The sequence below is a fragment of the Nesoenas mayeri genome (assembly GCF_963082525.1).
Source record: "Nesoenas mayeri genome assembly, chromosome: 6".
Taxonomy (NCBI): Eukaryota; Metazoa; Chordata; class Aves; order Columbiformes; family Columbidae; genus Nesoenas; species Nesoenas mayeri.
Window position 1 is genome coordinate 9,438,024 of NC_137545.1, and position 72,089 is coordinate 9,510,112.

The 72,089-nt window shown below is 41.1% G+C and overlaps 4 protein-coding genes across 4 annotated transcripts in view; 1 reads left to right on the forward strand and 3 right to left on the reverse strand.

The window, feature by feature from the left end:
• Positions 1 to 450: 450 nt before the first annotated feature.
• Positions 451 to 42,009, reverse strand: TRAF3IP1 (TRAF3 interacting protein 1; the record flags this gene model as incomplete). The annotated part of the gene is made up of 15 exons (XM_080347052.1): positions 41,875 to 42,009; positions 41,025 to 41,093; positions 36,670 to 36,831; positions 34,763 to 34,903; positions 34,121 to 34,588; positions 32,849 to 32,926; positions 25,839 to 25,914; positions 20,689 to 20,787; positions 16,675 to 16,765; positions 15,889 to 15,972; positions 15,132 to 15,252; positions 14,949 to 14,985; positions 14,001 to 14,077; positions 3,274 to 3,497; positions 451 to 616 (listed from the first exon to the last, which is right to left on the reverse strand). The coding sequence occupies exons 1-15, from the start codon at positions 41,995 to 41,997 to the stop codon at positions 451 to 453; spliced, it is 2,016 nt and encodes a 671-aa protein (XP_080203178.1). The 5' UTR covers positions 41,998 to 42,009.
• Positions 42,010 to 46,047: 4,038 nt separating this feature from the next.
• Positions 46,048 to 50,914, forward strand: LOC308042098 (anterior gradient protein 3-like; the record flags this gene model as incomplete). Its single annotated transcript, XM_080347185.1, has 7 exons — positions 46,048 to 46,186; positions 47,225 to 47,288; positions 47,678 to 47,730; positions 48,937 to 49,013; positions 49,520 to 49,583; positions 50,226 to 50,309; positions 50,865 to 50,914. The coding sequence occupies 7 exons, from the start codon at positions 46,048 to 46,050 to the stop codon at positions 50,912 to 50,914; spliced, it is 531 nt and encodes a 176-aa protein (XP_080203311.1).
• Positions 50,915 to 55,215: 4,301 nt separating this feature from the next.
• Positions 55,216 to 60,128, reverse strand: LOC308041779 (ubiquitin carboxyl-terminal hydrolase 40-like; the record flags this gene model as incomplete). The annotated part of the gene is made up of 7 exons (XM_080346683.1): positions 60,064 to 60,128; positions 59,116 to 59,210; positions 57,840 to 57,958; positions 57,374 to 57,439; positions 56,924 to 57,134; positions 56,690 to 56,785; positions 55,216 to 55,362 (listed from the first exon to the last, which is right to left on the reverse strand). Exons 1-7 carry the CDS (start codon positions 60,092 to 60,094, stop codon positions 55,216 to 55,218), a joined length of 765 nt encoding a protein of 254 aa, XP_080202809.1. The 5' UTR covers positions 60,095 to 60,128.
• Positions 60,129 to 70,159: 10,031 nt separating this feature from the next.
• LOC308041780 (ubiquitin carboxyl-terminal hydrolase 40-like) overlaps positions 70,160 to 72,089 on the reverse strand; it is a gene marked incomplete at its 3' end in the record, with an annotated part of 10,829 nt that continues 8,899 nt past the window's right edge. Inside the window, exons 11-14 of the mRNA XM_080346684.1 lie at positions 71,686 to 71,896; positions 71,452 to 71,547; positions 70,583 to 70,677; positions 70,160 to 70,268 (exon numbers count right to left, since the gene is read on the reverse strand). Coding sequence (XP_080202810.1) covers positions 70,160 to 70,268; positions 70,583 to 70,677; positions 71,452 to 71,547; positions 71,686 to 71,896 — 511 coding nt within the window. The remainder of the gene's footprint in view (positions 70,269 to 70,582; positions 70,678 to 71,451; positions 71,548 to 71,685; positions 71,897 to 72,089) is intronic.

Here is a 72,089-nt window from a genome sequence, read left to right on the forward strand (position 1 = left end):
ATAACAAACAGGACTGAGGAACCTTCTGACCTGCAGGAGTTTGGAACGTTTTTTTTTTCAGAGGGCAAAAGAAGTATCCAATACCCATTTTTCATGACAGCGTGTCCGACAGTAACCTCAGTGAAAATGAGGGTAAGATGCAGAGGGAAGCGGCTCAGAAACTGGGAAAGAAGCTGTGAACACCTGGTAAGCAAATAACAGCAGTTCACAAATAAACAAACAAATTATTTTAATAGCTCTGCAACGTGAGCATTCAAATGAATATAATTTTTATCCTGGGTAACAGCAACATCTAAAGATCAATGCAACAATGGGATTTCATATAATTTAAAGGCTTCTGGTCCCTAAACATTTTATATCTAAACAAGGCATATCTTAGTCTTCTCCACTATTTTGTTTTCATTTGGTAGGAATGTCAGTCAGTCCCAAGGCTTTTTTTTCCCTTCTTCTTCACCTTCTTGAAGACAGGTTTATGCTAAGAACCATCCTCCGGATTTTTTCTTCGTTCTTTAAAATATTAGCTTTTACAGCACAGATCTTGTCTTGCTGGTCTTTAATCAACTGTTCCAGTTCAGCCAGATCAGCTTTTAATGGTTCTACAGCACTGTCTGTGATGCTGAAAGACACACAAAGAGCCTAATGTTATTGGGAACATTATGCTGCTTCAAGTTCCGTAAGCCTCTATAAAAAGGACATTCAATACCTGAAAACTAGGAAAGAATTTAAGTCATGCCGACCCTTCCTGAAAGAAAGTGTAGAATAAGAAGCACAAAGCTAACAACACGGACAGAGAAGGAATATTGTTGAAGAGAGATCACCCGCAATCCAACAGTTAACAATCACTTCTCGGCTCATTTAGCTTTTCTGCTAAAATCTCTTTGCTTTGCAGTTATTTCAGCCCACACTACACACATGTCAAACACTTTGTTTCACCCAGCCAAAAGCTGCAGTCACCTGTCCCATGGATGAAGCAGCACTTGACTCTGTGGGATATACCCCAACAAGGACCAGAGAAGCTGCGGATGTCCCATCTTTGGAAAGTGTTCAAAGTCAGGTTGGATGGAGCTTTGAGCAACCTGGTTTAGTGCAAGATGTCCATGGCAGTGGGGTTGGACTAGATGATCTTCAAAAGCCCATTCTGACCCAAATCGTTCTATGACTTAAAGACACCCACATTTTACAGGGGCCCCTGGGTCCTACCACGGTACACATGGTAGTAACCATCCTTTTGGGCCTCACCACAAGAGCTCAAAGGACAGAAGCAGTGGCAGAGAGGGACAAATACAACTGCTGTGGAGGTTGCTGGCTTGTTACCAGCTATTTCCTGCAACAAGCCAGCAGCGCCAAGCTACAGCAGGTACGTGCCTGAGAACAGGCAAGGTATATGAAAACCGACCTATCGCTGGCTGCTGACAAGGGCAGGCAATCCTACACTGACAGAAAATTTAATAAATCTTGTTCTAATAAACAAGTACACTGAGGCATCATATGTGAATGGGGCTGTTTGACTTTAAAACAAAAGTGCCCCTTTCCATAATGCTTTGCTGATCTTCAGGAAGGCTGAACGGCCAGGGAAATGACAGACTGAACTAGTTTGCTGTCATTCTGGATTACCCGGTCACTTTGAGGATTCATTAGCTAAAGTCAGCATCTCAACATCATTTAGTTTCCCCTCTTTTCTCCCACATTAGCATAAATCACAGAAAGCATCACTAGAAACTGCACCACCATTTCCCCAATGGGATCCTTCAATTGTCTTGCACAGAAGCAAAAAACCAAAGATACGCATCCAAATTCCAGCACATATGGGAAGCATTGTCTTTTTCATGTCTGATACTCTGTAATTCTTTGCCGAAGGACTGGACAGGCCTTAGCACTACAATGATGAAATTTTGCAGAGTGCAGGGATAAGGCGCAGTGATCTTAGTTCACGAAAGGGAACCGAGCGGCTCTGCTGAGGCGATGCCAGCCTGACCGCAGTCTCGCACACAGCAGCTTGACTATTGTCAAGCTTGGCTTGACATGAATCTGCAAACAAAACCAGCTGGGCAGCTCCTTCTTCCCACTCCCCCTCTCCTTCTGCACCAATATCAAGGAGACAGTCTGGTCCTCAGCACACCGTGCCTGGGAACTCAGCAGAACTTACGAGTCCAGTGAAGTACGTACAGTCGCTGGGCTGAGAAACCAGCTGAGGTATAAATGACTTGTTCGGTGAGGCCAGAGGGGATGCACTGAGCAAGTACATGCCTGGAGAAAAGCCCAAGACTTACTCCCTGTCGCTAGTTGTGGTGCAAAGGTGAGTGAGTCAATGCCTCAGTTTCTCCAACTGGAAAATAAAGCCAAACACCATTTCCTCTTTCTTTGCAGGGATGGTGCATTCTGAGGCCAACTGGAGTTTTAATGCCTGTGAAGGTTTTGGGCTAGAAGGTGCTATGTAAGTGCAAGGAATTAACATCATTACACTTTATATGTGAACCAAAGCCCTAATTCCCACCCCAGCAGTGGACTAAGCCAGCAACTGTAAATTTCCAACATTTAACACGTTGCTACCTACCAAGATAGGAATTAGCTAAGAATACCACACATACTTGCTTCTGCATGAATAAAGCACATGGATCTAGGGAGCAGCAAATCTATCTAGGCTGACTGTGAATCCAAGAAGATTGATATCTAACTCATATTTAAGATCAGAGGACACACAACTGGAAGGGACGTTCTGTTTTCAAGGAGCATAAAGACCCATTGGTGAGAAAAGTAAGGCCAAAGAAACTGTTTCTAGGCCTGACCTCCTTGTATCTATTGTGCACATTACCTTCACTCTCCTGGCTGTTCAGTGTTGTTTTTTATCTCGCACAGACAACAACTGTTATTAAAAACAGTGCAAGAATACACTAATTCAGTGGCACAAAGAGAGCAGGTTGCGACTCAGGAACCCACTGCTAGTCCTGATGCAAAACATAGTTTGTTTACTGAGCTCTACCCCTATTGCTTCTTATATAGTTGTAAGAAAAAGAAAACAAAGCATCAAGCCCTCTCATCTCACATAAACATTTGCATCTCTGCTGTCATCTACTTCATATGAAAATGAGCTGAAAAGCCCTTAAGACTTTAACACTTTAAAAAAAAAAAAAAAAAATTAGACTGCAAAAAAAATTCCCCAAACCACAAGAATGATGACAAATTTGCTTGGAAAAAGGAAGCAAAACTCTTCCCTCTCCTAAAACCAGAAACTTGTCTTGAGAGATAAAGCAAACTGTCCCTGAGCACACTCACCTTTGCTCTTTCTGCAGAGCTTCTGCATGCTGCCTGTTCTCCTGCCGCCACATCTGCAGCTCGTTCTTCATGGCATCCATGTCCTCCTGCATGTAATCCATGATCCTGCCAAGCGTCAGCGCATTGCGGCACAGAGTCTGAATAGACACCTGAAACTTCTCAATTTCTTTGGCTACCAAGTCTCTCTCTCTCTTCTGAGCTGCTTCCGACACAAAGGGCTTCTCCTGATAGAAAGCATGAAGAAGGAAAGCATCAAAACTTGGAAAAACAATTGTTGCACATGAGGTACTTAATGAAGGAAGTTTTAGAGGCTGCTAATGGTGAAGGATCTGGAGAAATGTTTATGACAGTCTGCAGGAAAGAGAAGAAGTGAAGCAACAGTCTAGCAAGAGATGAGCAGAAAGCTGCCATGTCCAGACCAACAGTGCTACTGGGGCTGCTACAAAGCTCTGCAACAGCATCAGCAAAATTAAATTGCTCTTCAGATCACGAGTGCACAAAAGTAAAATTAGTATTGGATCCCATAAATGATCTCACTGACGTTCTCATTTTTGACATGATCTCCCCCAAAGCAGTGGGTGTAGGGAGAGGGAACGTCCTTCTCATTCAGTGTCACTTCAACTTATTCCTATACATTTAAAGGGAAAGTTCTGTGGCTTAATCATTGAACAGAAGCCCTTAACAGACATGTAATACTCAACAACACTTGTAGCTATCAATCTGCTGCTACCACTGCCTGCCAACACGTTTGCTGTGTAAATCACACATCCATCCATCCATCCATCCATCCATCCATCCATCCATCCATCCTCCCCCTGCCCACTCTGTGGGGCAAGGCTGGACTGTCCCAGCATCACCCCAGAGTCCTACCCCAGCACTTGGTGAGTTGGCATTTACTCAGTACTGCTGCAGATCATCATGCATAACGACACTGAAAAACAAGTCATGTTAAACTCTGGAGAAAGAGGATTCTGAAACCCGAAAGGCAGTCATTTGGAGAAGCAGAAGCATCCCTACTCATGTTACAGGCTGCTGCACCATAAACGTTCATTGGACCTGCTTGCCACAGTGTTTTGCTGCTACTTGGGGGCTACAGCAGATGCTGAAGGGCACGGGCTCCTCCTGCTTCTCCAAATCGGTCCCTTCAGGATGCTTCTCCCCCTCCACTGTTTGCATCGGGATCGCCAGCTCCTAATAACAGCACTTCATGCTGCACGGCTCAAGTAGACGGCGGTTATTCCGTGCCTTGTACTTCTGTTAACAGGGGCTGTAAAATCATGCAGGCTGCAGATGTGGCCTCAATAAACTCGACTGCTCAAAAATAATTCGGTCTGGTGTGCACTTCCCTCATGTGCCGCCAGCAGAGTCTCTGTGGTCAATCTCCTGAAGCCTCCTGGCTTACTGCAAGTTAAATACGGGGAAAGTGTTTGGTACGGTGGCGAAGTCACGAAGAGCAAAAGGATGCCATAAAAAGAGCAAAATGATGCCACGTTGCTAACACACTGTAATAACCTTATTCCAGGAAAGCCCCCCCTGAAAACAACAATCACCATTCAAGAAACGTCCGCTGCTTTTTCCCCCCTTCAAGAAAAACAACTAAATTTTTTATTTCTTTCCAAGAGCCCCACAAGTCAAATTCCCAAACTGAGTTTTTTCATTAAGACACATCAAGCTTTAAGTAAAGTTTATTTAGAGTAATTTTGCTCATTTAGCATACACCAGAAGACTAGAAAGCTCTTTCCCTACTACCGCAACCGCAGGCTCAACCAATTCCTAAGCAGAGTTCCCAGCGGCTGGATAAACACAGAGGTGGCAGTGTCCTCTCGTGCTGGGACACCAAATCCACCACGCTGTCCCCTCTTGCCCTCCTACCCCATGGGCTTGTCTTCCTGTGCGAGCTGTGAACTGTTTGTTCAGCTGGCAGCAGGGACTAATGCCAAACACATTTCGGCAGCCCTTGGCTTACCGGTGAACTCAGAGAGATATTTATATATGTATATATATTTTAGAAAAATACTTCTAAAGATTTGAAGGCTGTGATTTACTTACGTCTGATGCTTGTGCTTTACCACACATGCAGCGCATGAAAACCGTGGGACTTCTGAGTTTACTGCGATTTTATAATGTTAAAGTTGTTTAATTAGGAACTGGGCTGAAGTGACAAATGCTACTGAACTTGTGACCTTTGCTTCCTAAGTCAATTCATGAGAACTGGCTAAACTGTTAAAAATAACACTAATCTTAATTTCTTCTTACTCAGTCCATACTTCTCTCACAGAAGCAGGTGTTTCATTATACTCCATTACATAAAATGCATTATTTAGATACTTTCTGGAGCCATCCGTGTGTTTGCTATCCTTTAGGATGCAAAGATGAAAATGCTGCATCTTGACCTGTTTCATCCCCTGAGAACTGGTGAGCACCCCCGTTCCGAGCACAGCTGCTCGGAAGAGTAGTGTAGAACCCCCGCAGTGATCAGCTCAACCAGGAGCAACCCAACCTTGAACCCCCACAGTGATTAACTCAACAAGGAGCAACTCAATGAACAACCCAACCAGGAGCCACTCACTGAAGACCAACCTAACCAGAAGCAACTCAACAAGGAGCAGCCCAACTAGGAACCCCTGCAGCGGTCAACTCAACCAGGAACTACTCAGTGAGGAGCAGATCTTCTGCCCTGGGTCTTCTCCTTGGCCAAGCTCTGAGCACAATGGCCAATGACATTTCCATCAATGTCATAAAGCTTTTCTCCCTGTTGACCTTGCAGCTCCCCAGAGAAGAAAGCTTTTTCCCTGGTGCCCCTGAAGGTGCAGACAACAGAATAGGGTCCTGCACAGCAGCCTCAGACTCAGCACACATCTCAGGTTGGCAAGAGTTTCTCTCCTGGAAATATTCTTTTGCCTCACCACCTTGCTGCAGGTAGTAAACATGTATGAACAGATCTGCAGTCTCACAGTGTTGCTCTCTATTCCAAGTCATTTTTCCTAGACAAGTTCTTGCTACGTGTTGTGCACCATCAAAGCCGCAGAGAAGGCTCAACCCATGGCACATACTTCCCACACCTAACTGAGAAGTTACAGATAAAGAAACTCACCTTCAGTTCAGCAGCAGAGCAGCACTGCATCATAACCAACAGCTTCCCAGAAGAAGTCTTTTTGTTATGTATTTCCTCTTGTACCGCATGTACCACTTACTTCCCTCCCTGCCACCCCTTATAAGAAGCCACAGCCAAGAGATAAGGAATTTTTTTCAAATACAACTATCTGGGAAGCAAGAACACTCAGCTAGTCCACTATCTGAGGATATAGTTGGGTGTGTGAAAACCTGAAGAATACTTCATTTTTATTTTCCAAATGCCAAGTTCAGTGTTTTACATTCTTGTTATGCAGGCATGATCTCCCCTATACTCAGACAGTCCCATCAGCCACACTTCCCAACACCAGCAAATATGGCATGAAAATAAGAAATCAGTGAAAAATCCCACAATTCAGTAAACAAGCAAACAAGAATTGTATACATTAAAACCATTTGAAATATGCCATGCTAAAATACACAGCTGCTCGAAAAGCTCAGGTGGAAATAAAAGACTGTGGAATATTTTCTATGAATGTGCAAGATGCCTTTAAAGTGTATTAGTAAATACTCAAAAATAATTTTAGCATCCTTGCAACTCCAGCATACTCTTTGAGTAGTTCAATTCTTCAAAACTGACTTAAGGAGGACAAAATATTATCCCATCAAAATCTATTTCAAGTACTGAAACATACTACCACTATTGAATACTAATCAGACTTGAAGAGGTACATCAACAGGCTTGTTAAAAAAGTATCTTTGAAACACGTACTGTATATCTAAATGGTGCAAGAACATCCAAGAGTTTTTTAGTACATCTCTCTCTGAAGAGAAGCACTTACATTTCAAGGTGCCAAGACAAACTTCTCAGCACCTGAAGGTGCAGTAGCTCAGCTGGCACATTCTCATCCCTCCTCACATGAGTTAAAAAATACCCATCGATCCTTTCTTGCCTTTCACTAACACTTGTTCTACCAACACACCATGTTATATTTCCTGCAGTCTACAGAACGCTGAGCTCAGGACAGAGAATTATCACCACGAAGAACTCAAGCTTTGCCAGCTATTGCTGATTATAAGTAATTAAGGAGGGTAAAAAGGCCATATTGTCTGCTCTCAGTTTCATAATTACAGTTATGCATTAAAAATCTACGTGGGCCACTCTTTTAAATCACTAAGAATTATGGCAGATGGTTTATTACAACAGGCAACGTGGGTGGTAACAGTCCTGAATGCCACCTTTGCTCATTCTGCACAAACACGTAACAGGATATATTCAGTTTTAAGAAAAACTCCAGAATCAGAATTGTTCCAGTCTATTTAATTAGGCCGTACACCTCAATGAACTCTCCTTTCACAAAAGCCCAAGAACCAATAAATTACCCCCATATAAAAGCCTATATCACTTCTGTAGACCCAACACGCTTCCTCTCCTTCGTGTTTTTCATAAGGCACCAAGATAAATGTTTATTTTGGATTCCTGGGAAAAAGTCTGCCTTTCCCATTACCTCAATGCGAACAGAACACAACGTGGACTCGGATGCAGAGACCCAAGAAATTAAAAACCAAGAATTTTCTTTTTCTTCAGCGAAGGGGAAATTTCCAACAGGGCTCCAGAACCCACCAGAATGCACTTGTGTTTAATTTACCCTCGCTAAAGCAATTAGTATAAATATTGCGGTGTGCACAGCTCCATAAAATGGATCATTCACAAGATATCCATCCTATAGCTGGGCTGCTGAGGGCATCTGAAGTGCCTGACATCTACTAAGCTAAAGAGATGATGTTTGTTTTCCCTCACTGTTTGAAAAGTTTCTTTCTAGAGACAGTATTTGCTTACTTTTATATAGTTTCTCCTTTGTTTCCATTTTTAAAAAATTAACAGTTTTAAAATATGAATCAAATTAGAACAAGCATCCATCAAGCACTTAATAGTTTCTACAGCCCCTTTTACCTATTGTATTTTGCCTCATTATGAAAACAGACCCAAGTAATCATAGTTTTATTGAGCTACACAATTTTCCCCCTACCTTTTTCTATGGGACAGGACAGAAACTTCATTTTGGACAAGTAATTTTGATACATTCAATGTAAAACCAACAAAGTGGGGTTTTGTTTTTAATTGTACAAAATATTTTTTTATCATAAAGGGTGTTTTCTTTTCCTGGTTTTTACAGAGTCTGCATTTAAAGTAGATTGTAACTATTCTCTAGGGATCACCATAAGAAACACTTTTACTATTCTCTCTGTGTTTCTGTGAATGTTAAATCATTTCAAGTGAACAGGATGCTTTTTCTGCTTATGCCAGGTACCGAGTTCAGTAACAGGCCAAGGAATCGGAGACACAATGTTCTTTACCATTAGATTTACCAGAGTTAGTCTGATCTGTTTCTAAGTTGGAAGGCACCAAAAGAAAAGGAGAGCTCTTGAAAGGAGGCTTTCTTTTTTCGGAGGGGACTTGGGGGGGACTTTTGGAGGGGAACTAGGGGGACTTCTCCCCCTAGTTCACATTTGATACCTTTAAAAGAGCTGGACTTTTCAGATGTACATAAATACCCCACCTCAGCCCCAAAGCCAGTTTATCTTCCTTCCCATTCAGTCCATGTTAGGAAAAAGTGGGTACATAAAACCTTGCATATTTGGTGCAGCATTCGGCACATTAAGCAGAATTCTGCAAGCCTGACCACACACATGCCAATAGACAACTCTAGCAGTAATTAACAACAGAGGGTATTAATTTAGCCATCATGGCATTTTGGGCGCCAGTCCTGCCCAGATTTCCTTTTCTGCTCACCCTGCTGAAACTCTGGGTCCACGACCTCCTTCTCTTCAAAGAACAGCCTCTTTCTTGTTCAAAAAGAATTTGCAATAAGCATGTTCCTTGTGTCAAACAACTGCTTTCACACTGGTCTATGCCTCAGAAGAATATCCCAGCCAAATCCATTGAGAAGCTTCTTGAAATAGGTCAAAGTCACCTCTACTGTGTCCCACAGCACAAAGCTGCTGCACAGCATCCTCTCCTAGGGATGGAAATCACAGCTCACTGCACTTCTATATATCCTCTTCTGTTTAACATATCCATTTGCTGTCTCATGTTGTATCTATACTGTACCCATGCAAGAGAACATTCGGTGCGCAAAGGCCACAGCAAAGGAGCCATGGTAGCAGGAATATCACAAGAGTGACAAAATTCCTAATCCCGTGTTCTCAGCTTGAAACACAATTACTTGGGGACCAGCTTTTTTTCTTGAGAGCTGGTAGTAGTATAACAAGGACTCTCACATGTACACTCATTCAATTTAAGCTCTTATAGTGCTTGTCCATAACCAGACTGCTGGATAACCTTCTTAATTTTGAGATGTTCCACACTTGCACCAAAAATTTCTTACTGAGGCTTTATTCAGATCACTCTGTTAATGTCACATCATCATAAACAGAGCTGTCACACAAAGATGAAAGCCCTTCTGCAGGTAACTCCTATTCAATTTTACGGTCAGCATTCCTTGTGACATATTAAGCTGGCAGGATGCTGAGAAGTTGTGCGTTTGAATGTTGAGCCTCTTCAAAATACTGAAGTGGTGGGACATAGGATCACATCTGGTTAACATGACACGTTACTAATTGCACTGACTGGAGGTGACACCCAATGTCGTGCAGCTGATGGATTAATGTAAAAAAATCAGTGGCCTGAAGAACTTTAAACAAACAGAATCAGCAATGATTGTATTTGTTCTAAGCTTAGAAGTGCATACTTAATTTATCACATTTGTAATTAACATTAATATTATCCAGGTGCTAAGCTATTCAGTATCACTTGTTCCCTGCAGAAACCTCAAAGCTGCCTCTTTTCTGAAGCCTGTGAACTGTATTTGGTAGGGCAAAGATGGGAATTCTGTGATCCCACTTGCTTAACCTATTTAATAACCTGCTTACATTTTCCACACATCAAATAAATGAAGTGGAATACAAAATGTAACATCTGTTTCTTTCTCTGTTTAACATTAGAGGGTTACATTCTAAACAAATACATTTAGGAAGTCTTTTTAGGAATTTGTTAGGCTGCACACAGCTAATCAAGACAGCAAAAATCTTGTGTATTTCCAGAATGACCTCTTTGTTTGACCTGAAAATTATGTATATTATTTTAAGTTTCTGCACATGCAAACCCTACATTATGAAACTCTCACTCTTCTGTTCTTTTCTCTTCTTTTTCTTTATAAAACTTCTTATAAAGCAAATGCATGTTTGGGAAATGCAGCACATACCAGGTTTCAGAGGAATGCTTTTAACACAAATAAATGCTCCTCAGCAGTTAGAAGTAAAGGTATGAAACATCCCTAAGAGTTCACCAGTGTTACCTTTGGATTAAGTATTAATTCACCAACTTCACCTAATTTCTAGTTGATTAATCCATAATAAATCAGGTAGATACATTAATCAGTTTATTGCTGAATATTAGACTTAATAAAGTATTAGCCAAAAGTTCCAGCACTTAGACTACAAACTGATTTTTTCCTCCCTTCATTTTCCCAACTGGCAAGAAGAACAAGGCTTTAAAGATTAATGAATATAACTAGGAAAATATTTCATTCATTTTGTATGTATTGAATAGTCTAACGAAACAAGGAAAGATGAACATTCTCACTGACAGACACAAGGATGACTGTCATTTCACCACATGTGATTTCCCAAAACAAGAATTCTTTCACGTTTTCACTGTACTTTTGGTTAACTTACTCCAGAATAAAGAAGTACAACTCCATACCACTCTCCAATGCATAATGTTTTGGAATACAGTCACACACTGGTGTAGAAGATATTTCTTCTGGAGAGTCTGATGGAAAACAAATTAAATAAAAGAGCTGACAGTCTGGGGAGAAATGGTCAAATGTCAGACGGATGCTGCTTCCCAGCAGACTGCAGAGCCAGACCTGGCACAGAACCTACGGCCACTTGAACACAGCACAGAGTTCGCCGACCCGCTCTCACAGTCCCACCAACACAACAGGACGTGGTTCCACTTGGAGACCACTTGGCTGGAATAAACCACTTGAAACTCTTCCTTCTTTTTTAATTACTTTCGCTGCCTCTCTCCAAAAAGATTCCACAGACCTGTAACTGTTCCTCCCCAAAACTGCTGGTCTGCAGTCTTGCAAGAAAAAAATCCTGCCGCTGTTTTCCTCGTGATGGTAGGAACATCCCTCAGAGATGAGCCATGCTCACAGGTGATATATGGCCACATGAGCACGCCAGACCCCTACCTGCCACCCTCTGCATATCTGGTCCCTGAAACATTCCCAGAGGCAACACCACGTTGGCAATGTATTTTTTACTGTCTCCCGCATCATAGTGTCTCTACCCTGTAAAATAAATTCCCAGGATTCAGTAATGTCTCCAGCTCGTGTTTTCTGTACCACATCTGTCAAGTCCCAGTCACTAACCCCAAGCCTTTTTAATCCTCTTTTCCATTGATTTTTTTTCTCTGTGCTGTCAGGAGAACTAAGCTTCTCCTCTCTGGATCACAGCACCTTCTTCAAAATAATTCGAAAAGCAGTAGCAGCAAAGAAATGGAGCGCACTCGCAGCCAGCTGCCTGGATAGGAGATCAGATGATATTCCAGGAGCTCAGCGCTGCATGCAAGTTTTCACGTGATGGACCAGGAAGTCAGCACGTTTTTTTCCAGAATTAGTTGTCTATTATCAGTGCTGCTAACACAGGTCAATGCTTCAAAAAATTCAACAAAAGACAAACAAGGACTGAATGAATGTTTTAGACTAAAAACAGGCAACGGGACTAAATGGTTATTGTAGGAGGATGCAATTGTCTGCGTGCATTTTAAAAAAATCTAAGGGTTAAAAGGGAATCATTTAGTCTTATTCAGAAAAAGCCCCAGAAAATTTAGCACAAACACCAGAGGAAGCTTCCTGAGCATGAAATCCATGTGGTTTTGTAAATGCTCCCTCATTGTCCCTTTCTATGTCCAGTGCTTGAGCTGACAGGATACAAGACCAAACAGTACAGCCTACAGCACAATTATGTAGTGGTGGAAGGCATTATTAAATGAACAACTAACGCTGTCCCAACACTTAGTCTTGAGACTGATTCAACAGCACCACCTAGTTACAAAACCAGGAACAGCTGAATCTCCTTTTCTCACAAGTGCCAGCTAAACGCACATTCCAGTAATCACCTTTAGAGCTACTGCATAAACAGCAACATAATTTTAACCTGCCTTTTCTTCGAGCAGTTATATAAAGACAGAACTTATTCAAGTAGGTGAATTTTCACATCAGACACATTCATTAGAAATAGCCAACAGTGTTCCAATGATCAGTACACAGACGTTAGAAGTTGCACATTTGTAGTAAACAGTATATAATTCAGCAAGTTGGATAAATCTGTAATTATTCATAACAGATCGTGAACAGGAAAACTAAAGGTATTTTCCTATTTTACTAATTCATTTCTTTCTATAATCTCAGCCCTGGAAAGAATTTTCTTCCAGCCAAGCGGGCCCAGATCTCAGATAATCCCAAATTTTGGATAGGAAGATACTCCCGCAAGGGTCTGATCTGCCATCCCAACTTTCTCAGTTTGCTGGGGAAGAAATGAAAATGCTTGTCTGTATGGCAGCACAACCCATTACCACTGTACACAAAAGTATATGGTAGTATCTCTGTTTCAAAGAAGAGAATTGTTGATTTTACCCATCCAAAATTCCAATCCTAAAAGTTAACACTGTGTCGCTTTTGCTGCAGATTGTAGAGGCGATTATAAGGTCAAACTGAGTTTTCAAAACAGTCTGCTGGCCACCATGGCTTTAGTTCCTTAGGGACCTTTATTTTTTTCATTGTACGCTTTCCTCATAAGCTTTCATAATATCATTACTCATTGCAAATTACTATAGTTGATAAAGCCAAGAGAGACAGTCAAGTGGTCAAGGGTTCAAAAGTCACTACTGTTTGCAGACAGCTGCTCCAATGTGGATGAGGTTGGCTCTGGAGCATCTCCCCTTGGCAACTGACCGAGGGGTCTAAGAGATCAAAATAAAACAAAAAAAACCCCAAGCAACACAAAAAGCCAAAAACAACAAAAACTTCCCATTCCAAACTATTGGAAAAAAAAATCAAATAAAATCAAATCACTTCATATATTCAGACCTGAATGCTGGGGTGTTATGAGGGAAATATTTGGTGATACAAAAATACTTTATATGGTTAACAACACCAGAGATCCCTTTTTTTTAAGACAATGATAATGATTGCTGAGCAGTATGATACTGTTCTTTAAACACCCAGAGACTGAAACGATAATGATGCAGCTGTACAAATGCAGAGTGTGCCCTACTACACCTAGGGCAAGGCTGAAAAAAGCAGACTTTGTTCTGGAAAACAACAATAGGCTAAAGAAGGCTCCCAGGAAAACAAATAAAAGAAGAAAACAAAACACCACAAAAATCAAATGTGAGAAAGAACACTACACAGAGATGGTGACAACATCTGACAGCTTAATGGAGAAAAGAAGCAGCATATCACATCAAGGCATCAAGGAAGAAAGCTTGCTCATAAATGGAAAAAACACATTTAAGGCAGAGAAAAAGGTCACAATTACAATATTTAATATTCACAGGTCTATGAAAGCCATTACCATCTTACCCTCTCTGTTGTCTTTGATGATTTCTGTGATGCCTCATAATCTTTCTTTGTTTCTAGGATTCTTTTTACAAGCCCACCTGTTGAAAAATCAGTATATTTCTCAGCGTTGGTCAGCACAAAAATATAATTTTAAACATTTGGACAATAAAATCAAAGCCAACTCCTTAATTTTTTTCAATGTAAACAATTTTTAGAGCAACAGGAACAGCATTCTGTTATATACTTAAATCACTGAGATACAAGCTAGTTGTTATTTCATCTGTTTTCTCCAGCATCCTCTAAAATCAAACTGTATCATCGGTATCATCTATTGAATGAGTCTTGGTGCAGAACCAGGCCCCTGAGCTGTATTAAAAAAAGGCTTTACTTTTGCACCCCTCTTTTGGAAGAATTCAAGAACTGCATATGATAAGTATATAGACAGATATACACATTCGTTTGCCAGGAATCTTTGGATATAGATAAGTATATCTGCCGAAATTACATCCAGTGTAACCATAACGGAAGTCTCTGAATCAGAGATCTGAGGTTACAAATAAGCAAAAATGTTAAGAACCAGTCCATCAATTTTTCCAAAAGCTTTTCTCTAACTTGCCTTGAACAGCCAACTCCATCTCATATCTCAGAGCTGACAAGCTGTACCTGGCCCTCAAATAAAAATTATCACTTTTATGCAGATTTTAAAATCCTGCTGACATTTAAAGATGTATAGAAAAACTGTACTTAACAGCAGTTGCAAATACTTCTCAACTAAACAAGACTGCATTTGATAAATTATTTCTGTTTTCTCTTGCAAAAGTTGCAAGCTCCTACCCATAGGAGGTATTTTGCTGTTTAATTCAGCATTCTAATTGTTCAGCATGTTGTTTAAAACCATGGGTTTATGATATATTTATATATACATATATATATATATATATATAAAAACATATGTAAAAGCTAACATACCATGCTTTTCATCCTCAACCAGCTCCACTTCTGGCTCCTACACAGGCAGGAAGAGAGTTTTAGTTACAAGAAGTTGACATTGCTGTAATATACAGGTATTCAAAAATATTCAGCTAGAATCTACTTAAATAGGTAAATTACAAAGTATGGAAAAAGGTTCTGTAATTTTCAACACAAACAGACCATTTCCATTCCTGGCATTTCTGGCAGTAGTGGTGCTGCCTCCACCACGAACTGGTCATCATCATCATCAGGAACCTGCTGGTCTGTGATCACATTTGGGGCTGTTTTACCACTACCACTCCTGCAAGAGAAACAATGAAAATTAAAACCTATTAAGATCTGCCCCAACCTATTAAGATCTATGCAGAATAGAAGAGAGAGCCGTGCCCTCCCTTTCACAAAATAAAGCAGCACCAACTAAAAGCACCTCAAATTCTGTCATTTCCATCCACTGCCCAACTCTGAAAACAGTTTTGCCATCTTTCTCTTGCAGAAGGATGTCTATTTTCCTTCTAAACACATCACTTCAGTGACTGACATGATCAGAGATCATGTAAGCCATTTGGTCCGTAGTTTCAAATGGCTGTTTCAGCCTTTTTTGAACATGGGATATGCACTGCACGTTTCACAGATCTCTCCTAGTCGCAGTTTAGATTAATGCTCTATGGTTATCTGTTTCAGAGTTCCCAAAGGCAAAAAAAACCACGTATATTTTTGAACTTTTAGATGTGACTACCAACCACAGCTTTTAGATAATGCACGGGATTTGCAGAAACAATAAGATAAATAAATCAGGCTTGAATTTTCCACTCTGAGTCAGTGAAGAGTGGGATGATCCATCCTACAGCTGTTGAGCAGCTGGTGAGGCACAGAAGATCTGAGAATATTGGGGCACAAGAGCTAGAAACATCTGCTCTGCATCTCCCATATTCCTTACCTTTCTGGAGGTAAGACCTCTGAGCTTTCTTGACGTTTTACTCGGGGCGGTGCTGGTCTTGCACTGCTAGGACGGGGAATACGTCTGCAATTACAAAGAGGAATTTTCATTTACTAGAAGCAGCAGCATCGTGTCATCCAAAGGAACACACACACGAGCTGATTAAATTAACCAAAGCATAAAAACACTGAAAACATCCCCAGTATGCAATCCAATATTGCAATACTTGTTATACCAGTATGAGTCTAGGAAAATCTAGAAAATGTGTCCTAAAATAAAAAATTATGATTTTGTGCAGAACCACCTTTTGCTTTGTCTCACTAAAAAATAACTTGTGTACAGCACAGTTATTTACCATTAACAACAAATTTAGCATTAACAGGACACACTGCAGAATAAATGGAAAAAAAATGATTTTCACAAGTGATACTATTACACTTTGCCAGGCAAACAAAAAGTAAATTGGGATGTAAAAGGCAATTGCGTGTATGCAATGCAATGTTCTTCTCATCAGACTCTCCATGTATCCCTTATATTTAATGTTACATTGGAGCACTTCATGGATTAAGAAAATAAGTCAGAAACACTTCACAATGTTAAAAATTTGCTTTGTAGAAGGAAATGAAAATGAATAAAGGCAAGCATATGTGGGCTAATATTTATTATGTGATACCACTAGCAGAAATGTCTTGTTCCAGGTTTCCCTGCTGTTTTCAAATGGACTGACTGTATGACCTCCAAACACATCATAGTTTGAGGCAAACAGAACAAATGACAGGAACAAACCTTTGGATGGGCTGAGGTGGAAAATCATGAGGTACTTCAGCATTTTCAGATACTGCAGCCTGCTCAGGAGCCAAGTTCTCTGCTTCTCCTTCTATTAAATGAAACAAGCAAACAATTTTCGCTTAGCTGTCAAGGCAAATCTAACTTTTCTTATGACTGACCTTACAATACTTGAATGTGTGCTCACAAAATGCATCGCATGACAAACTTTTAAAATTAGAAATAAAATTCTGTAAGCTTATATAAAAGTTAAATATCTTGTGAGCTTCCCATCTTTAAACATCTCTCAACATTCACAATTCAAAAGGGACACTGAAATGGCGTTCAAACTTTATTTTTTGTTTCTTAATATTGTGAAATTCCCTCATCTATGAACATGACATCACCTCACTCAGTTCTTCCATAGTTGCATGGTAACATCTGCAATATTTCAAGTTGCTCATTAGACAAAATCATAAAAGAAAAAATATTATTTAAAAAAATCTATATTCTCTATTACGTTGGGTTTTTTTAACCTTTCTTTTGTTTACCTTAACTTCTTATTTTACTCTACGGGTATTCTTAGTTGACCTAGATTTGAGCAGGGGGTTGCACTGGCTGACCTCTGTCTGTCTGTCCCCTTCTACATCAAGGATTCTATGATTTGAGGGCTTGTCCTGTAATCCCACCACAATTACGTTCTCCATAGTGTTGACCCCATTCGCAATTTAAATCAAGACAGAACCAGTTTAACCGCTGCTTCCCAGTTGATAGGTTTCTCACTGAGTTACTCTGACCAGTTTATCTCCCAAATGTCAGAGCGGTGACAGTATCACAGCCCAGCGCTGTCACACCTGCACTGAGCAAACCAAGGGATGCTTCAGGGACCCTCCCGTATACCAGATTTCCACATTCACTGACTGTTACTGGCCCAATTATCCAGTTATTTGAGGAGAAGTTTTGTGGATCACTTTCACTTTTAATATGAACAGAAGTCATAAATGCAACAACTAATAGGAGGGAAATAATGTCATGTACTGACATTAAGAATATGGAAAAAGTACGTTTTATTAATCTAGTTGTTGCAATAACTACCTGTAATATATTGCAAACAGTTCCCCACAGGTTCTGCTTATTTTCAAGTTAGAACCCATAAAGTTCTCATAAACTATTACTTTTTTTTTTCCCCCGAAAACACTTAATCCAAAGCAGAAAGCACTTTCATAGATGGATTTTGGTATCATTTTAAATACAAACTACTTGGATAAAGGCCACTGAAAGCATTCAAACACAGCTAAATTATGTTTTGTTACAGTTTAAAAATTATTTAATCCATAGCATAAAAGGAAAAAAATGCCCTAAACTAGAAAAGTGCTTTATTTAAAGGCTGTATTTTTTTCTATTAGAAGTTTTTAACAATCATTGGTATGTTCAGTGCTGATCTTTTGTCACTATATTGTTTCTGAGTCACTGGTGAATTCACCTGGAAATAACAAGGATGTTGATTTTTCAAAAAAGATGTACAAATTCTTTAATAATAATAATCTGACCAAGTCAGGCATGAAGAACACAAGAACTATAGCCAACCTCTTACTTGGGAACTGCTACCGGGACCAGAAGAACAGGGACAAACACATTAGGGAGTAGTTTCCAACAAACTCACACTTCTCTGCTAAAGACATCACTATTCTGGTCACCAAGCAAAACACACTCATCAGAAATGAAACTTTTTTGAAAGTCAAAAGACATTGGAGGATCAAAATATTTGTCTTGATTTGTCTCCAAGTAGATGCTTCTGAAAGTTGAATGAGATGTGTGAACGGTACAACAGATTTGAGAGGCCAAGCCATGACAGTCTACTTAGAACTACTAAAGCATGGGGACTGCTCACTCCTCAAAGTAAGTTTACACAGTCCACAAATATGAAAATTAAAGGTCCAGGGGAAATTCAGAGGCAGTTCACAGAAGGGACTACTTAAAAAAAACATTACAAGGTACCACCTAAGCCCTTGAAAACCTTGTGGAAGAACTATCTTCAGCTCTTCTCTGACTCCAAAGGTAGGTTTGGAGTTGTGGAACAGCAGTGACTGTGATTTTCAAGCAGTCTCAACACCCAGTTTCCATTTAATTCCATTGGAGTTCACTGGAGGACAAATCTAAGGCACAACCAAACAGTATCGTGGACCAGCTACGTAAGCAAATGAGACAGTGCTTATGCACAGAATCATTTTGGTTGGAAGAGACCCTCAGGATCATCGAGTTCAACCATAACCTAGCTTTGGCACTAAACCATGTCCCCAAGAACCTTGTCTAAACACCTCTTAAACACCTCCAGAGATGGTGACTCCACCACTTCCCTGGGCAGCCTGCTCCAATGCCCAACAAGCCTTTCCGTGAAGAATTTTTTCCTAACATCCAATCTAAACCTCCCCTGGTGCAACTTGAGGCCGTTTCCTCTTGGCCTATCTCTTGCTAGCATTTATGTGCACGTGTCTAAAGAAAGTGGAACCTAAGTAACTTCACGGGCATATGAGCAAATAGCTGAGGCAGCCAGAACACTCCTTTGCCAGAAAGCTTTAAACATATACTTAAAGACGCTGCCATGAACTAGCCAGTGAGGATTCCTAATGGAGGACACCACGGGAGAACAACTGATATGCTGACAAATCCTCATTTATAAAGAAAAGGAAAACCCACCACAATGGAAACATTCAGAGCCTCAATGCTCAGAAACAGAATATAAGACTGAAGCAGAATGAAGAAATGAAACTTCAAAAGGTCCAGGAAAATAAGTTTATTTCATCCAGTAAACAATGTTTTTAAAATCCTATAAATGATTCTTCCTTTGGAAATTTGCACAACTTCAATTTGCAGTTGAAGACTCAAATACACAGCAGAAGGGATCGTTCATCTCTTTATGATTACTGGCCAAATGCATCCAAATTAGCTATCTGCAATGACTGTTCTTATCGATTGTCACACTTGATTCTACATTCCAACTATGAAAGCAATTAGGTGTATGAACAACAATTTCATTTCTATAAGAACTTAGAGAAAATTAAGGTTCACTAATGCACTAATACATTACACCATCTTATTGAATAAAGCTGAAAATAAAGAACAGTCAATACAATATTTGGTTCTTACACCACCTGAGAATCCAACCCAAATCAATAATGAACCTGGGGTTCTCCTCTTACAAACACTCAAATTAGAAAGAGAGGAATATGAAGATATATTTCAAAACAGATAGATTCCAATAGAAAAAACAGCTCCAAAAGATGAAGACGAATTAGCGTGGAAGTTCTCCCAGTTGTGTAAGGTCACACAAATGTCTTGGCCAACCATCTACACTTCGTTAGACTGACACAGCTACGAGGCCCTGAAGGCCACAGGTGGACTGGGAAAGAGCCTTTGACCTCCCACATACATGGTATCCACTGTCCCAACTAGGTCAAGCATCTGGATCTGGAGAAAACAAAAATGTAGCTTTTTGCTTAAATCTCAGTTCTTCCTCCTACATTTTGCTTCTATAGCTCCACAAATACCATAGCTGGATACAAATACCTCACGAACAACCTTTGTCTTGGGAGCTATATACAACTTGAAAAACAAATGAAGAAACAAGAATGCAGAGATGGAATTTTCCTCTAAAATCCTGTAAAACGCAAACACTGAGACTCCCAAATATTTGTACAAAAAGGCAACGTGCAATGATTCAGTTCTCACACAGAACAAGTCACCAAGGGATTCAGGCACAGCAGCTCTGCATTTTCCTCAGGACACTGTAAGCACTGGCCTCTTTGAAAACTTGTGTAAGGGTAAGGAAGGAGAGAATGTCAAGTAACTGTTTTATCAAGGAACACACAGTTTTCAAAACAGGACATTAATCACAAGATGTGATTAAAACACAGGGCAGCAGTTGGATTAAGTGTAAATCACCCTCCTTAAATCATTTAGCTGCATGGATTCAAGTTGGACTCCACAGCACTCCAGTTAAACTTTCCAAGGCAGTCAAGTTTTTATTCTCCCCACCTTTCTGTTTTACTGCAAGTCCTGGTTCAGCTTTCTCTTGCAGTTTAGCAGCATTGTCCTCTGAAATCCTATCTGGTATGTTCTTTGTTTCCACAGTTCCTATAACAAAACAGTTTATAATCAAATGAAACCAAAGATACAATAAAAATTTAAAATAAAAAGCCATGCTAAATACCTGTTACTATTTCTTTAAGGGCCATCCTAGTTTAAGAAACCATCTTGAGTGTGAATAAATAACATTCAAACTTCACAAAGACTTTTTACATGACCACTGATTTAACTCCTTATCAACAGCTGGTGAAACAACACAATACTTACCTTAAAAAGGTAAATATTTACCTATAGTTACAATATTTACCTCATAATTGCTACAATACACAATATTGTACATATACTCCTTGGAATGCATAATGCACTTCAGTTTGTTTCAAAGGCTTTAGTTTTAAACACATTTCATACTAAAGCCATTGAGAAATTTCAAGCAAGAAAAACTGATGTCTGGAAGCTGAAGTCCATAACTTGCTGGTAATGCCATAGAAGCGCCTGGTCCACAAATGTTATTCACCTCTGATGTTACCTAAAACAGTTTTGTTTTTGTAAAGAAATGAAGGAACATTTAATCTACCAATTACCTTAAATTAATTTCCCCAGTTACAACAGGACAACACTGACAAAAGCCAAGTAACACTCAGCAGAAGAAGGCTGAAATATTCAGGTATACATCTGATTTCTAAATTATCTGCCCAGGGAGAAGAGACATTCAGGGCAGAGGGACGCAATGGAGAAATTTTTCAGTACCGGTTGTACATAATTCCTGAAAATATACCAGTGCACTGAACACACGTGGTCATGAAAAGTTAAATGGGTAAAATATTTAGCTTTAGTCTTATTAAATCTATCTATGTATACATATATATATATATACACACACATCTCACCTTTACTTGGAGTAATATGTTCAGTTCTCAGACTCCTCAAAACGCAACAGAAGTAGAACAAATTCAGAAATAGGCAAGATAATAGATACAGAAAGTGCTTAAAATAGAGGTACCCGAAGCACTACCCAGGAACTGAACGCACCATTTCCACGTCTCCTTATCTGCAAACAGGTTAACTGTAATGCAAAGGTAAAGAACGGATTCCAAGGCCCCCATCTACAGCCACAACACCTCAGGCAATGTTTCCACCACCAGAACAAATCAGCAAATAGATCTGAGTGCACAGGAAAAGTTTTACTAGACAGAGCCCTGCCTAATGCTTGGGTTGGAACATCCAACACTTTCAAATCAATAGCAGAGGATCTACTCCCCCCATTGCAGTAGGAATACTGAGTTCTACTAGTTTAGGAGGAGATTAACACGCAGCAAAGAAAGGTCAAGAAGCACTTTACCTGTGCTAAGGCCAAGGTGAGTCGTCATTTAATAAAACTGAAATAGCATTTAAACATTCATCACCTACCTATCCATCAGTGCTACAAGCTACCCAGAAGCTCTGGAGCTCAGCAGAAAAGCCAAACCAACAGTGGAAAGAGAAGCAGTTTACTCCATCATTTTCATTTAGAAACTAATTCAATGTCTGAAAGGAAACCTGTTCAGATCGCCATTAAGACCAAATGCAACTTTAAAATAAAATCATGTTCTATTTAGCAATCAGCTTTTAAATTATCAAAAATGGTCTCTATTCCATGATCCAAGTTTTGCTGCAAGGCATGTTGCAACTATAAAAGCAGTCTTTGCCTGAGTAGTAATAAATGTAACATTAACTATATTAGGAGAAAAAAGAAACCACACATTTGCTCCAATACCGTTAGGAACTTGTTTGTACTGGAGGTAAGCAAATGTTGGTATAACTTGTTTTCATTACTAGGATAATAAAAATACCTGGTTTTGCTTAACTCCATTCACCAGTTGTTTTCTTTATTACATGTTCAGTTGTGACACTAGCCCTTGTGTGTTCTCTTGTTGTGCGTTTATTACAGTTAATACAAGAAAACATAGGAAGCTCTGATTGTTGTCAACAATAACTACAGAAACGACTGTGCAACAGGCATCCACATCACTCCAGAAGGTTTTTAGTACGTTCTGGATGACTTACTGGAGCAGCCTTACTCACCTATTGCAGCTCTGCTGAGGGCTAATGCCCAAAAGTATTTCTCACAGAGTTAAACTGAAATTTGAGTGTGCTGACCTGCTGCATCATGAAAAGATGAGTATATTAAAATATTTACCCTAAAACCAAAACACAGGATAAGTCGTTAACCAGATTTCATTTATCAGAAAAACTGGATCCTGATTTTAAAGAAGGGATGTTCCTATAAAATGGGGCATGTCTGGTCACTGTAGTTCAGTGCTAGTTCAGGCTATAAAACAAATATTCAAATCTTGGGAAATAAAAAAATTATAGGATCAGCTAAGGATCACTAAGTAGTAAAATAAGACTACATTTAATGGAATCCAGATGGTATTTTTCATCTACAAAATTATTAAAACCTCACAGCACATAAGTACATGAGATGTGACATAAAATTTTCAATTTTCAAGCACCAACTTGAATTAAGCCCCTAAGTCAACAGACGTTCATGTCCAAAGTGCCAGACCTTTCTCAAAGTATTTAAGGTATCTAAATGTTCTTTTATTTTTTTCCCCAAAGCCCTTTTGAAAACATGGCTATTGGTTGATATGAAAACACTACCCAAAGTCTGATATAACTTCAGTATTTTGCTTCAGACACTTGGAAACCTACTAAAACACAAACCAAAAAAAAAACCCATAGGTGCTTGTGATGATACAGCAACACAGAATCTCTTTATATAGATTAAAAATAGTGACATTGGCAGATTGAGTGTATTAAGATCTTCGTGCTTCATTAGTCTAAACAGTACGTCTTTAGTCAGAATTAGCTATTTAACAGGTATCAATTCACAGGTGTTATTGTATCTTCTGAACTGATATGTTAAACTGACTTATGCATATTCGCTTCTTCACTAAAAATAAAATATCATCTCCCAGGGCACAAAATCATTGACAGAAAACTTGAATCAAAGTAAATAAGCAGGTCTTGCAGTTGTACTGTCATCACATGAGCTCTGGTTAGCAGCTGGTTTTATTCCTTACCTATGTGTTTCTCCAGTCTCCTATTGGCCTTCCTACACAAAGGACTAGCAGTAATAAGTTTAGATTCCTTTCTTCCTGATGTGAAAGTAGTAAGTACTTGGGATATTCTGAAGAGAATCTAGTTTCCATTTAGTATGCAAATACAGTACTTTTAAAAGCTGGTGACATAAGCAATTGCAATGAAATACATTAACAGCTAAAATAAAATTATTTACTTATTTGTAAAGCCTAGAACAACTGTCTGTTATACTCAGTCAAAACTATTCCAGGACTAAAATCTTCACTTCAGTTTTGCCTAAAGGGACGAGGAGAAATGACTAATGCAGGTGCAAGGCAGATGAGAAGGAATGTTTATTGATGATTATACCGTTTGCTAAATAGCTCCAGTCAACAAAGACTCAGAAGAGGTTACCATCCAAAGGTTGGTAAAATGGCCTGTAATCAATACAATTACAGTTTACATCAATCCACCTCCTACTGGGCAAGCACGGATACCACAGATCTCTTATCACAAGTGACAGCCTGGACAAATCTAGCACTGACATAAGGACAAGATGACTCCAGAACTACCTCCTTGTCTGCTGTCTAGACCAGCACAGCCAGGATTCAGCCTGGAGTCCTGACACCACACACCCATCAGGGGCAACCAGGCACAGCTCCTGCCCAGCACAAAGAGACGGGCCCTTTACAGATCCTCTTTTCCTCCTGATAATTCCTCGATAACACATCAATATCTGGCCTTTCTTCCCTAGCACTCTCAGCAGAAATGCCAAAGGGCCTGGTTCCTTACACACGGCTGAGCTGCTGTAGAAGGTGACATGGGACAGGATTCCTTCCTGTTACAACCCAAATCACAAGCTCCTAACACCAGCCCAGGTGCAACACAGCTGACCCCAGCTCTAACGATAGACATCGGAGAAAGTCAAAGATCTACAAACATGTGCCACTGTTTCAATACTCTGAGAAATCTTCTCTAGTCATCAAATGCCAGAGGTTCTGCTTAACACCTTATCTTCACATGTTCTCCAGCTTACTCTTGCAGTACTGTAAATGTCCCAAGCCATGGAAATCACTCAGAAAGGTTTTGGCTAATCTTGAATTCACCCCACCACCTTTGCACCAAAGAAACCCCAGAAAGTTTACACAAATGTGGATGGCTTAATATATCGCTTAGCAAACAAATATCCCGTGAAATTTCTTTTTGCACTGGCCAGTATCCAGTTAATCTCAGGGAATGAGCCTTTTGGTCATTTTTTTTTGACAAATATAATTTCTTCATTTATAAACCCAAAACTTCTAAACACCAAACACTAAGACTTCAGATCCTTGAGAAACAATTGAAGAGATCAGAAAATAAATGAAGTTTGGATTCCCTAGCCAAATTCAGGAAGAGAACTCTTCTTAAGTATTAGTAAGTGAAGAAGTTATAAATTCAGGGTTCATGGCTGTACGATTTATCCCTAAAGGATACACACAAGTGTCTTTCATCTTATTAAAACAACGGTAAACAACGTATCTTAAGTCATACTAAAACAAAAATACTGCTCTACAGTAAACATTTAACAAACCTTTACCTGTGACTTTATGTAAAGGTAACGTGCAATAATTTTATCAATGCAGACATACTCTACACTAATCCTCAGTGAAAGGGATAAAAAAGCCTCCCAAAATTTTGGAAGACATATCTGTCTGAACTTGCTAGATGATGAAGCAAAGAAACAGTTCTTGGGAAAAGAACAGAAAAATAAATAGTTGTAGACGATCTAAAAAAGGGGCACTCAGAGAGAAAATACATATCAAGAGCAGGCCGAATTTACATCTGCAGTTGTGCATGTGGGATGGGAGCAAACTGAACCTAGTAGCACTTTCTATGTACCAAACCCATGCAGAAAAATTGCCTATTGGATTCATAAATGCAGAATGGGAGTATAAAACAAGCACTGAAAATAATAAACACGGATATTTAAGTATTTATGCTATTCCTATTCAATAATCCTCCAGCATATTTAATAGAAATAATATCCTCCCTCTAGTTACCTTCTCCTCCGGGTCTGGCATGTTGCCTTGATCCTTTTGTTGAAGGCTGCCTTGATATTCCTGCAGGACTTTCACTCTAAAAAAAAAAAAGAAAAGCCCACAAATGTATATATTTATATATAAACTTTACCTATATGTGTTGCTTTCTATCTACACATATTATACATAAAAAATATTCACTTACAAAACTGACCCACACATATAAGACTATGTCAAGTCTATTTTCCTCAAAGTCCGCAGGTATTTTTTCTGGATACAGGCTAGCTATTTTCTTTTAAATGAACCTATATGATTAGATTTCATTCTTGTAAAAACAACTTCCAAATGTGAACCAAAATTATTCAAGGCCGAGCAATCTTGTGAAACCTGTGGAGCACCTATGCTGCCACTTCTGGTCTTGGGACACAAAGCTCAGTTACCAGTGAGCTACCGAAAGGAATAAGATGCTTATGATCACCCATATGTTTCAGCTGCATCAGCTACATAGCTCCTCTTCAACCTTCTGAGAAGTTTTTTTAAATTTCATTCCAAACTAGAAGCAAAGACTAAAAAACTATGCCACTAGACCTGCACAGTCCTTTAGTTAAGTGGCAGTTTTCCTGGACAAAGGTCATGGAAGAACTGAGAAATGGGTCCTGCCAGAAAGTCCAGCAAACAAGAAACGAACGACCTGAATATGTGACTGTTACAGGAAGGACGATGAGAGTTCAAAAGTGGCAAAGATCAAACTGGAGGAAAATTCACGCCACTTCTAAGGACTTTGACCTTAGGCCGAAAATGATTCGGAGAGGCCAGGAAATTAAAGCAGGTGAGCATACACAAGAATGATTTTGTTTTCTCTGGATATAGCTTACAGTGCCTGAAGCCAAGTACACCTGACTGCCAACACTTTCTACAAAGGCACCGTGTTGTGGAAGGGCAAGTCTGTGAGAGCTGCCACTGCTACAGGCACGGTACACTACACATTTACTACTACCTGCTGCACAGCCAAGGCCCAAATGCCTCTAGAGAAGGTGCAAGGTGTAAAGGAGGGCTCCTGCCAGCCCACCAATGCTCCTGGGTACGGGATCAAGGTGGGAAGGAGTCAGCCCATCCCCTTACACCAACCTTGGCCAGCAGAAGGAGCAGGTGTACATACTAATAAACTAGTAGCTTCCAACAAGCCATTCGTGCTTCTAGTAACTTAGAACTGCCTGCCCAGGGAAGTGGTTGAGTCACCATCCCTGCATGTGTCTAAAAGGCATTTAGATGAAGTTCTTAGGGACATAGTTTAGTGCTACAGTTAGGTTGTGGTTGGACTCAATGATCCTGAGGGTCTCTTCCAACCGAAACAATTCTATGTTTCTATTCTATGATAACTTTCCTGTCCCTTTTACCTAACTCCCTGATTTTTTTAGCAACATTTGTTTCTAACAAGGAAGCAACCACCTCTGCACACAATAGATGAAGTATAGGTGATTATAAATACCATTTTATGTTTCTGTGCTTTCTATCCCTATAACACATCTCTGCATCTCAGCAAAAATCTCGAAATATGTTTAGCACCTCACAGGATTTCCTCCTTATCTACTTTTTGTAGTTTGCATTAATTAATAGTCCATGCAGTTTACATCCAAGATTTATTGGCAGCCCTACTGACTATATTGATAACATAAATGAGAATTACAAATTCTTCCATTTCTATGCAAATGTTAAAATTATATGTTCCATCAGCCTGCAAGAGAAAATTGTCAAATTACACCATGTAAAACATTCATTTTCCATAATATCTCGCATACTGGACAATGGACCATATATGTCGTAATGGAAAATAGCACTACAAGATGTTTAAAAACATAGGATGTTGGTATGTATTTTTACTCCAACTACTTTAGGTGCACATGCAAGAGAAACATCCCACCTCTACAAGCTTATAATAACGTACCCACTGGTGCTGGAGACACAGCTACAGGAAGGACAGGAATTAAGCTGGCATGTCAGGAACATGGTGATAAGTTTGCTTTGAAGGCAAATGTTGCTTTTCTATATGCTATAATGCACCATGAGCTCAACCAAAGTTCTTGACAAACAAAGGGGAAATGCTCCGTAACAACAGATAATCACGGTATGCAACTGAAAAACTTAACTGTTTGGAGATGTTTAATCCGAAGTCTACACTAGAGTCGGCTTCAACAGTTAGTTTAGGTCCTTTAGAAACTACATCTCCTTCACCTCCATGAATGTCATATAACAGTTGTGCTCAGAATTTCAAGGTATTTGATCAGCCAAAAGCAAGCCCCACATCCTATGCTCTGTAAAAATCTAGCTGAATGGCCTGTACACAGTCCTGCTTTGTCATGAACTAGTTTTCACTTCCACTGTCTTCACTGGTTTATTACAATTATTATTTGACCCACAACCAGAGCTACTAATGCTTTTGCTTCACTCTTTAGAGAAGGCTGGCATATTAGAAAGAAAAACAGATAGAAGTCCAAAATGCATAGATAATATTCAAGTAGTTAATTTTAATCTCGGTTCATCTTAATTACTACCATCTTTCACAATCACAACACTATGCAAGGAGCAAAAGTAAAGCTTACATACCATCAGAGTCTGGCTCTACAGGCCCACAGGCCACATCTGGTTCACTCAGACTTCAGCAGCTCTTGGGGTGATGTAATTATTAGCACAGGTGGGGAAGGAGTTGAGAATAGGTGCTGAGGCTTCTGGAGGAGTGGATTCAGTCATTTATTTATGTCAGGTAGTGACTACAAACACTGCTTAACATTTTTGTAGAGCCACATGTGCACACTGGCAACAGGTGCAAAGTAAAAGCTAAAATTTAATCACTATGGTAGCACACAAAAACATAAATCCCACAATATTTATGATTTGAGTCTTTCCAAAGGGAGATAAAATAGGTCGTTTTTCTTCTTAAACATTCATAGGCTCCAAGACTTTGAAAAGCAGTCACTGGAGCCATTAAAACAAAATCTTACACTTCATCTCACACCATCCTGGAAAAAACATATTAAAGTGGAATCTTAGATGTATGAACATTTCCCAGTTTTGAGTAATTATGTTTCTACTTGGAGAGGATACAGCAGCCTGCTGTGAACCATCCAAACTACTGCTTTGTCCTTATTATTAAACTTTAAATAGGTTGACTTTTAATTTAAGATAGAAGAAAACAACGATTTCTTATGTTTCAGGAGGTCAAAAAGAGAAATATGCTCTGAAAAGACAACCTGCCAAACTGCCAATTCCTTCCCCTTTCCATGCAACAACCACCCTGTCTATTTATTAGATGCCATGAACAGTTGCTATCAGTGACTTTTATACTGCTCTCATAACGAATTCTGTACATGCTCAACACACATCTCCCCTAGCCACGGCAGCTCCATGTATCGGCAGTCAAAAAGCAGAAAAAGCACTCCTATCCAAACAAGAGAGGGGACAACTCATTACATAAATAAGCCACTGGTATTTTCCCCCTTTAATTCATCAGATGCATCAATAGTTCACTAAAAATAAAAAAATAACTAAGTCTGTGAACAGGAATATAACTCAATCATCTATGGCTGGACTCAATGATCCTGAGGGTCTCTTCCAACTGAAATGATTCCATGATTCTATCTCTCCACAATGTTTTGGATGGCTTTTAATTACATCCACAGTGCCCAGAGCTATATTTCCATGTGTAATGTAAATACTACGTATATAAATATTAGATGTTTTACATAAATAAAACTATATGCACAAATACACTTTTAAATATTGTACAACAGCCTATTCCTCAGCAAATAAACACAGCTCATTGGTAATGCTTTTACTGCAAGCTACATATCCCTCAAAAACTGTCTTTGCTCTTTCCCTCAAACTTTGTTCCCAGTATTTATTCCTAAAATGGCTATCATTATTAACAGGCATAATTTATTAGTGTGCAACAGCAACAAGGCAAGATGTCTATTTGCTAAGGTCACTTTGCTGTAGTAATAAAACTTATTAGGAAAATATTGATCAATTACCTTCTCCTCAACTGAAGGCTCACAAAGTGTTTTTATTGGTGTTAGCTTCTGCTAATTAAAACCTTTCAAATGCAAAAAGAACTGTTAGAAAAATCCCACTTTTTAAAGTCTAAGTTTTAATGACAGGTTTCTGTTACATGAGCCAGTGATGAATAACTGACACCAAAAAGAGAGGGTCATTCACAGCACTGGAACAAAAACATCAGAGGCACATCCAGTAGATTTCCACATAACAATTCTCTCCTGCTGCTTCTGGGGCAGTTATGTCTTTTTTTCATCTAGTAGTTGTTTCATTATACAGTTGAGATGAGTTGCAACAGAAATAGAAGTTTATTAGATATGACTTAGATGCTGATTCAAGTGACCAGTTCCAGAGCAATACAGTTTGTAGGCAAAAATAAAAGTCATTAGAGAAGTGGCCAGAAGTGACAGGATATTAGAAAAAGCTTCAGCCAAGAGTTTCGGCAGCCATCTGTAAAATAGAAGAGACTTTTCCAATGTGTTTGGCCTGAGGGGTAAATGACATACCTGTTCTGCAGCCACTTTCATATAAACAGCACCATACGCTCAGAAGCTCTATGACCTCGATCACCTTTTGTCAAAAGACAACGTTATCTTTATTACTTAGGAGGTCAGTCAGTCATGTTACAACGCTTCCATTTTAAACTAGACTTTTGCTTGAGATGGACTGAGAGCTAACAGAATACAAATCGCTCTGATCACAAACAGTAGCCTTGAAGCAGCAAGGAGCCTTCTTCTGATGGCCATGTGTAAGCCAAATGTCTCTTCTTAATTCCGACTAATATTCGCTTTCTTTTAGTTCCAGAAAATTATAAATACTCATGTGATGATTATTACATGCTGGGTAACATAGAGAGTTTCTGTGGTACCAAGAAAATACATTTAGGAAAAAAAAAAAGGTCAACCTGTCAAAATTTAAGTAGCATTTTAAAGCTAGCCTCTGATAATTAGCAGCAAGAAAATTAAGGCTTGCATGAATATGGATAGAATCTTATTTAGACTCCTAATATCACAGGAGCAAAGCCAGGAACTAAGCTTTAAGTGACAGCTTTGCTGCACATGTAGGATATGGGGAAAAAAAAAGCGCTAAATTAATTTTTTCTCTAAAGTAAATGCAGCATAGCAGCCATTCAGCCTGAAATTCCACAGACATCTCAAAGAAATAAAAGTTCCCATTTCCCCACTGCTTTTTCCCCCCCACACTGTTTCTATGTCCTTATGCTGCCAAGCAGTGTGTCTGAAGAAAGAGCCTAATTCAAATATGAAAGAAGGAAGATAAAAACCAAGTGGAAGACAAATAGCTCATAACAGCATGAAGCTACATAAGACTAGGCTTGGAAAGAAAGGGAAGCTGTGGCTATGAGAGCGAGGATAAAAACCCAGAGTGGGACGAGGAGCCAGGGTAAGGCGGCAAGTGAGCGTGACAGGAACAAACCAGTAAACAAGAGGAGGTTAATCCTCAGGGCAGAAAAGAGTGGGTGACATGTTCGGTACCGGCATATCAGCCATTGCTTGAGAGGGGCTCCTGCAATTGTTTCGCTTGTATTATATTTTCAAAAAGCTAAAGACAGATGAGGAAGATTTATTAATTATGCAGCAGAGACTACAAACTACGATTCAATACTCTCCAGGTGCATAAAGACACAAACTGTTTCCCTTCTTTTTAATACACTTGTTTCTCTGCCATGTGACTTAAATGGAGTTACAGGAGTTTAAATCAGGGTAAATCCCTGGAAATAAAGGCATTACCCTGCTGCGAAACTACTGTGAGGATAGGATGATCAAGCCCAATCCATCAGAATTCATTTAATGCTGGAATTTCCTCTAAATCACTTTGTGGAGCCATCTTAGCTCTCCAGCTCTAAAAATTCATTGGGAACATTTACATTTCATTCCTCTCTGGCACAGTTTTAAGAAGACGTCCATTTGTCATGCACCGGTCTAAAGTGTGTGTTTTCATCACCTAAAAACTAAGCAGCGCCTACTGTTATGCAAGCAAGCAAAGGAAAAGCATGTCACCTAGATTTAAGGTAATAAACCCATATGCCTTGGAATCACTCCCAAAAGCACTTAAGACGGGAAATGAAACTTTACTGCCCCAATGTATTATTGTGGTGCCCAAGAGCACGACGATAGTTTGGGATGAGGCTCAGAATTTCCATTAGAGACCAAATTTGCAGGAAGTTTAACTTGGCCATGAACGTTTGCTTCAGGCTAAAAACTGTTTTATAAGCTCTCCCTCCAAGTGCCAATAATTTAAAAAGTTTGGTTGGATTTCAGTCAAAGGATAGCTATAAATTTGTCATCTCATGTAGAAGACACAATGATGTCAGTGGCCCATAGGCTCTCAGCAGAGACTCCTGCTAGACTTGGGATCCTGCCTATTTTTTCCTACCCTGAGCTGCTTTAGGTTAATTTATTGACGCCTCGCTCTTTAAACATTTAGCCATATGGCTTCATAACTCCCCAAATTGCCTCAGGTCATCAAGAAGCAGCAGATGCAGACACAATGGTATCACAAGCAACAGCTCCTGTTCAGAGGAAATCAGTGAGTTGCTATTCTACCCTTCCATCATCCAGCTGCAAAATGTAGGCCCAGACACAACACCGGACTCGTTTTCTTGCCAAAACAGTAACTTCTGTTAAAGTACAAATAAAAAATAATCCTAACAGCTTTCCAGGAAAGATTCAGAGGAATAGAAAGAAAATTTGAACAAATAACTGTTTTTTTTCCCTGAAGTACCCAACATATCAATACACAGAACTAAAATCTGGAAAATGAAGTAAACCAAGTAGATGGTTTTTTGCCCAAGCTCAGCTAAATTTATAAATAAATAAAACCAGGCAAGCATCTATTTTACAGCCCTAAAACTTGTCAACTACCTACCTTTCAATCCTGCGTTCCTTCCGTGCAGCCTCCCAAATCATTCTAAAATGCAACACTTTCAATATTCACCTTCCCAGATCTTCTGTACTACTAACCTCATTATCTGGCTGGCACTTGCTGTCTTTAGTGGGCTTCTGCGTTCTTCTACGCGAGGATTCCTCAGCATCTGCTGACTGACAAGAAATTAACTGCTTTAGATTCAGTGTGCTGAGAAGGAGCTGCTTACCTGAATAACGTGAAAGTGGAAATTAGCATGAAGTAGAACTGAGGACTTCACAACGCTGTTCTTATCCACCTACCTGCCCTCTTCACCTCGACTCACCTGCACAGGTGACTGACCAAGCAAAATCAACGGTTTAACGTTGTTCTTTCTGAGTAATACCAGAAAGTAAGAATCCTTAAGGTCAGCAGACAGGTACTGACAGAAGTGCTTTCTCATATCTAACAAAATTAAACCACTACCCCCTCACAGAAGCACCTTTGATGTCCATTAGTTCCAAATTTCCACCATGAACAAGCACAGAAGAGAAAAGGAGAACAGGAAATACTCAATGGAGGAAGAGAGAAGATAAAAAGAACAATATGAAAAGCAATGAAGTGACGGCTCTTGAGGCAGCTTAGGACTTCACACTGAGAAGATCTGAAGTATGGGGAAATGGTGAATGTGTTCCTTCTCAAAGATGCAACGTGATGTGCAGAGTCCACTGCAAATAGAGCACCCTTGCAAGAACCTAGATGGGCTTCCCAACAGGAAAAAAAACATAATAAATAAAAATCAAGCTGAAAGCAAGCAGCTTCATCTACAAAGCCAGAAAAAAAAGAAATACAGACATACAATTCCATCCTGTGTGTCCCGCTACAGAAGTAAGCTCAAGAGAGATGTTAATGACTAATTATTGCCCCAAGGAACCCTCTTCAGCCCCGTCTTATCTAAAATCTGGCTACAGCTGCAACACCACCATGCATTACTGGGAAGACACATGAGGATGTAAGTACACAGTTCCAACAGTCACTGCTACCCCTCTCTGCCAAAAGTAATGTGTTGTGATCAGAAGGATTCAGACATGAGGTGTGCAGAAAAGAAACTTCTGATCAGGTCTTTAGGAAACACAGTCAGATGAGTCTGATGGCTCAAGTCAAGGTATATAATGACAGAGACATGAAGTTATACACACAGCCTCAGTCACACTCTTACCAGATCAAATCCACACCGGCACTTTCACTTCATGAGCATAATTGCTGTTAAAGAAAGTACTTAATTGTTAAATGAGCAGAGATTACAAATATGCAAGTTCACTATAACAAACATTCAGTCCATACCACAGCATGCCAAACATTACTGTTCTCTGAAATAAGATTTCAATTACCTTTTTCTCTGCTTTATCCTTTCCATGTTCTCTTAAATGCTCCCCATCTTTTTCTCTTTCCCTTTGTCTCTCCCTTTCCCGATCTTTTCCTCTCTCTCTGTCTTTCTCTCGTTCTCTGTCCCTAGCCTTTTCTTTGTCTCTTCCTTTCAGTGAGTCCTTTTCTCTTCCTGCTTCATCTTTTTTCTCCCTTTCCCGTCCTTTATCACGCTTGAGATCATCTCGTTCTATGTCTCCTTTTCCCTTGTTGTTTTCTGTTTCTCTTCCTTGCTTGGTTGTTCTGCTTTTGCTTCTTTCCCTTTCTTGTTTTCCACCTTCCTTAAAGGTGTCTTTTTCAGGGTCTTTGTGCCTGTCTTCATTATCCTTCTGTTTATCACTTTCCTTTTCTCTTTCTTCACTCTCTTTCAAATCTTCTTTGGGTTTTCTGTCTCTGCTTGAACTTCTGTCTTTAATCTCAATGTCTCCTCTACCCTAAACAGAAAATAAAAGCTAAAAATTCATTCCAGTACATGGCAAATCTTATCACGTAGTTACTTTCCACAGTAAAAAATCCAAGCCAAAAAAACCAACCAAACAAAACGACAGCAAAATAAACCATAAAGAGCAGTAGCCCTTGTACCCCACACAAAAGTTGCAGATGCCTACCTCTTTATCCTTATGGCGCTTTTGTTCTTCTGGTTTGGATCCTCTGCTTTCTTTATCTCGAGATTTAGAGGATGGAGGTTTCCCTTTAGCATCAGCTCTTTCCCCAGCTAAGATCTTTTTTACAGCAGCATCACTGGACAACTGCAAGGAATAGAAAAACTTTATAGAAATGAGTAAATTATTTTACTAAATACCTCCTTCCTGTCTCTGTAATCAATACCTCCTTGTAATTCTTGTAACAATTTGACCGTATGTGCCAGAACTATATAAATATATGGTGGTTTTATGTATTATAGCACAATAATAAATCTCTTTGCAACAAACCAAATTTTTTTCAAAACGGTAATGTAAATGGGAGTCAAAACCTTATACCATAACTCCTAAATTGGTTAAACACTCTGAAAACCACACTATGTTGTATTTGCATCCACTTTTAGGTCACTCCAGTTCCACCTAATATTTGCTCAATCAGCAACAGTCACTAAAGAAAACTACATTAAGAATGACTTCCAATAAGCTGCAGTTAGTGCTCAGTTTCTGCACCTAGTTTATTTGCTAAGATGATGAGCAATTATTAATTAGATCATTTAAACAGAAAGTTAACATCATGTTTTCATGTCCAAGTGGCAAAGACTTTGACTATATTAACCAAAAAAAAAGGAAAAAAAAAATCACCTTGCCAAGGAATTCTTCCTGAAACAGGAACAGCTTTTAGATCACTAAAACTGATATTGCCCTGGGGGTTGACTCCTGATTCTCTCCTGGTTTGTAAATACAAAAACTATGTAAATACAAAACTATGAATTTGGAGACTAACTTCTGCACACCAGCAACACTTGCCTGAACTAAGTAACTCTAAGCCGTGTTCTCAGCACAGCACTAAAAGTATCAAGCTAGAGACTGAAGGAAATCTCATTCCCAATGCACATCAAGCTTGCGTTTCACAACAAAAGCCAAGGTGATAATTATCTTGGCTTAAATGGGCAGACTGTATCCTCTGGATATTAAATCTCATCACAACATTCTACAACACTGTTCCATCAAGCACATTTTCAAACTCGTCCAATCTCTGTGCATATGTTTATCAACTTCCTGATCTCAAGCAATTAATAATTAAGATGCTCACAGCACTCAGTGAATTAAAACAAAATAACATAAAATTCTATTAGTAGATTATCAGACAAAAATAATCCAAACTAAACTTGCAGACAGTCTGTAAGCACTGTAGTATTTCACAGTTAATTATACACTATTTCTTCACACTTACTAATTCAAGGGGTTTAGATAATACATTTGTATTTCAAAAATCTCTGTAATACCTATATGCAAATACTCCTCATTACTCTTAATGCAACAATTATTTTAAGAATGCAACAATTATTTTAAGAACAGCCCCTGCAGTTATTTTTAACAGGTTATCACATTTCTTTTTTGCTGCATTTCCACATTGAATAAAATAAAAATTTAGAAAAAAATAAAAAGGCAGCATATTGGAAAAATTACTTTCATTACAGAATTAAGAAATCTGACTTAAATTCTAAAAATAAAGTCAAAGGTGGCAGCATCTGGTCATATAATTAATTTGTCTGCACCCCAAAGTTTTAAAAGTTCTGAAGCTTCATATTGTTCTTCAAACCTAATAAATGTTATTAAACGACCAATAAATAAGGTGAAAAATAAAAAACAGTATACATTAAAAGCACTAAAATATCCAGAACATATTTGAAGGGAGATCTGGCTCAAACTCTGCTAAGGGTCATACAGCATCTATCAGTTTTTATTATGGAGGTGACCCAATGTGTATCTTGTGTAACTAAAAACAGCAGATGAGTGTCAATGAAGTTTGTTACAAATAAGCCCTGATAATAAATCACTATGTGTACAAAATACATATAGTAATGTCCTACTTTATTTAAGCAACACTTCCCAATTGCTTGAAGAAATTCATTGGTTTTTTCAGGTTCGTGTCCGGCCACAACACGCTCTGGTTTCACTGACAGTGGCTCTCCTGTTACCATTACAACAGCATCAATTGCCTTCCGAAGGAAGCTGATTTTGGCATCTTTATCCTGGTAAAAGAGCAATTCAGAAAGAATACTGAGACTTCAAAATAACTCCACACGCCACTTAAAGACTGGAAAAAAATCTGATGAGAGGAATAGTTGCAGAAAGCATCTGTACAAGAGCAGCACATGGTTTGTAAGGTCAGGAAAGAGGGCTGGCCCAGATTTCTAATTAGCTATTAATTTTTTATTAAGAAATTAAATTTTTGATAATGGATGAGCATTGAACTGCAATAACCAAAATGAAAGTATAACTTTGTCTTTTTAATATGTTTATCACAGCTCCATTGCATTTTAAGACTGCTGTAAGACCCTTGGCACTCTATTTTCAAGCATTACATGGTAAAGGAGATAAAGTTTTGTTTAAGAAATTATTGCAAGCATTAACAAAAGAATCACTAAAGAATTGTAACAGGACTGTTATAGCAGATATTACTCAGGACAGTTCCTGCCCTGAACATTTTTCAGCACAAAAGTCACAAAGTTATGAGAGAGTCTAAATTGAGGGCTTTACATATTTGTACACATAGTTTACAAACTACACTTAACAGTGACTAAAGAAAACATATGAAAGATGGTGGGAAAGGGATACAGGCACGTATTTTTATCTCTGCAATTACCAGATGTGTTTTAGTTTTATAATTATACTTTACAAACAACTTTCCTCAAGTGCCCTTCAGTAGAGATGATGCCTGTTGGTGATTATGCAAAATTATAAGAAAAAAATAAAGACAAAATAAACCAACCCCCACCCAGTAAAATTTTATTGTAGAGTTCCTGGCCCAGAGAATGAAATCATGGTGTGAAGCCTCTGCAGCTGCAGAATATTCAGGGGGTAAAAAAGGGGGGTTCATTAATAAAACATAATAAAATTCAAGGAATATTACCAGGCCCAGCACAGAAGTCTATTCACTCATCCTTTACAGTCATGAGTGGAGATAAAGTATTCTACTCACCTGTTATAAAGTAAACCCATGTGAAAAGAACTCTGCATACATGTTCTAATAGGCACTGGTTCAAAAGAATATAAACTACAGCACTCAAACTGATAACTGAAAAGTGGACCACTGCCATTTCAGTTAATTCAGAAAAGGAGCAGTTGTTACTATCCAGTAAAACACCTGATTTTGCACTGTCGGAGTATCTCAGGTGCACAGATTCGGAACGACACAGATCTAATTCAACAGATGTACATAGGAAAGCAACAGAAGCCAGTGTTTCCTCAGCTGAGCAAGGCCAACACTCTTTACAGGACATTTGGGAGCATCATCTACCCCTGTGGTACCAGAGCTGCATAGAGCTGTTCATGTGTCATCTCAAGTCCCAGAGCCACCCTCTATAAACAAGAACCAGGTTCTGCTGCAAACACGTAAATGATAGTGCAACGCATGGGAAGACAGTCTCTGGAGTCGACGTTCTTCCCATCTTTGACTCTTCCAAAAGGATTAAAACAAAGAACTGCCACAGAACTGGGATTTTCAGATTGTCTCCGTTAACATCAGGAGCACTTCACCCTCACCAGTGCTCCCTGCATTCAAAAATAAAAAAGGAAAGAAGGAAATACTGCAACCTTCTATTAAAGTAATTATCCATCCTTCCAAGGACATATGCAATCTCTTAATTTAGGGAAGGAGACAGGACACTATTCTAAACCAAACAAGTTTTCAAATAAAGATCCAAAATTTTCTCCTGCATCCTCATCATTTTCAGCAGTTACATTATCAATGTGTTCTGTCCATATAAGAAATCCTCAAGAACCCAATGAGAAATCCAGTGCTCCTACCGGCACCAGTAAACAAAGTTCTATCAAAACAGAAACAACCATCTGAAACAGTGTCCAGAGCTTAAGAAAATATTTTTTTTACTGGGTAGCTTTCAAACAAAGATATCTCCGCTACTCCAAGCAGCAAGACTTTTCATATAAAGACTTACTTGTGTATATATATATATATATATATATAAAGCTGATGTGGAAGATTAAAAGTGCAAGCCTGATACCAAATCTTTCCATTTATAAGAGAACAACTTTTTACTAAACCAAACAAGAAGAACCTTTCTGATAAACAGGCAGGCAGGAAGACCTCCCCACATAGCTGTCCTCGCAGTTTCCATTTCCCTTACATCTCTCTTCCATTGATTGCTTTGACTGTACATCCCTGAAACAAAGCAGAACTCAGTGAGGTCTATGTGCATGCTCTGCAGGGCACATCTGGCTCGTGGGATGCTTCCAGCCTGCCTCCCATCCACATAGGAGGAGGCGACCAGCTATCCATGAAATATGAGTTATCCCAACAGTGGAGACATAAAAGGTAGCAGAGAAGAAACAGTGGGTACTTTAGGACTCCATTGCTATATCCAGGTGGAAGAGGTGAGTTGAAACTAGACATGAAGACAGTTGCTGCACATATGTGTGCATGACAGTGCACAGCACGAAAGGGGTATGTCCAGACCAGGAGCCAGCCCCAGCCGCCACAGAGACTGGACCACGAGCTTTGGGCTTTCCTAATTTCAGCCTAGGCACGCCGCGAACTGCAACAGCACAGCACAGCCAGCTTGCAAACTGTCCATGTTTTCCCAGCCCATAGCAGACTCTGGACTGCAGCACTGGGACTATTTCATGGTGGGTACAAACCTTTTCTTTTTTTCAGAAAGCCTCCTGCCCTTTCCAACTCTGTGCATCTACCGTCAGATCATCACACCAGATGAGTATTATTTCCTGGAGTTACGCAAAGCAGTTCACCCTTGCATAGAAATACATACAACTGTTCACAACACAGACTCCAGCTGCTGCTCTCAGACTCCAGCTCTCTGTGGGCAGTTTTTGTCTCTCCTGATTTTCTACAACTCCAACAGAAATTGCAGTAAGGAGGCATGCTGTGGCAGCCAAGTCTCCTTCCTGACCAGTATTTCAAACAGAGGAACATAGGCTAGAGATGTTTTCCCCCATATCACACCATTTTGGACTCCTCTGCCTGAACTCTTGAAAACCACGATCTTATGGACTGTGAGAGAAATTCTCAGAGAGGCACTCAAGTTTGGTGTGACTTCGCAGCTATCACAGTATGTAGGTACAGACAATAACCTACTCAGGAGTTGCTAGGAAAGCTGCTTTTTCAACCCACAAATAAAACACAGTGCTCTCCAAAGAAGAGGCAGCATGTGCTAACCTGCTCTTCAACACAGAAACTATGGACAAGCTTCAATAGGGACAGTACCAATAAAAACAATAAACCCATTGTATAACTAACTTAGCTTCTAGTTATCCCAACAACAATATCAACAGTCACAGAAATAAACACACAGATCAATAATTAGCTTCAAGAAGTGCATAAAACACCCATGCACCTGGCTGTACGAGCAACAAGCCAGGCTCACAAACCTCGTACTTTCAGTTGCTATGTTGAGCAATCACCAACAGATGTAGCTGTCTAACTAGCAACATAAAAACACTGTGGTATTTGCCATGAATAAGCAACCAAAGTTTCCAAACAAGTCGATAGGTGAAGTCCGCATCAGCTCAGTAGAGCAGCAGACAATGGAAGAGTAGCAAACAGAGACCAAAGTCACCCTTGTACTTAAGAAAAACAGTTTTCAATAATAACATTAACATCCTCCTGCTGTAATTAGCTCTTTGTATACTGTAATAAGCCCATTGTGGAATGCGTATACCAGATTAATGTCTCAGCAACTCCAGGGATATTAAGTAAGAATATTTACATCATATTTGTATACACACACATCTACTATAAAGCAATAAATATGAACCTAGACATCCCATTGGGAGACCACCAGACTCTTTAGAAAGCTGCTTGTAAATTTCTAGCGTTCATGATTTATTATCAATGTCTAACTACTAGAAGGCAATTTCACTACATAATGATTCTTTTCATCTATAACACAACAATATTTGGGAAACCTAGACCTGGTTGTAGATTAAACCCCACTCTTTTGAGATGTTTACAAAAACAGTTCTTTACACATGACAGCTTGTTTGTGTCACATCCACAAATGCAATCTATAGGTGTTCACCCCATGAATAATGTAACCAACCAGCAACAGCTTTTACAGCTTCTTCACAAAACTAAAGACAAGTCCTTGACATTGAACACAGAAAAGACCAAGAGTACCCTGTGGCAAGTTTCAAAGAATACTAACATTACAGCTAAATAAATAAGGACGTTTCATACCTTCATACCCACCTTAACATTCTCTGATTTCAATTCAAAATCTGTGTAAAGTCCTTTCATAAAACCTGTCACTCTAATTACCTTCAAAACAGAAGAAAAAGAGTAAGTTAAGAATATCTGAAGGCCTCTGTTCAATAAGGCTTGTGTGACAATGGGAAATCTGTTGGCCTTATTTGCTTTCAGAGGTGATAGATAGATAATTTAAAACTATTTCTAGAGCAGGTTCAGAGTTCTGCTGTGTCTCTGATAGAACAAGGACACTTAATCCTTGCTTACAGCTCAGGCCTGCCTGATTAATTCCACTTTTAACACGATGGTTGGTGAGATTCACAATGTAGACACCGGCACATGCGTTTTAAACACGGGTCTGCACTATTCCCTTATTGATTTCTTTACATGTGGGTATATAAAAAAGCAGCTGAGTGGTAAATATTAAAATTAAGGCTTTTTTTAAAAAATGTTAAAATAGGAGATAGAAAAACAACCAATCAGCAAGTCTCACAAAGATCAAACCGACGCCAGGCTGAAGGAAGGAGTCAGACCCCTTGTCTGCTCTTCTCCGTCACCAACCTCCCTAAACCCCCCGAGATTCAGCCGCTACTCCGGAACCCCGGAGCTCCACCCGCTGCTGGGAGCAGCAGTGGCCGCCCAGCCCTGCGCAGGCCCCGGGGAGGTGCCGGGTGTCCCCATCCCGGCCGGGACATCGCTCCGCTCCGCTCCCCGGGCGTCCCCCCAAACCCCCGCGTCCCCCCAGTCTTCACCCCCCCCGCCCGCCAGGGGGCGGCCGAGCCCGCAGGCAGGGCGCCGTTGCCTGGCAACCGGCGGCGCGGGCCCGCGGGCCGGCTCCCTGAGGTTGCTCAACCTCGGTGATCACGTCGTGCAGGTAGCGGAACGGCGGCTTCCCCAGCAGCCGCTCGGTCAGCGGCGGCTTGCGGATCACCCGGCCCAAGGACTCCTGCGTCCGCCGCACCACCGCCTCGTTCATAGCGGCGGCGGGACCGCGCCGCCCTCCCCGCGGCCGCCGCCGGCGGCCCCAGCGTTCCCGGCATGCCCCGCGGCCGCGGCGCGCAGGCGCAGAGCCGGGGGGGGGGGGGGGGGCGGTTGCGAAAGGCAACAACTTTGTGTTTAGAAAATACAAGAATAAAAGGCGGTACGGGTGTCCACAACCTTGTTTCCACAAAAATAAGACAGGGTCTTATATTGATTTTTGCTCCAAAAGATGCGTTAGGGTTTAGGATGTCTTACTTTCCTTGAACAACAATCTACATTTATTCTTGAACAATATCAACATTTATTCAAATACAGCCATGTCATCACATTCTCACATCTGTCCTGCTGCATTCTATTGCCAATTATTTTATTTTACATGTATAGCTGCCTGGACACTATTTAAATTGACCTTTTAAAATAAACTGCAATTAGGGCTTTTATTTCAAGCATCCTCAAAAAATCCTGAAAAATCGTGCTGGGGCTTATTTTCAGGATAGGGCTTATTTTTGGGGAAATGGGGTATCAGGCTCCCAAAATACCAATCTATTTTATAAGAGCAAGATGATGCTGCCCTCTCCATGATGACTGCTCTGAACCCTGCAACTGCCACCTCAGTTTTGGAGCAAGATTGGTTACAACAGGATTGTTTTGCAACAAGTGTGTATATATACATATATACACATACACACATATATATACATATATCTATACACACATATATACATATATATACATATATGTGAAGGACACCCTGTTGCTTAACCCAGATTTAGAACTGTTCACCAATGGAAGCAGCTTTATGTCCGACAGCAAGCGATGTGCTGGGTGTGCAGCGGTACAGAAAGCAGAGTTAATTACATTAATCAGAATATTAACGATTTGTATAGGAAGAAGAGTAAACATGTGTATAGATTCAAAATGCGCATTTGGAGTTGCCCATTCACATGAAGCCATAGAGACTTCACGCTTTAAAACACACTTCACTTCCAATTCTGAACCACATCTGCTAGGGTAAAATCTATGGCAAACTTACATCTTTGCACCAGCCTACCTGGTGACAAGTCATACACAGTCGTAGGCATCTTCTGTGTCTTTTCAGCTTCTTAAAGACAGGATAAATCTCAGCAAACCTTTTTTTTCCTTCCAGCTGAGGTTCTGGCTTCTTACATACATGTTTTAGGGCTTGGCATGGCCCCTGGTTTGTGCTTCATTTCCTTCCCATCCTCGAGGTGATAAAAAGCTGCTGTGTCTCAGGAGTGCTTTGTTGTGGGAAGAGAGAGAGGAATGATGTGAATCACCTTTGTGACTTATTATTTTTCAGATTAATAAAGCAATCAGTTGATAAAATACACCTTAAATACGTTTTGTGTGGAGATAACGACTGGACAAACAGAACTGTGTGATTTCTTAGGCAGATATTTCCCACTAGCTTTAATTGTTTCAGTACAGGTTCTATACAAAACTTTTAAAGGTATTTTGTTTTTCTTATCTTTACCTGCTTAAGATATTTAATGGAAGGGACCACTCAGGATCTTAGCATGAATTTGATTTGGCCCGTTGTGTTTGGTGTGTTGGATAAGACCCAAACCACAATAAGCTGCCACATGTTTACTCCAAGGAGTGTTAATGGAAAAGCTTATTTGATTTATTCTATTAAATAAAAAGAATTTTACAATTAATGGGTGTATGTTGCACAATCAGATTTCTTTTATCAGGAGAAACCATTGCCTTTGGGTCTACTGGAGCAATGTAATATACCATGCCTGCAGTTATGCTGTGATCTATTATATCTGCCCTGCCATAACTGAAACTAAAACCAGTACTTTCCATGAGAGGTGTGCTAGTTTCCTTTCACCAGCCTCTGTTAAAGCTGTCCATACTGGCTTTAATTTCTCTTGTTATTCAGAAAAGCTTGTCATTCATAGCACTGCAGCATGTTTGCATTTTCCTAGTCTGGTATTGCAAACAAGCAGAACTTTTGAATTTTACTGAGATATTGTCCGTCTTCTGCTACACAACTCAGGCTCAGAAGAACATACGTATACAGCCCCCTGAACCTGGGACCTGATACACAGGCTCAATTAAAAGGTATGAGGAGGTGAGAGCAGAGAGCAAGTCAAAGGAAAGAAGGGGTATCTCCCTTCCCATGAGCTGCTCCTTTTGCACAGAGGACTCCAAAGAAGAACAATTTGCCTCCCTTCTGTGAGCACGGCCATCGCCAGCCCCAGGGTCAGGCTGGGAAACAGCCCAGGGCTGTTGTCCCATGTCATTCGGGAAAGACAAGCAAGCACTCAAGTTGAAAATCCAAGTCCTGCTGGACCTTAAATGCAGGCCCTGTTTTGTCAAAAAGTGCCAAGGAAAGGCATTCACACAAAACAGCATTAGAACAAGAATTCCTCTGCTTGAGTAACCAAGCATTAGGAACAGAGGGGACACAATATCTCCAACTCTTCTAAAACCTTACCCTGACCTCCTGGGTCCATATCATACACCAAAGTCCAACCTATGGGACACCAGAAGGGGTTCCTCACAAGGAGCCCCTTACTCAGCATGATAGAGCAAATGGAAACAAGGACCATGATATGAGTGTGTACAGAAGCAGAGCTGAGATTTCCTTACAGGCCACTGGTTGGTTCCACAAGGGAAATTATGGTCTTTTCCACTTGATACAGGAAAAACTTTGCAAAGAGCTATAAACCCTCCATGGAGAGGTGGTGTTTCACTTCCTTAAAATTGATAATGGGAGAAGACCATCTCCTGATTATCCCACAGCCCTGTTTATTGCACTGAGTTATGCCTCTTATCGTTGTCTGGCCCTTTCATTATGCTGCTGTTCCTTGTTACTGTGTCATGGTTCAGTTCATACCACTTTGTTTACACCGTCATTTCTTTTTATTCTTAATTCTTTGTTTTCCTTACAGGGATTTGCATTCTGCACTACTCTTGGCATGAAGGGTGTCAAGAGAGCTGTATGCAGATCCCCTATGTATCTCTCACTTTGACTCTGTGAGACTTCACTGTACCTGGAGGCCCACAGCCCACCCCCAAGGAGCGAGGTGTGCCTGGCATAAACTCCGTGTGAATGCTTTCATAAATCAATATACCTCAATTAAAAACATGCTGGGCTGATTGAAGAAAGCTTTTGTTAAAAGGTTGCTCTCCGCCTTCGCAGGAGCAGGATATCCTGGAATTTCAGCTGATGTTCATACCCAGGTATTGTGCAAATACAGAGATATAAAGAGACCTTGCCCTGCCTGAGCTGGAGGAGAGAGCCTGCAGCAAGGATACCCGTGTTGAAGCTTCAGCAGGAGCTGCCAGGTGAGAGACCAGTTCTCTTTATGAGATTATCTCATTGCTGGGGAGGACCAAGTGTTTCTTTTCTGGCAGGGTCCTCTTTGTGACTGGGCTTTTGCTGCATGTGATTGCTGGTTATTACACCACCAAACTGTACCCTGAGTGAGGAGGGGCTGCTGGGCCAAACCAGCTAACATAGAGAGATTTCACATGATGAAAGGGGCTGCTGATGGGACAGAGGGCACCTGCTGCCCCGTCACTATTTCAGCCTGTGTTTTCCAAGTCGCATACCTGGCTCCAAGTGCTTTCAGGTCTTCGGAGAGAGATGACGTGATCTGCGTTGCCTCTCTGCCACCTTATTTCCTACCAAACTTACCTAGAGCTCTGGCTGATCCATGCTTGACTGAAGACTTCATAGTGGACTGAGCAGCTTATCTCTGTATTTGTATTAGTGGTAGGAAACATGCGAACAAATGTTGGAATTCAGCAACAAGGGAAGCTGCAGGGATAAGTGCAGACAGATACAGCTTTTTTTTTCTTGATGAGATTAACTAGCAAGATAAACTCTTAGAGTCACTCCAGAGGCTCCCCAAGCTCCTGCTTGAGTGTCAGCCTTGAAGTCAGACCATTTTTGACAGGGAGATGAATGTTTCATGGACCTCTTTTTTTCTTTGCCTGAAGGTTTTAGGTACTTGTCAGTTTCTGCCTGTCTGAGCTGATCATTCTCCCTCAGCTGTTGCAAGACAGAAGCATGCACACCTTTCTGTTCCTGTGTTCCCTCCTTCTCTGCAACAGCCTAACGCTGGCTGTACAGAGGAAGATCCAGCAGCTCCGTGATGAAGAGGAAGAAAGCCCGGCTCAGGTACGGACCCCACAGACACTCTCTCGAGGTGAGTGACTGGGATGCTTGAGGCAGACCTGAAACACCCCTATTTCCCTCTGTCACAGTGTCTACTGTGCACCTCAGCCCATATATCCAGGCAGGCAAATGCCTGAGAGCAGCAGCTGGTAGATCCCACACTATGTTCCCATTCCGAAGCAGAAGCCCAAACTGAACTTTCACAAGTGCCGTTTCTACCGTGGCCAAGAGCACTGGTGCGTTCAGCATGGGAGAAGAGTCCTCATGCTCTGTGCTTGGGAACAGGTCCAGGTGCTCTGCTCCAGACCTGGGCTGGGGACAGAGCCAAGAGCCAGGATGCTACACTGGCTGCTGAGCAGCTGCTGCAGCACCTTTCAGAGGCTCAACTCAGGATGCAGCCCCACCAGTCCCCACCCCTCCAAAGGCATGCTAAGCCAAAGGAGACCATACAGCCAGGTTGCAGCAAGCTCAACCCTTCTGCTGTTCACTTTCCTACCAGCATGGTTGGCCAGGCATGGGCAGCAGTTACCTCTTCTTCCTCTCTTGATTCTCCTTTGGATGATGCAGGGCATGAGCAGGGTGCTGTTGTCATTGGAAGGGGCTCCAGAGTCAGGTACAGGCTTTTTCCATCAAGTAATATCCAGGCACTTCACACCAAAACCACGCTTGCATCCTTCCATTCCCCAGCCCATCAAGCAATCCCTTGTTGTGGGAAGCCATACACAGGCAGCAAGCCTGGTTCAGTGCTTTGAGAGGTTGGACATGGGCAGGGAGGAACTCTGGGCTCCAGCTTTCAAGTGGCTGGAAATAAAATAACTGTCTGTAATCCTAAACCACCTCCTGAGCCTGAGCAAAGCTGAGGTTTCACCCCCCTTCACTATCTGCTGTTTCTTTGCACCTTTCTTCTTGGGGCTCTCCTAGAGCCCACAAACCATGTGAAGGGTCTGGACACCCTGAGGGAAGGTGCCTGGTTTGTGCCACCCAATTGTAAATACGGCTTGAGCTCCCTGTTCAGCAGAACATTCTCATCCATACGGACCAGACAATTAACTAAGGGTGCTCTCAACAGGCTGGGGAGACGACATTGAATGGGTGCAGACATATGAAGAAGGTTTAGCACGATCAAAACACAGGTAATTCCTTAATTCTTGTCATGCCATTTCATACACTTAACTGCACAGAGCAAAGCTATGGTCTAACATGACGTGTGAACTGAGCCTTACATCTTGCAAGCAAGATGCAGGTTGTATTTTGCTGTATGGTGCAGAGGCTGAAGAAGATTTTGGTGAGAGCTCACCTTCTGGAAGATGAGCAGATGCCTTTGCATTGCCTCCAGTGTTACTTTCTCAGTCAGAGGCCCCTTCATATGTGACTGTGTCCACATGTCCCTACTAGCCCAGTTGCTATTGCTCCTCCAAATGTAAATACATCCCTGGAACAACTCAGTGCCTTTACTCTTTCAAGTGTGGTCTGTAAAAGGTCTGAATTGCCTCCCCGCTCCTTTCCTGCAATGTCGTTTCAGCAAGAAGCCACTGATGGTTATTCACCACTTGGAAGAGTGTCCTTACAGTCAAGGTGAGCAAAGCAAACCCCTCCACACAACCTGGGGGATCCACATTTTTTCATCACTCATTCCTTACAAAGCATTTGAGCACTTGGTGTGAAGCCTTTCCCGAACACACAGGGAAAGGGGGAGAGACACTAAATCCACTGAGAGCCCTTGGAATAAAACATTTGTAAAGTTTTTCTGAGCAATAACGTGCTCTGCATCAAAACTTCCCTAGCAGAGACACATGGCTATGAAAAAGGCAGGTGGACACTGAGCTTTCCTACTTTATTCTCTTTCCTAACCCTGATCTTCTGTCAATTCTCCTTCCTGCCTGCTCCCAACTCCAGCCCTGGGCCCAAGCAAGCGTGGAAATCAGCAGCTCATGTGATTAAAAAGCTTGGGGAAGTTGTATCCCCCCAAGAAAGAAAGTGTGAAAGTTGACTGTGTCAAGTGAGTGAGGTTGGGCATGGCGCTGCTTCCATTGCACTGTTCCATGCCATGGCTTTGAAGTTACAGGTATCCTGCAGGAAGGGGGAGTCAGACACCAAGAAAATGATCTTTATATATTCACTGCTTCACAGAGACTGTAACGTGCCTCTAGTGGCATATTTTCATCTGCAGACAAAAATCTTAGAAGTGCAATAGCTGACAGCATTAGAAAGCTCAAATCACCTTCTGACTTGCAAGAGCATCAGCTACCATGTGTTCTATGCACCTTCTTTTTACTCCTTACGAGGCCTCCTGCCAAAGAGTGTGTCAGATCACTCACTGTCACTTGATAACCTCCTCGTTATTGAGGACAAAGTGAGGTTTGTCAGAGAAGCCTGGTCGCACCATTTTAAATGAAATTTCTCTGAGGATTTGTTCCCCCGGATGCCTACAGCATAAATTGTACAGATGGCTCTGTGGTGCAGGGCCAATAGTAAAAAAAAATAAAATATAGATAAAATAATAGATAAAATAGATAAGATAAAATAAAGCCAAGCCATGTGCCTTCATGACCTGCTCAGCCACTGGGAGGGAAATATGTCTGTACACCAGCTTTTCAGTTTCTCAAGGACTACATGTCTTTTGCATTTTATTTCACAAGAACCAAGTCCTCCAAACTCTGTGTACCATGTGCTGGTCATTTACAGGTGTATTTAGAATCTATATAAGATGCTGGAAAACTCTGAAAAGCTGTGATCCCGATTTTTTTTCCCAGCCGAATAATGTGTTTGTCTTTCTTTTAGCTTTAAGGAAAGCATTTGCTTCTAGCCCAGAGATCCAGCAGATGGCTCAGGAGGACTTTATCATGCTCAATCTGGTGGTAAGTCTAAAGTTTAAAATACTAATCAAAATGTTTACTGGGGAATGGAACGAGCCACATTAAAAGCAGAAATCAATTCAGTTTGCACAGCTCTTAAGTTGTATTTCAAATTCTCCTCTTTCTCCTGCTTCTCTGGGAATGTACAACAGGGTTTGCAAAATACCACCACAGTTCCTCCACAGAGAGGGGACAAGGAGACATTTCCATACATATACTTATTTGTATGCGAATACTATTTTGTATTCTCTGACAACAGGTCATATACTCATAAAAGGAAAAAAAGGGGAAAAAAAAATACGCAGTCATCAGACTGTGTTACCCGCCAGAGCGCTCTGTCCTCATCCGCAAACATCTGGCACGGGACAGCTTGGGCAGAGCAGAGAAACTCTGTGTTTGATCACACCAGAGCTGTTAGTTGTTGGTAGACGAGACAAGCAGAGCTGATTCAGTTGCTGTGTAGTGCTGGGACAGGGACCTGTCACTAAGAGGCTGTGTAACTCCAACAGCATTCCAGCAGCGATGACAACATGGCGCCCGATGGCCATTACGTCCCTCGGATCCTCTTTGTGGGTGAGTCCCTGGGGTCAGGGCGATAATCAGGGCAGCAGTTTTTCTATAGGGTTTTATTGAATTCACTTCACTCCAAGAAGTACCTCGTGTTCTTTTGAGTAAAAAAAGCTGTAGGAATAACTCAGAATTTCAAAAGCAACAGGACCCCAAGAGTCTTGTTCCACAAGGGGAAATGAACCGCATGTCACTGCTACTGACACCTAACACACATCCTCTAAGAGTTCGGTCTGTGACACCGGCCACAACATCTGAATGCAGCCTCTTACTCTGAGCCTTTCCTCAGATGAGCGGCAAATGCTCTGTCCATGGACAAAGGCCCTTCACCAATTGTGACCCACAACTATAAAAAAAGGCAAACGTACCTTTGAACTTCTGAGTGCAAAGGGGACAGTGGACAAGACTCTTGAGCCACCAGACAAGGCTTGTATGTAGAGCGTCTACTCACGACAGATTTCAGAGGCAGACTTCTTCATTAAAGTCAAGCTGCTGAGAGCCTGGTGCTTCCAAATGTACCTTTCCAACCACGAAAAGGCAAATCAACACCATTTTAAAAAGGCTTTTCTCATCACAAAATTATTCACCACTGTGCCACTTGACAAAACCTTTGTTGCTCATGTCTCTTACTTTTTTTCCCACCCCAAGATCCTTCAATGACGGTTCGAGCTGACCTAACTGGCAAATACTGGAACAGGATGTACACTTATGAACCAGAAGATATTTCGACCTGTGAGTGAAACGGACACCTTAATGATCCCTTTTTAGCTGTCTGAAGGTTATACAAGAAAATGTGGTTAAAGAAAAGGGAATCGGAGAATCACAAGAAATGCTGGATCTATTTCTGCAGTACAAAAAGCTCAAAGCCCCTTATAAACATCAAGTAAATTTAGTGTGCCTTCTGGGAAAAAAAATAATTACCAAATATTTCTGAAGAACTGGGTAGTAAAGTACAGGGAGAGTAGTTTTCAGTGTCTAAACCCTGCTGGGGGAGTTTCCAAAAGCCATGTAAGTTTGGCCCCCAAGCCCCACCTGCTGTGGTTTAAGGCATTTGCAGACTTGAATGGGCTGCTTAGGTTCATAACCAGAACTGCAGAAGCTGTTTTGATACATCTCACTCCGACAAAGCTTTGAGCCTCACTAGACACCTGCAGAATGTAGGAAAGAGCATCTACACCACTCTTTCCAGTCTAGCTATCCAGAGTGGCTTTAATTTCTGACCTTGAGCTGTGTAGATGGGGGAATCTTACCTGTCCACCTTCATTATCTTCAGCGCTTTCTCCGCAGTGATTGACAACATGAGAGAAGCGAAGCTGCTCCTGCACACCGAGCTCTGAGGAAGGGGCAGCACCATCCACACAGGGGACAGAGAGAACAGCCCCGGCGGTGCCGAGAGCCCCAGCACAAGAGCTCAGAGACCCCACGGGGCAACTGGTACCCAGGATGAGGCGCTGCCCACTCATTTTTAAATAGCAGGTTATCTTCATGACGCTATGATTATCATTAACAGAGAATTGCTAGTGTTTACAAACATTTCTTGACTCCAATTAGCATAATTCTGGAAGGGATACTTACATTATAGATGTCTTTTCTAAATTTGTCCTATGTGTGCCCAGCTACCTTCTACTTATTGATCATTTTTGCACCACACAATTTTTTTCCCTGTCATTTTAACCCATACGTATTTCAGTTTGAAAGCCTTTTAGTACAGTAAAAAACAAAAGCATGCAACAACAGTCCACATTAAGATAGGTTTTGTATTTCTGTTGCTTTGTGAATGGCCATGCTCACTCATTTGAGTTGCAGAGAATTGTTTTATTATTCTCTCTTAAAACTTTTGCTGCATAATTCAAACAACAAAAATAAAGGATCAGCCCATTTCCTTTCCAAATTTTCTTTCTTTGGTCTCCACATAAGTTTATGGGCACAGCCATAACTAAAAACCAAAACCAAACCAACCAAACAAAACCAAACCAACCAACAAAAACCCACCACCAACATTGTGCAGAACGGAGCAAGTACCTCTTAATCACAACCTGGCTGTTAACAAAATACATTCATCCTCCAGCCGTGCTCACAGTGTATGGTAAGAAAATGAAGAATTTGTAAATCACTTAAATTATGACTGCAGAACCCTCAGTGGTCCTGTACACCACCCCAAAGGAAGGTACATTCCATACGTACATTATAGCTACAGCTATATTCTTCTTTCTGCAGTAATAATCCTAAGTGTATTAGCTAAATCAGACCAGCAGGTGTCAGTTTAACAGAAACTATGGAGGCTCTACCTACTTACAATCCAAACATCACAGCCTGTTCCTGTCACGAGCATCTGATGGGAAAATAAACCGCGATAGCGAATAAATACCTTTCTATTTATGAGGAAAAGGGCTGGTGGATGGGAGGAGTGTCCAGGCATGAAGAGCAGAGGTCTAATTTCACAGAAGTCACACCTCAAGGTCTCTCTAAGCTGGCTTGCAAACCTACATTGGTATTGTTTCCTCCAGATGTGGTGGCCTTGGGTACAGCTGCAGGTTAACTCCTCAGTGACAGGCAATGTCCCAGAACCGCAGAGCTTCTCCCAAGCCCAGCCTGCAGCCTCCTGTCCCGGACACACCCCACACCATCGCTCCTGCTTGGGGCTTGTACCTGCAACACCCTCCAGAACACAGCAGCTCTGCCCAGTGGCCACTGAGGGAGGATTGAAGTGGGGGACAAGGACTTGGCTTTTGAACTGGCCGCTTCTTCCTGCTCCACAATCACTTCAGCAATTGGGAGGAGTTATAAGGAAAAGAAGAAGAACACCCATAATTTTGTCACAGTAAGATTCCCAGAGCTGAGCACTTGCTTTTTTACAAGGACTGCACCAGGAGCAGGTACAAAACATAATTTAGCAATGCGTGTTTCTTCCTCTATGCAGAGCCAAAGCCCTCTAGATGACTTATGCCAGTTTCCTTGAAAAAAGGACCAGATTAACGTATGTGTGCACAAATTAGGAGCTCAAATAACAGGACGTAAATACTAGATCATGCTTTCTAAAAGACTGGAAAAAAAAACAAAGTAAAAATGACTTTAAGTTGCATCGAAACCCCAGTCCTCCAAACGAACCCAGGTCCTTGTGCAACCTCAGTCAGGCTGGGGAAACTTCTCGCACAGAGATCGGAATGTGGTCTTAGGAACAGACTTGGAAATGAAAGCTTCATGAACATTGTGCTCCATCCAACGTTAGAAAACGATTCATGGCATTCCCAACCAGTGTACCACTGAGACATACATGGACAAATCAAATAGGCGTATAGAAATGACTTTTTATTTTCTGAAGAACACTTGAAAAATAAAGGTGAAAGCTTTTCCAGGCTTTGGAATATAACCATCATAAACTGTGGAGTCACAAAGACTCCATTTTAAAAAGGTGTTCCCTCTCTCCACCCCCATTTTTAGTGAACCTTCTCATTGTGGAACGAACCACAATAATTCTAAGAAAAAAAAAATACACATTAGAAATAATCCAAGACTCAGTGCAGGTGCTGCTACATTACACTTGAACAAAGGCACATACTAAAACCCACACGTTAGCACTTGGAATCTGTACTTCCATTTCTCCAAACTTTGTGTTTTCAAGAAGAGACGAGAGTTATTAAAGGTGGGTGGGAAGGCTGAGCTCCGTACAGCTGCTCAGCACAGAACTGGAAGGAATCAAGTGACAGCAAAGTAAGTGCAATGCAATGGAACAACCTGCAAACACAAACCTTTCTTGCTTACCTTAGTGACCAGCACGTGCGATCATTCCTGTCGGCCCTGGCTTGCAAGAACACTTGTGACATGGTAGAAGGCAAAGGCGCAAAATAAGATGGGGAAAGCAATTGGCTGCGCTCACGTCAGTCAGAAAATGGATCTGTAAAACTAGGCTTTCAAGATTCAAGTACAGCCTACCTACAGCCAAAACAGTGAGGAGACTGAAATATCCCTCCCTTGAATCCATCAGTCAAAGAAAGTGCAGAAGCACCTGCTGAACTTTAAAGATATGCAAAGAAATAAATATTGATGATATGCTTTAAGGTGCTTTTGCCTTTTTTTTTTTTGATAGCTGAGTGTCAGTTTTTGCCTTTAAACTTTGTAAAATACCAGGATATTGCTAACCTAGAAAAGGTAAATGAGAGATCTCACATTAGCCAACGTTTTAGCAGTCTGCTGTACTGGCATCTGCTACTACAAAATCTTCTACACATACATGAATTAACTGAAACCCCAAAAGCAACTTGGTCTTCATCCTCTCATTATCTCAGCTTTCATTAAGGATACTTAAGGCAATGTTCAAAAGCTACTTTTGAGCAATTGCTTTGCTCATTTCAGAACAGGATTGCAGTTCAAGACAGTCCTGCAGCGTTTGAGAACAGACTTCACTTGATACCATGATGCACTTGCACAGGTTCCCAGCTGTGAAAGGCAAGCTCTTGAGGTGCCACCAGCACCTGACTGCTCCCCAGAAATGCTCACGTGTTATCTTCCTTCACCTTCTCATTGAAAACATGTTTAGAATTTGATTATAAACAATTAACTCCATGAAGAGTTTGGGTTAATTTGTCAGTACTAGCTGTGCTCTAAGAAAATTCCGAACCTGACTGGATATTAAGTTATAAAGAGACACTTGCAGTGGGGGAAGTACAGTTTAAGTACTGTAACCGTTAGAAAAGTTTTGATAAAGATGCTGAAACATCAGCTTCAAGTAAACCCCGATTCCCAGCCTCAGGGTTAGGAAAATGTGGTCTCTCATCAGCTACTTACACATGTTCTCAATCTGGAGATCCAATCTCCCGAGCATTCAGTACACATTTTGCTCAATACTCTAGAACCTTTGATACTGAGTTCAGCCAGTTGTCAGTCGTGCAGATCCCCGTCTGTTACAGAGACTGGAAATCAGCTTTGGGGGATCAAGAGAAACATGAGCTCAAGAGTAACAAAGAATATCAGAAAAATTCAAAAGACAAATGAGGGAAATTCCTCTGAAGAAGGGTACTGAAAATAAATGCAAGCCTTCTCCTAAGTACAATAAAACACATTGAAGGCCAAACATCAGATCTGCCCATTTTTTCCACCCATTTGTTGTTAATGAGGCTGATGGACAACAAAATAACGCTAGAAACCTTACGGTTACTGAACTGTTGTTCTGTATCACAAAAGGTCTTCAGGTTTTAGAGCTTGACAAATTCTCAACTTGCCCATTTAGAGCATATTTAGCACACTTGGCCCAGAGATTTCCACATCTCCTTCACTCCTGGAATCTGACTCCAGCTGCTACAGACTGAGGTTTATAGATAAAGAGACAAAAGCAAATTCTGGTATTGCTTGAAACTACAGTGATCAGAAATGAAAAAATAATTCTCAAAAGAGATGATTATGACTACATTAAAAAATCCAGCAAACTCTGTAGTGAAGGTGCAAGACATCAGCATCTGATCAGAAAAAAAAAAAAAAAAAGGTATTTAGGGTGATTACAAAACAATCACCAAAAGGTTACACAATATATTAATCCGTTTTCTTGTGGATCAAGTGCATTCACCTAGCCTGAGAGTAAGTACCACATTGACAAAGGGATGCTAAAGCACTTCCCCAAGAGAGACCAGAAGAAAAATCAGCGTTATCCTGAACTCCATATCCAGTTTGTCTTGGTGATTCTTGAAGACACTTTGGGAAAGACCCTCTTGCTGGTCCAGTTGAGGTAACTCCATTCCAATTTAGCACATCGGTAGTAAGGTCTGCTCAGCAAAGCATCTCCTGGTGCTATCTGAAAACGCCCACGTTGATAGAAAGAGCCACTTCTGGTTTACGGTGCTTCATATTCAGCTTCTCCTCAGAGAAAACACGGTCCTGTAAGCGTTCAGCTTGCCGACTGTTAAAGAAAATAGAAAACAACGCCTAGTGTTAGTGCTGAGCCATAGCACCAACGTTGTGCATCTCCAGAGGCAGGGAGGAATGTTGCGGTGTGTTGCAAGAATAAAAACAGAGGCTCGGTGTAGAAATGTGACACTTGAAGCCAGGAGTTTGAATTAACTGAGAGCTTCTTTCAGAACTACTGGAATTGTGTGCTCTGAGAGCACCCAGTTAGCCCTCTCCCAAAGAATTATCCAGGTATCAAGTGAGTCCAAATATTAGCAAAGACCAGTTTACACATTTTAAAGAAAAATACATGCAAGTACTCAATACCTTTTCTTTTTTTCTAATGCAAGCTGCCTTTGTTTCTCTTTTCCAACATCATCTCTCACTGTGCTGAAGTCCTTAGTGTCATCAAGGAGAAGGTTCTGTGGTAAAAAAGGATTTGGCAGGTGAACATTATAAGCTCAAACTATTTCCCATATGTTGCTCAGTTTACACAATTAATGCTCAGAGCATTTCCTCTAACTAGTTTTACAGCAATTAACTTCAAGCTAAGTGGAAAAGACTCAATAAGGCAAAAAAAAAAAAAGACTCCTCTGTCTAGTTATTACATTTAACAGTGAATTTGTCTTATTTGAGATTTCCCTCCATAATTTAAGGCTTCACAAAAGGACATCAGACTTTTCACCTACTGCTTTAAAAGCCAGAGAGTATGTATGTTCTTCCAGAGGTGTCCTAAATAAGCCTTATTGCTATTTCAGAGCTCAATATGCTGCTGTGTAATTCTTCCTTTAAAACGTGATTAGATCTGCAATAATTCTTTGGAAAATGTAATGGGTTTAAATTTATAATATGATTTTTAAAGGGCACCACTCTTGGATTTTACTCCAAGTTGGGAAAAAAAGAACAAACAAAACCCATCACAGTCAATAAAATTAGGGCAAGAGAAAAGATTCACATTCTTCTGGATAGTGTTCAAGCACAGAGCAGAAAGTGGCTGCACCAATATCCAAGGGGAAAAGCATGAAACTTCCATCAGGCTGGTTAAGAACAGGAGAAGAAAGAGCACTAGTAGCAACAAGTTTCCTCTCCACACAATCTACTGTTGAGATCCACATACCAGTACTTTCACAAAGACGTAGCAGGATGCAGGAAAACCAGGAAGAAATTAAGATACTGCAAAGGGCACAGTGTCTGAACCTAATCCTTGTGCAACAATTAAAGCAAGGTTGGTTTACCTTCACCCCAATGACGTCTCCATCTTTCAGGTGATAAGGCACTGACTGTAAACTCCCCTGTTTTTTCTTCCGTTTCCTCTTTGAAATTTGCTGTGTCTGAAGAAAATCAAAGCAGAAGATTGGTACATGGCAGATTTCAAAAGTCTCCTGAAATACATTTGCTCAAGAACTGCATTACAAACCAACACATACTTGTCTCAAACAACACTTGGATTCTGTCATTCCAGATCTTACCCAGCTCGATATTGGCAGCCACTCAAATCTGTCAGGGAAGTATTTGGCTATTTCAATTTTATCTACAGGGAGACAATAGTGAGAAGCCACTCGTTGCCTCAGTGCCCAGGCTGTGCATTCTTTGGAGATATCCCACACCAAATCCGTGGAGTCATAGTAGTCTCTCTCTCCTGGGATGCCCATCTGGACTCGAAGCAGCAGCTCACAGGGCCTGTCAGCAGGAAGAGAAAACTGACCCTTCTTGTGAGTCCTGCTTTCAGGACCCAGAATTCCCACTTTTCACCCCTCCTGCCCTCCCTTATTTTTCTTTGTGGAAAACAAAACATAAGCTCAAGTCTTGTTGCATCCTGGTATCTGTAATCCTCACAGACAGTATTTAAGTTAATAGCTGCTCAATTAAGTCTCATCTCAAATGCATTGCTGTAAGAAATAAGGATCTTGAGATCCTACCCCAAATGCTCTTCTTTTTGCAAAGGTTCGATGCAGATTTCCACTCTGGCACCCAGCTTATAGTGGCTGGAAACAAAACAAAGATTATACACATGACTAGTCATATATTTAGAGTTCCCAAGAAGAAAAATCACAGTTCTAGTCAAGTAGATTTGTTCTTCTCTGGAAAACCAAAACAAGAGACTATTGGAACAAAAATTAAAAACTTGGACTAAAAGAAAAAATTACATTTAAAAACACCTAAAATAAAGCTCAGCTGAATAAGCATGGTACAATCTGCTTATGCTCACAGTTCCCCCTCCCACATTAAAAAAAAACGTGCTCACCATTAATGTAACCAGAAATCCAGAAATGAGCTTTCTGTTGGCATTTCACTGAGCTCATTATTTCCCCACCAATCCATCCCACAACCCATCAACACTCATCCTGTTGCAAATGCTACCTGAGCGTTCAATAAGAAACCTACTTAAGTTGCTGCCTGCTGTTCCGTAAGAGCTTGCCTGGGCGCTTACTGTCCACTGTCCATGCTCTGAGAAAGGAGGGCAGTGGGACAACCTGTTCCTGGCAGCATGGTAAGGTCAGAGCCTGAAAAAAGAAATGTTTCTTCAATAATTTCAGCAGCCAGTCTCCTTGGATCAAAAGAAAACCACTTCATCAATTCTTGATGCCATACTGAAGCAATCGCAAATAGGGCAAGGTGTTTGTGGCTTACAGGTAGTGGCCATGATCGACATATTGGCTTTTTAACCTCAAAGCAAGTTGGACTTCACTCTCTCCCAAAATTTCTCAACTTATTTTTCAAAAGTACTGAATTTCTTTTTTCAACCTAAATTTATATAACTGGGAGGGAATGAGGCTGGCAGAATCATTGCCCCAATCTCTAGACAAGTGCTGAGCAAACACCTTTACGCCCTTCTCAAGGACACAACATCCTTTCCATGCTAAGACAATTCTCCTTGTTCACAAGACGCAAATGGTCAGTTTTTCATAGTGATAGTTGGGGAGAGACTGACACTGATGTCGTACCCAAAAGAGTAAGTGTTGGTATGGATCAGAATCCAATGAGATATCCTTTCCTAGGCAGTTTAAGTAGAACAACCAACTGGCTAAACGATAATGAGCCTCATTAAAGGATTGGTTTATGTCTTTTTCTCCTTTTGGGTGGGGTTTTGGTTTGGTTGGTTTGGGGTTCTTCAGTGTATTAAAATCATACTTATATGGTTAAAAAAAAAAGCATAGAAAGGCACCTTAGTTTCTAGCTAAAGAAACTAAGCTGTACCTTCCTGAATGACAATTGTGACCTTCTGTGCATCAAAAGCAATTCTTTATTCATTAAAAAATCATAATAAAAAAAAGACAACGCAGAAAACTAATACAGGAATAATGTGAAAATGGAAAGTGGCTTTTTAGGAAGTGCTTGTATGCGTGTGCTTCTCATGAAGGATTTTTACACTGTGAAATAAAGAGAGGGCTGCAAGCCAAAGTTCCCCACGAAGTGCAACAAGGCTTTTGCAGGTCAGGACACATGACAGGTATAATGGCAACTGCAGGGGACATACTAAGGAAGTCTCTGAGCTACATGCTCCAACTGCCTCTTGGTACTTACCACTGAACATGGCATATAAGCAAATGCCATATCACAACATACTGGAGACAAGGGAAAAGGAAATAAAAAATAGGTATTAATAAAGCTCACTTCATCCCAGTGCCGCTGTACATTTCAACACAGGAGAACATCTAACCTGCATCTTCAGATCTTCCAAAGAAGCTTCTCCTGCTATCTCTAGACTGCCAGCATAACAAAGATCCGTGTCTGTGTGGATGGATTCTGGTGAATCTTTAGATGATGAGAGAGGAGGGAGGAAGAAAGAAACAGAAGAGTCAACGCGACTTTGTTTATCATCCTAAGAGATAACAGTCACCTCAAAGTGAGATTTCACTTAGAGAAGGGCCCTGAGCTCAATTTTTTGGGGGAGTGCAGTTCAAGAAACATAATATATAGTTGTTAAAAATACATCCTGTTAGTTGCCAAACAGGAAGAATTCAAACTGATCCTCAACTGCAAATTCTGAAACTAAGACCAGTTATTCACATTGGTAAATAACCTTAATTATTGGTTATGACTCGGAAATGCAGACCCTGATGCAAGGAAGGTTAAATCTGCTCTTTCCTATGCTGCTGAAATCATTAGGGGAAAAAATAAAACTCTGAAAAAGTTTGAGAGAAAATGAGAACAATACAAAGAAACCTTCTAAAAGGAGATGGGACCTGCTCTGCAACACAACTCAGTAGTGAAGGAAGTGCCAGCAACACTGGCATTTGAAGCCAGTCACCTGTCTGCTCAGTGAGTAGATGCTTTACAATACTGCCAGGGCCCTCAGGTATGGAGAAGCCATTTTATCTACTGATGGGTAAAGAGCTCTTGCTTCAAAATTTAATCTTACCCTTGACCACAGGCAGCTAAGAAGTGTCAGAACAGAATCATACAGCATTCATGGCCTTGTGAAAAATAGCATCTGTATCCCAAGTGTCTCCTTTCCCCATAATCCTGCTGAAACTTGGACAGTCACTCATAGGTTTTAGAAACATTTTAAGGCTTTGGATTAAAATTTTAGTTTTAACTCAGGGCTGTCAGTGCAATCACAGACAAGGTGGCCATATGATTCCTTTCAAAAACTGACCAAGCTCACCTCCTGCAGGAGACACCTGCAAAGCATCCATCTTGCAGGTCACCCCATTCACTTGCTCTTGTGCATTCTCTCCATGTTTCATATGACTTGAAGGCTTGAACCATCAGATGGGTATTTTCAGGAAACCCTGAAAAATGAACAGAAAGTACAGGTTAGCTTATATGTTCCAAGGCAGACAGGGAAAAATTGTGTCTTCATCTCAGGAAGACTTGTTCAAATCTGAGCTTTTGTCAAAGCACAAGCATTCATCTATGATCCCACATCATAAGTTCTCACTTGTTCTCATACAGCCACTTGTATGAGACTTGGCCTACGCAAGGCAAAAATCTGAGCTTTATGTAATCCATACAGGGGGTAAAGATCAGATGCTTTATGAACAATATTTGTGAAGAACTCAAAAATTTATTGGATAAACTGAAAATCTTGTACCACTGTGTCTCTGCAGAAAAGCTTCAGCATGAGAATCACAAAAGCACAATGTAAGCAAAAACACGAGTTTAGAGGGAAGCGGGAGGGCAGTCCCTGGGCCCAAGGGGCAGCGGAATGGCACAGGGAGCCATCGCCAGGAATGGGGCTCCTCAGCCCCGCAACCTTCTCCTTCTCCCACATTAGGGCACGTCTCAGGTCACAGGCCCCTCAACTCCCAAAACAGCCATCTTTGGCCACATCACCATCCAAGTGAAGTCACAAACCACCTCAGCGCATTCTGTTCCAGAATCAGTATCAGTACAAGGACAGTTGACGCAGAACTCACAGAGCTCTGAGGTTCTCTCACAGCAGCAATGCCTGGTGCTAAGGCCTGTCAGCGCAGCAAAGTGCGTGGCTGCTCATATTTGAGCCGGAGAAGAGAGATGTGGCTGCAGGTACTGTGGAGGAAGAGGAGGCCGTGTTGGAGGGGAGGCACCATCAGCCGCATGGGAGTGATGGCCAGCACTCATGCGGCTGATGATGTGGAGCCAATGGAGGTGGATCCACCCCAAGACCAAGAAGAGCCGATGGAAGTGGATCCATCCCCATCCTGGCTCCCCTGGCACCACTACACCGTGCCAGGGCTCCCCTTCAAGACACCACGCCGTCGCCAGCGCACCTGGCGAGTGTGTTACTGCCGGTGCAGCCTCCACGCCTGGCATTAGCTGGACGACCGACCTCCACGGCAGCCACCCTGCAGCCTCAGCTCTTCCACCGCCTGGCAGTCAGCAATCCTTCTGTGGATCACCATGAGCAGCGCGAGACCTTCTCTCCCACTCCCCTACCCGCTTCCCTACCCCACGCCTCCCGACCGGGTGCCATCTCCTCGGCTCTGAGGCCCAAGAAAAGGGGAGCAGAAGACAGGGCTTCCATCCGGCTGCTGCGCCGAGGGGACGTGCGCCCTCCCCTGGAGGCCACCGAGGAGGTCCCCGCAGCCTTGAACTGCAGTGCCTTCAGTCTGAGGTTGAAAGTTGAAAGAAGAATAGATAGACTAGGAATATTATGAATGTTTGAAATAAAATCTTTAAAACTACAAAAAGCATTAAAGACTAGATTTTTTCAACTGAAATATTTTTAAAATAAGCAAGAGAAAAACAAACGACTATCATATTCACATCTACAGACACTGTCAAGAAACTAAAGAACACCATCTCTCTTCTTTTACCTTTGGTGGAAGCTTTCCTTCCATTATAACCAATGTATCTCCTCTGCAAACATTAAGTTCCTTCAGAGTGGCATTCTGTAGGAAGAAAAAGCACAGCACACTGGTGAGGCTACACTTTCTGGTCCTTTGTTTCCTAAAATATATGTTGGTGGTTATTTAAGCCATGCATGCCAAAATTCCACGGTGTTTTGCTTTTCCATCAAAGGGCACAGAAACATCCATTTAATACCCAGCAGCTGCAGACAGCTTTGCAGCAGCACACAGTGCTGCACCTACAGGAGGAGTCTGCTCTGCAGCAGCCCCTTCCAGAGCATCCTGCTGAGCTCTGGATTTCCTTTGCACCTCTGCAGCTCAACAGCTGACACCTCGTGCTTCTTTGCAGAATTATCTTCAATGCACAGCAAGCCCAGACTTTAGAAAAAACACTATGCGGGTACAGCTGAATCCTAGTCCCTCAAAATAAGGCAGGTGCACAAGATTTACATCTTAACCATGGTCACCCCAACACTGACTTCATAAGGCCCTGTGAAAATAAAACAATGTGCGTACTAATGTAGCACACACAAAACCACCACACATTTGCTTTACTGCAGCTCTCTCCACAGAAAATCTCTACGGAAAAATGAAGTCAATAGACTACAGCATGATTCAAGTCAAACATAGGATCCTCTTACTTCCTGACTTAATGCTTCCCCTGCTTCATAGCACCAGTCCATCCTTCTCAAATGCCAGTTGTCACCTAACAAAAACAAAAACATACATATGGAAAACTAATTAGTCAACAACACTGCTTTGAAAAAACATTTCAAAAACCTGAATAAGCATTAAGAAGTTCTCTTGCTTGTGTCTTGTTTTCCTAACATCGCTCTGACAAATTGAACCACCTTCACATCCTTCCCCAGGTTACGTTTATTTCAAGACATTATTAGCTACTTCAACTCAGCTGTACATGTACCAAGGGTACAATATTTAATTTTTACTTGGGACAGTCAACGTATATCCTGACAGGAATGTCTTTCAGGTGAGCTTCTATGGTTTTTGGTGTGTGGCTGATTCTGCAACTATCACTCCACTGTAACACAAATTCAGTATTAAATGAATGTTTAGAATGAAAGCCGGAGACCAACATCACTCCAAGTCTCTTCTCCTCCTTCCTCCCTGTCAGCATCAATGGCAAGAGCTGTTCAGCCAGGAAATTCATGTGCCATGCTACTGCTGCCTATTTCTCCTCCTTAATCCTCACATAAAATCTTAGTAACAAAAACTGCTATCACTCAGATTCCCAAATAATGAGCAACTATGATCTCATTTTGAATAGCTTGTTTTTGCAAAGAAAACAAAAATTATTTTTTACAGTTAATCTCATGCACTGGTTCCCACTCTGATAGAAAATCATGTCAAAGCAGCCAAATTCCCCCATCTGCACATGCACCCAGGCAAATAGTCTACAAACTGTGGGGTTTGCCATATTTTGATTAAATACAAAGCTTTAAACTGATTTTTGAGAGCAACTGCACAGCCAGCTTTTATCACAGCAAGACTGCAAGCTGATCATTCTTTCCCCTCCTCACATTACTACGGCACATAGATCATTGTCATAAACTCACTGACTTTCAAACTTTAGGGCAGCAAGAGCTGTCTTAGAAATCTGGAAATTCCTTTAAAAATCATTAAATAATAGCACATAGAACTAACCTGATAATCCAGCTTTTTCCAGCATTAAATTTAGACACTGAAAAAAAAAAGCCATACAGTGAGACTTGTCTCAACATATAGGTTGCAAAATACAAGCTAACGGCAAATCCACACTAGAATATTCTAACATAAGAACTAAGCAACTGATTCATGGTGAATTCCTAAAAACAACATAATTACACAGACATGGTGTATTTCAGCTATATATTAAACCCTTTAAATATGAGGCTGCAGGCCTCATATAACTGTTTCTCTGGGAATGTACAACAGGGTTTGCAAAATACCACCACAGTTCCTCCATGGAGAGGGGACAAGGAGACATTTCCATACATATACTTATTTGTATGCGAATACTATTTTGTATTCTCTGACAACAGGTCATATACTCATAAAAGGAAAAAAAGGGGGAAAAAAAATACGCAGTCATCAGACTGTGTTACCCGCCAGAGCGCTCTGTCCTCATCCGCAAACATCTGGCACGGGACAGCTTGGGCAGAGCAGAGAAACTCTGTGTTTGATCACACCAGAGCTGTTAGTTGTTGGTAGACGAGACAAGCAGAGCTGATTCAGTTGCTGTGTAGTGCTGGGACAGGGACCTGTCACTAAGAGGCTGTGTAACTCCAACAGCATTCCAGCAGCGATGACAACATGGCGCCCGATGGCCATTACGTCCCTCGGATCCTCTTTGTGGGTGAGTCCCTGGGGTCAGGGCGATAATCAGGGCAGCAGTTTTTCTATAGGGTTTTATTGAATTCACTTCACTCCAAGAAGTACCTCGTGTTCTTTTGAGTAAAAAAAGCTGTAGGAATAACTCAGAATTTCAAAAGCAACAGGACCCCAAGAGTCTTGTTCCACAAGGGGAAATGAACCGCATGTCACTGCTACTGACACCTAACACACATCCTCTAAGAGTTCGGTCTGTGACACCGGCCACAACATCGGAATGCAGCCCCTTACTCTGAGCCTGTCCTCAGATGAGCGGCAAATGCTCTGTCCATGGACAAAGGCCCTTCACCAATTGTGACCCACAACTATAAAAAAAAGGCAAACGTACCTTTGAACTTCTGAGTGCAAAGGGGACAGTGGACAAGACTCTTGAGCCACCAGACAAGGCTTGTATGTAGAGCGTCTACTCACGACAGATTTCAGAGGCAGACTTCTTCATTAAAGTCAAGCTGCTGAGAGCCTGGTGCTTCCAAATGTACCTTTCCAACCACGAAAAGGCAAATCAACACCATTTTAAAAAGGCTTTTATCATCACAAAATTATTCACCACTGTGCCACTTGACAAAACCTTTGTTGCTCATGTCTCTTACTTTTTTTCCCACCCCAAGATCCTTCAATGACGGTTCGAGCTGACCTAACTGGCAAATACTGGAACAGGATGTACACTTATGAACCAGAAGATATTTCGACCTGTGAGTGAAACAGACACCTTAATGATCCCTTTTTAGCTGTCTGAAGGTCATACAAGAAAATGTGGTTAAAGAAAAGGGAATCGGAGAATCACAGGAAATGCTGGATCTATTTCTGCAGTACAAAAAGCTCAAAGCCCCTTATAAACATCAAGTAAATTTATTTTTTTTCCCAGAAGGCACACTAATTACCAAATATTTCTGAAGAACTGGGTAGTAAAGTACAGGGAGAGTAGTTTTCAGTGTCTAAACCCTGCTGGGGGAGTTTCCAAAAGCCATGTAAGTTTGGCCCCCAAACCCCACCTGCTGTGGTTTAAGGCATTTGCAGACTTGAACGGGCTGCTTAGGTTCATAACCAGAACTGCAGAAGCTGTTTTGATACATCTCATCCTAGCGGTAACCAAAGTTCAAAAAGACACATTGGACCCAGACTGGAATTAGTTCCTAAGGGTTGGTGTCTCTGCACTCCCCTCTCCTGGCTGCCCACTTAACAACACTTAGAAGATTGTGTTTTCCTGAGGTCTCCATCCCCAGATCGCAGCACATTTGGATGAGCCAGATTTAAAATCTGTGGGTAACAGAACAAACCTCTTCCCACAGACAATTAGGCAAAGAACAACCCTGTGATTTGGGTTCACAGTCCTCTCCAATAGTTTTTCCACCTCAGTAGCACACAGACTTTTGTCTGACACTCCGACAAAGCTTTGAGCCTCACTAGACACCTGCAGAATGTAGGAAAGAGCATCTGCACCACTCTTTCCAGTCTAGCTATCCAGAGTGGCTTTAATTTCTGACCTTGAGCTGTGTAGATGAGGGAATCTTACCTGTCCATCTTCATTATCTTCAGTGCTTTCTCCGCAGTGATTGACAACATGAGAGAAGCGAAGCTGCTCCTGCACACCGAGCTCTGAGGAAGGGGCAGCACCATCCACACAGGGGACAGAGAGAACAGCCCCGGCGGTGCCGAGAGCCCCAGCACAAGAGCTCAGAGACCCCACGGGGCAACTGGTACCCAGGGTGAGGCGCTGCCCACTCATTTTTAAATAGCAGTTTATCTTCATGATGCTATGATTATCATTAACAGAGAATTGCTAGTGTTTACAAACATTTCTTGACTCCAATTAGCATAATTCTGGAAGGGATACTTACATTATAGACGTCTTTTCTAAATTTGTCCTATGTGTGCCCAGCTACCTTCTACTTATTGATCATTTTTGCACCACACAATTTTTTTCCCTGTCATTTTAACCCATACGTATTTCAGTTTGAAAGCCTTTTAGTACAGTAAAAAACAAAAGCATGCAACAACAGTCCACATTAAGATAGGTTTTGTATTTCTGTTGCTTTGTGAATGGCCATGCTCACTCATTTGAGTTGCAGAGAATTGTTTTATTATTCTCTCTTAAAACTTTTGCTGCATAATTCAAACAACAAAAATAAAGGATCAGCCCATTTCCTTTCCAAATTTTCTTTCTTTGGTCTCCACATAAGTTTATGGGCACAGCCATAACTGAAAACCAAAACCAAACCAACCAAACAGAACCAAACCAACCAACAAAAACCCACCACCAACACTGTGCAGAACGGAGCAAGTCCCTCTTAATCACAACCTGGCTGTTAACAAAATACATTCATCCTCCAGCCGTGCTCACAGTGCATGGTAAGAAAATGAAGAATTTGTAAATCACTTAAATTATGACTGCAGAACCCTCAGTGGTCCTGTACACCAGCCCAAAGGAAGGTACACTCCATACGTACATTATAGCTACAGCTATAGTCTTCTTTCTGCAGTAATAATTCTAAGTGTATTAGCTAAATCAGACCAGCAGGTGTCAGTTTAACAAAACTATGGAAGCTCTACCTACTTACAATCCAAACATCACAGCCTGTTCCTGTCACAAGCATCTGATGGGAAAATAAACCACGGTAGCGAATAAATACCTTTCTATTTATGAGGAAAAGGGCTGGTGGATGGGAGGAGTGTCCAGGCATGAAGAGCAGAGGTCTAATTTCACAGAAGTCACACCTCAAGGTCTCTCTAAGCTGGCTTGCAACCCCACATTGGTATTGTTTCCTCCAGATGTGGTGGCCTTGGGTACAGCTGCAGGTTAACTCCTCAGTGACAGGCAATGTCCCAGAACCGCAGAGCTTCTCCCAAGCCCAGCCTGCAGCCTCCTGTCCCGGACACACCCCACACCATCGCTCCTGCTTGGGGCTTGTACCTGCAACACCCTCCAGAACACAGCAGCTCTGCCCAGTGGCCACTGAGGGAGGATTGAAGTGGGGGACAAGGACTTGGCTTTTGAACTGGCCGCTTCTTCCTGCTCCACAATCACTTCAGCAATTGGGAGGAGTTATAAGGAAAAGAAAAAGAACACCCATAATTTTGTCACAGTAAGATTCCCAGAGCTGAGCACTTGCTTTTTTACAAGGACTGCACCAGGAGCAGGTACAAAACATAATTTAGCAATGCGTGTTTCTTCCTCTATGCAGAGCCAAAGCCCTCTAGATGACTTATGCCAGTTTCCTTGAAAAAAGGACCAGATTAACGTATGTGTGCACAAACTAGGAGCTCAAATAACAGGACGTAAATACTAGATCATGCTTTCTAAAAGACCGGAAAAAAATACAAAGTAAAAATGACTTTAAGTTGCATCGAAACCCCAGTCCTCCAAATGAATCCAGGTCCTTGTGCAACCTCAGCCAGGCTGGGGAAACTTCTCGCACAGAGATTGGAATGTGGTCTTAGGAACAGACTTGGAAATGAAAGCTTCATGAACATTGTGCTCCATCCAACGTTAGAAAACGATTCATGGCATTCCCAACCAGTGTACCACTGAGACATACATGGACAAATCAAATAGGCGTATAGAAATGACTTTTTATTTTCTGAAGAACACTTGAAAAATAAAGGTGAAAGCTTTTCCAGGCTTTGGAATATAACCATCATAAACTGTGGAGTCACAAAGACTCCATTTTAAAAAGGTGTTCCCTCTCTCCACCCCCATTTTTAGTGAACCTTCTCATTGTGGAACGAACCACAATAATTCTAAGAAAAAAAAAATACACATTAGAAATAATCCAAGACTCAGTGCAGGTGCTGCTACATTACACTTGAACAAAGGCACATACTAAAACCCACACGTTAGCACTTGGAATCTGTACTTCCATTTCTCCAAACTTTGTGTTTTCAAGAAGAGACGAGAGTTATTAAAGGTGGGTGGGAAGGCTGAGCTCCGTACAGCTGCTCAGCACAGAACTGGAAGGAATCAAGTGACAGCAAAGTAAGTGCAATGCAATGGAACAACCTGCAAACACAAACCTTTCTTGCTTACCTTAGTGACCAGCACGTGCGATCATTCCTGTCGGCCCTGGCTTGCAAGAACACTTGTGACATGGTAGAAGGCAAAGGCACAAAATAAGATGGGGAAAGCAACTGGCTGCCCTCACGTCAGTCAGAAAATGGATCTGTAAAACTAGGCTTTCAAGATTCAAGTACAGCCTACCTACAGCCAAAACAGTGAGGAGACTGAAATATCCCTCCCTTGAATCCATCAGTCAAAGAAAGTGCAGAAGCACCTGCTGAACTTTAAAGACATGCAAAGAAATAAATATTGATGATATGCTTTAAGGTGCTTTTGCCTTTTTTTTTTTTGATAGCTGAGTGTCAGTTTTTGCCTTTAAACTTTGTAAAATACCAGGATATTGCTAACCTAGAAAAGGTAAATGAGAGATCTTCTCACAGTAGCCAACGTTTTAGCAGTCTGCTGTACTGGCATCTGCTACTACAAAATCTTCTACACATACATGAATTAACTGAAACCCCAAAAGCAACTTGGTCTTCGTCCTCTCATTATCTCAGCTTTCATTAAGGATACTTAAGGCAATGTTCAAAAGCTACTTTTGAGCGATTGCTTTGCTCATTTCAGAACAGGATTGCAGTCCAAGACAGCCCTGCAGTGTTTGAGAACAGACTTCACTTGATACCATGATGCACTTGCACAGATTCCCAGCTGCAAAAGGCAAGCTCTTGAGGTGCCACCAGCACCTGACTGCTCCCCAGAAATGCTCACGTGTTATCTTCCTTCACCTTCTCATTGAAAACACGTTTAGAATTTGATTATAAACAATTAACTCCATGAAGAGTTTGGGTTAATTTGTCAGTACTAGCTGTGCTCTAAGAAAATTCCGAACCTGACTGGATATTAAGTTATAAAGAGACACTTGCAGTGGGGGAAGTACAGTTTAAGTACTGTAACCGTTAGAAAAGTTTTGATAAAGATGCTGAAACATCAGCTTCAAGTAAACCCCGATTCCCAGCCTCAGGGTTAGGAAAATGTGGTCTCTCATCAGCTACTTACACATGTTCTCAATCTGGAGATCCAATCTCCCGAGCATTCAGTACACATTTTGCTCAATACTCTAGAACCTTTGATACTGAGTTCAGCCAGTTGTCAGTCGTGCAGATCCCCGTCTGTTACAGAGACTGGAAATCAGCTTTGGGGGATCAAGAGAAACATGAGCTCAAGAGTAACAAAGAATATCAGAAAAATTCAAAAGACAAATGAGGGAAATTCCTCTGAAGAAGGGTACTGAAAATAAATGCAAGCCTTCTCCTAAGTACAATAAAACACATTGAAGGCCAAACATCAGATCTGCCCATTTTTTCCACCCATTTGTTGTTAATGAGGCTGATGGACAACAAAATAACGCTAGAAACCTTACGGTTACTGCACTGTTGTTCTGTATCACAAAAGGTCTTCAGGTTTTAGACCTTGACAAATTCTCAACTTGCCCATTTAGAGCCTATTTAGCACACTTGGCCCAGAGATTTCCACATCTCCTTCAGTCCTGGAATCTGACTCCAGCTGCTACAGACTGAGGTTTATATATAAAGAGACAAAAGCAAATTCTGGTATTGCTTGAAACTACAGTGATCAGAAATGAAAAAATAATTCTCAAAAGAGACGATTATGACTACATTAAAAAATCCAGCAAACTCTGTAGTGAAGGTGCAAGACATCAGCATCTGATCAGAAAAAAAAAAAAAGGTATTTAGGGTGATTACAAAACAATCACCAAAAGGTTACACAATATATTAATCCGTTTTCTTGTGGATCAAGTGCATTCACCTAGCCTGAGAGTAAGTACCACATTGACAAAGGGATGCTAAAGCACTTCCCCAAGAGAGACCAGAAGAAAAATCAGCGTTATCCTGAACTCCATATCCAGTTTGTCTTGGTGATTCTTGAAGACACTTTGGGAAAGACCCTCTTGCTGGTCCAGTTGAGGTAACTCCATTCCAATTTAGCACATCGGTAGTAAGGTCTGCTCAGCAAAGCATCTCCTGGTGCTATCTGAAAACGCCCACGTTGATAGAAAGAGCCACTTCTGGTTTACGGTGCTTCATATTCAGCTTCTCCTCAGAGAAAACACGGTCCTGTAAGCGTTCAGCTTGCCGACTGTTAAAGAAAATAGAAAACAACGCCTAGTGTTAGTGCTGAGCCATAGCACCAACGTTGTGCATCTCCAGAGGCAGGGAGGAATGTTGCGGTGTGTTGCAAGAATAAAAACAGAGGCTCGGTGTAGAAATGTGACACTTGAAGCCAGGAGTTTGAATTAACTGAGAGCTTCTTTCAGAACTACTGGAATTGTGTGCTCTGAGAGCACCCAGTTAGCCCTCTCCCAAAGAATTATCCAGGTATCAAGTGAGTCCAAATATTAGCAAAGACCAGTTTACACATTTTAAAGAAAAATACATGCAAGTACTCAATACCTTTTCTTTTTTTCTAATGCAAGCTGCCTTTGTTTCTCTTTTCCAACATCATCTCTCACTGTGCTGAAGTCCTTAGTGTCATCAAGGAGAAGGTTCTGTGGTAAAAAAGGATTTGGCAGGTGAACATTATAAGCTCAAACTATTTCCCATATGTTGCTCAGTTTACACAATTAATGCTCAGAGCATTTCCTCTAACTAGTTTTACAGCAATTAACTTCAAGCTAAGTGGAAAAGACTCAATAAGGCAAAAAAAAAAAAAAGACTCCTCTGTCTAGTTATTACATTTAACAGTGAATTTGTCTTATTTGAGATTTCCCTCCATAATTTAAGGCTTCACAAAAGGACATCAGACTTTTCACCTACTGCTTTAAAAGCCAGAGAGTATGTATGTTCTCCCAGAGGTGTCCTAAATAAGCCTTATTGCTATTTCAGAGCTCAATATGCTGCTGTGTAATTCTTCCTTTAAAACTTGATTAGATCTGCAATAATTCTTTGGAAAATGTAATGGGTTTAAATTTATAAGTTGGGAAAAAAAGAACAAACAAAACCCACCACAGTCAATAAAATTAGGGCAAGAGAAAAGATTCACATTCTTCTGGATAGTGTTCAAGCACAGAGCAGAAAGTGGCTGCACCAATATCCAAGGGGAAAAGCATGAAACTTCCATCAGGCTGGTTAAGAACAGGAGAAGAAAGAGCACTAGTAGCAACAAGTTTCCTCTCCACACAATCTACTGTTGAGATCCACATACCAGTACTTTCACAAAGACGTAGCAGGATGCAGGAAAACCAGGAAGAAATTAAGATACTGCAAAGGGCACAGTGTCTGAACCTAATCCTTGTGCAACAATTAAAGCAAGGTTGGTTTACCTTCACCCCAATGACGTCTCCATCTTTCAGGTGATAAGGCGCTGACTGTAAACTCTCCTGTTTTTTCTTCCGTTTCCTCTTTGAAATTTGCTGTGTCTGAAGAAAATCAAAGCAGAAGATTGGTACATGGCAGATTTCAAAAGTCTCCTGAAATACATTTGCTCAAGAACTGCATTACAAACCAACACATACTTGTCTCAAACAACACTTGGATTCTGTCATTCCAGATCTTACCCAGCTCGATATTGGCAGCCACTCAAATCTGTCAGGGAAGTATTTGGCTATTTCAATTTTATCTACAGGGAGACAATAGTGAGAAGCCACTCGTTGCCTCAGTGCCCAGGCTGTGCATTCTTTGGAGATATCCCACACCAAATCCGTGGAGTCATAGTAGTCCCTCTCCCCTGGGATGCCCATCTGGACTCGAAGCAGCAGCTCACAGGGCCTGTCAGCAGGAAGAGAAAACAGACCCTTCTTGTGAGTCCTGCTTTCAGGACCCAGAATTCCCACTTTTCACCCCTCCTGCCCTCCCTTATTTTTCTTTGTGGAAAACAAAACATAAGCTCAAGTCTTGTTGCATCCTGGTATCTGTAATCCTCACAGACAGTATTTAAGTTAATAGCTGCTCAATTAAGTCT